Raw genomic sequence first — 72,089 nt, 5'->3', positions numbered from 1 at the left:
AGGAAATATGCAGGAAGGTAAATACTGTAGTTTGAAGAGTTACCTAGAAAGATTGTATACATTTTAAAATTAGAAGTGACTAAATGTTGATGGTGACACAGCAGATGGGTGCCCTACTCAGGAAGATCTAATCGTAACAAGCTGGGATACTGTGATCCTGAACTAGTCATTTAATGTTTGCTTTAGTTTCCTCCTCCATAAAGAACTGGAAAGGCAAATAGCAAATCATTCCAGGATCTTTCCCAAGAAAACCCAAATGGGGTCAAAAAAAGACAAATACAATCGAAAAAGCATTGCAGAAGAGTGGTGGAATGGGAGCAGTGCTATATTTTTGTATATGAAGGGACATTGGAGAGGAACCAGAACCAAGTTGACTTGGTATCGGGAAGTAGTTCGGTGAACCCCCTACAAATTCTTTAAAGAGATCTTGAAAATTTTCTAGACTGAATTCTGGTAGGGAAATAAAACGAAAAGTTGTCCAGTGTTGTCAGAGAGGGAGATGGGTTCTTGGACACCTTGATTAAAATTTGATCAGGATTTTATCATGGGCAAAGAACTAGCATAGGAGAGACTAGCAACAGCAAGAGGAGGCTATAGACCTAACCTGGGCTAACTTAGACTTCTAAGTTATCTGAATGGGGACTTGTGCCAACTGGCAGCTTTGTTGCCCACTAAGTTTTGGATCACAAGTCCCCGGAAGACTGAGGAGTCTTAAGTCTAGGGATAAGGAACAATCTCAGATCATCAGCAGGATGCTGAGAGAGGAGCAGATTTGGGAGCAAGAAGCAGCTTGTGGCTCAGACTCCAAGAGTAGGTTGCGATCTCAGTCTGAAGCCTATAGTGTAAGTATCCCAGATGGCAGAGGAGCCTACAATTCAGTCACTGAACAAAGAAAGCTTCCCAATTGGCAGAGTCCAGGGTATTTTAAGATCTGACCAAGAAATCACATCTACACTGGGGAGGGGTGGTGGTGGTGGTGGAGGGGTGGAGAAGGAAGTAATCATACTTTGTCCTGGATCAGAACATTTTAGGCCATGGTAGGTGCCCAGACTGAACTGTAGAATAAGACAAGGCTTAATATACCCATAAAGACAGTGTAGTATTCTAGGATCCAGCCCTAACATCAAATTCAGTCAAGACATAGGCTGGAAGCATGAGTAAATAAAAAATATATTTACCATAATAAGCCATTATGCATACAGGGATGTTGAAGACAGAAATCTGTAGTTTAGGCAAAAAGTTGATTAGAATTCCTGGAACAGTTGAAAAAAATTTTTTTTAGTCAATGAAATAGTGCTAGAAGAAGAAATTGGGGGGAGGGGGGAAGAAGGAGATTGAAGATAATAGAAGCAGAAAGGGAATTGATACCTTGGCCAAAGAGATATGACTGCCCAAAGACCCTGAAATGGGGAATGGATCAGAGAAAGGCTAATTACTGCAAAGTGGATGGACACACACACACACACACACTGTGTGTGTGTATCTTAATCTTATTTGTATATGTGTGTGCCTAAACTAAGTTAAAAAATTAAAAAGAAAATGTTATATAGCAAAATCAACTGGTCTGGAAAAAAGATCCAGAAAGAATTTAAGATTCATTAGATTACCTGAAAGTCAGGACCAAACAAAAGAGCCTAGACATTCCATTTTTAAGAACTCTTCAAAGAAAAATACTCAAATCTCTTAGAACCAGAAGTTACCACCAGTATTGTTTAGAAGGAATTCCAAAATGAAAATTCCCTGGATTTTCCAGGTTTTAAAAAAATATAAGACTGTAAGCAGAGATTTCAAATACTGAAGAACTGTGGTTGGAATCACATGATTTGGTGACCAACACTACTATAACATAATGGAGAATTTAGAGTATGATATTCCAGAAGGGAAAGGATATGGATTTGCAACTAAGTATAATTTACTCAGCAAAACTTAATATAATTCTATCTGGGAGAAAATTGACCTTTAATGAAATGATTGCAAGCATTCCTGATAATACCAGGATTGTGCAGAAACTTTGAAGTTCAAATACAAGAAACAAAAAGGTAGACAGGAATGAACAATGCCAAAAGACCAAAGATAAGCTGCTTATATTCTAATATGGGGAGAGGATACCTGTATACTGAGCCCTATCATTACCACAAATCAATGAAGGACAGAAGGCTTGGGAATGGTTCTATTATGTCTTGATTTTGAGAATGGTAAAGTAGAGAGTAGAGGAATACATCAGTGGGGAAGAAAAGGCAAATTAGGAGAAATATCTATATGGATAAGTAGAAGTGGATGGGGTTGGGAAAAGCAGGTGGCATAACTTTGGACCAGCAAAAGCACTGCTAAGTCTGTACTTGAAAATATCAAAGAATTAAAAAAAAAAAAAGTACCTGTATGAAAATATTTATAGCAGCTCTTTTTGTCTTGACAAAGAAATGAAACTTGAGGGGATGTTCATAATTTAAGAATTGTCTGAACAAATTGTGATATATGATTATCATGGCATACTCTTTTGCTATAAGAAATGTCAAAAAGTGGGGTATTGATTCAGAAAAACATAGACCAGCATGAACTGATACAAAGTGAAGGAGATGATCATTGTGTACAATAACAGCAATGTCATGATCTAATGATCAAATGTGGAAGACTTGGCTATGAGTAATATAATGATCTAAGATAATTTCAAAGAATTAATTTTGGAAAATGCTGTCTTTTTCCAGATGAATTCAAGAGTGTTATTTGAAATATAATTTTCTGTTTGATTTTCTTACTTCTTAAAAAATACAGCTAATATGAAAATGTTTTACATATTTTCACATGTGTAACTGGTAGATTGCTTACTTTCTTAGTAGATTGAGGAAAGGAGAGATTTTTGGAACTTAAAATTTAAAAAGGATAATAAAAGTAAAAAAATTAGGTATGTTAGAGCTTTGGTGGTTAGTAATGGAATAGAAAGGAATATACACATTAACTGTACAGGGGAAATTTACAAAAGTTGACAGAAGGAACAAAAAGTTTCAACAGATGACACGTTCAATAATGGAAAGTATTATAAAAATAGCCTCAGGTTTTGTGTAATGGAATTTCATTCTGTGATGTACAGCCCATTTTTCACATGTAAGGAAATTTTCATGTTTTTTTGTCTTTAATAAGAAAAAAAGAAAATTTAATAAATTTTTAAAAATAGAAGGAAAAAATAAATGCAAAAATAATTGTAATGTTTCCTTAATGAATGTCCAAGATAAATATGGAAATTTTTTTATATACATGAGAACAGGAGTTATTCCCCAATAGAATAAATAGCTAGTAGATAAAAATGGAAGAAACTAAAATGGCAGAATAAAGGCAGCAATGCAGCTGAATTTTCCCAATATTCTATTCCCAACAACTTTGAAATATCATGTCAAATTGAATTTTGGAATGGCAGAACCAAACAAAAGTTTGGAGTGACACATTTTTTCCTTGTTCAAGATAACTTATGAGATCAGTGGGAGAAGTCTGTAAAACCATGCGGTGGAGCCCGATTTGTGCATGTGGTGTCAATGCTAGTAGTGGGCCTTGGAAATGACATTGGCAACAAACTTTGGGAATTCAGCCCAGAAGGTGTAAGGGGATGGAACAACTGATCAGAAAACTGATCAGTAACACTGCCACGGGGTGTAGGGCTTTGTTGCATTGCATGTACTCAATTCCAAGACAGAGAAGAACACTGGCATTTGTACTTCAGGGTACCATGGGTCCTTCCTAGAAAAAGACCAGACTACATTCCAGGAGAGCAGCAACCACACTTCTTAGGCCACAGCACTTGGAAACAACAAAAACCTTATCTCTAGTTATCTCTAGAACTATCTCTGGAAACAGCAGAGTGTAAAAGCCTGAATTTGGGGAAAGTGCCTGCTCCGTCTTGGGGACAGACCCCAAAGTGAACATGAAGTTAAAAGTCAAGAAATAGATTGGGAAAATGAGCAAACAACAGAAAAAGGGGACTTGGCTATAAAAAGCTACTACAGTGGTAGTTCAGAAGAAAATGTAAAAACAGGTACAAGCAAACCCTCAAAAGGAAAAAAAAAAAAAACATGCAAATTAAAGCACAATAAAAAAATTTGGAAGCACTGAAGAAAGAGGTAAGAGTGATAAAGGAAAAGCTGGGGGGAAAAAAGCTATGCAAGAGAATGATGAAAAGAATAGCTTGATAAAAGGCACAAAAAATACTGAAGAAAATAACACCTTCAAAAGCAGAACTGGCTAAATGGAAGAGAAGCTTGAAAAGCTCATAGAAGAAAACAATTCCTTTAAAATTAGAATTGGCTGAATGGAAGCTAATGACTCCACAAGATATCGAGAAACAATAAAACAAAATCAAAAGAATGAAAAAAAAAGTGAAATATGCCATTGAAAAGGAATTGTCTTGGAAAGTAGATCAAGGAAAGAATTTAAAAATTATGTATTTAATTAATTAAATATTTCCCAATTAAAAGTAAAAACAAATTTTGAGTTCCAAATGTTTCCCTTTCCTGCCCTTCACTGCTCCTTAAGAAGGAGCAATATATTGATTATACATGTGAAATCATGTAAAATATATTTTCATATTGAAAAAGAAAATGCACACTTTGCTTTGCTAAAATTTGCTTTCGTCTGTACTCACAAGTGATTTTTCCAGGGCCATCCAGCTAGCAAATGTTAAATATTTGAAGCTGACTTTGAACTCAGGTCTTCCTTACACCAGGGCCAGTACTCTATCCACTAGGTCATCTAGCTGATGCTTTGTTTTTGATCTTACTGGGAAGACTTTAAGTTTATACTTATCACAGATATACCATTTATCATTTTACAAAAGACTCCACTGATTCTATGTTTTCTATTTTTTAAATAGGTATGGGTACTATATTTCATCAAAGGCTTTTTTTACCTTTATTGATATTATATTTTTTGTTTTACTGTCGTGCTCAATTATACTGATGTTTTTCTAATATTGAACCACCCCTGGTAATCCTGATACAAAGCCCACCTGATCATAGTGTATGATCTTGGTAATATATTTCTGTAATCACTGTTGGTATTTAAAAATTTTTTTATTGACATTAAGTAAATTGATTTATAGTTTTCTTTCTCTGTTTTTGCTACTCTTGGTTAGGTATCAAAACCATATTTGCGTCATAAAAACAATTTTGTAGGATTTACCTGTTTTTTTTCCAAGTAGTTTTAATAGTTTTGGGATTATTCTTTAAATGTTTGGTAAAACTCTCTTGTGCATCCATCTGGTCCCAGATATTCATTCTTTTTTTTTTTGAAGTTTATTTTTTTATTTATATATTTTTTTAAAATAACTTTTTATTGACAGAACCCATGCCAGGGTAATTTTTTACAACATTATCCCTTGCACCCACTTCTGTTCCGATTTTTCCCCTCCCTCCCTCCACCCCCTCCCCCAGATGGCAAGCAGTCCTATACATGTTAAATATGTCACAGTATTTCCTAGATACGATATATGTGTGCAGAACCGAACAGGTCTCTTGTTGCACAAGAAGAATTGGATTCAGAAGGTAAAAATAACCCGGGAAGAAGAACAAAAATGCAAGCAGTTTACATTCATTTCCTAGTGTTCTTTCTTTGGGTGTAGCTGCTTCTGTCCATCCTTGATCAATTAATTAACTAAGTTAGATCTTCTCTTTGTCGAAGAAATCCACTTCCATCAGAATACATCCTCATACAGTATCATTGTTGAGGTATATAATGATCTCCTGGTTCTGCTCATTTCACTCAGCATCAGTTCATGTAAGTCTCGCCAATCCTCTCTGTATTCATCCGGCTGGTCGTTTCTTACAGAACAATAATATTCCATAACATTCATAGACCACAATTTTCTCAACCATTCTCCAATTGATGAGCATCCATTCATTTTCCAGCTTCTAGCCACTACAAAGAGGGCTGCCACAAACATTTTGGCACATACAGGTCCCTTTCCCTTCTTTAGTATCTCTTTGAGATATAAGCCCAGTAGAAACACTGCTGGATCAAAGGGTATGCACAGTTTGATAACTTTTTGAGCATAGTTCCAAATTGCTCTCCAGAATGGCTGGATGTGTTCACAATTCCACCAACAATGTATCAGTGTCCCTATTTTCCCACATCCCCTCCAACATTCCATGTTATCTTTCCCTGTCATTTTAGCCAACCAGATATTCATTCTTATGTAGTTCATTGATGGCTTAATTCTTTTTTTCTAAAAAAGGGTTAAGTATTTTATTTCCTCTTCTGTTGATCTGTTCTTCTATATCACTTAGATCATTGGTTTTACTGGCATATGATTTGGCAAATTAACTCCTAATAATTGTTTTAATTTTATTTTCAATAATGGTGTAATCACTTTTCATTTTCGATACTAGTAATTTGGTTTTCCTTTTTTTTAAAAATCAAATTAACAATGGTTTATTTTATTGCTTTTTTTCCTGTTAAAGGTAGTTCATTGAGTTTTTTTAATTTTCAAATTTATTATTCTTGCCTTTGATTTTTCAAGATTTCCATTTTGGTGTTTAATTGGGGATTTGAAATTTGTCCTTTTTTAAGTTTAGTTTTGTTTTTAGTTGGATGCTCAGTTCATCTATTCTTTCCCTTTTAAATTGATCTATGCATTTAGAGAGAATTTCTTCTACATCCTGCTTTGACTGCACCCCACAAATTTTGGAATGTTGTCTTATCATTCTCTGATGAAATTATTATGCTTTGTTCTTTGACTCATTCTTTAGAATTATTCAAGTTCCAATTATCTTTTCACTTATGCTTCTATGGTCTCTTATTAGATGTAATTATTATTGTATTATGATCTGAAAATAGTGCATTTAATATTTCTTCTTTTCTGCATTTATGAAATTTTAATGCCTTAATATGTGGTCAGTTTTTGTGAAGATGACATATATAGCTGAGAAAAATATATACTCTTTTCCATTTCCATTTAGATTTCTCCAGAAGTCTGTCATGTCTAACTTTTTAAAGATTCTATTAATCTCCTTGACTTCTTATGTATTTCATGGTTAGATTTATCTTGCTCTGACAGGGGAAAGTTGAAGCATTCACTTGTCCAGTTATTTTTGACTTTTACTGCCATGGAGTTTTCTTGACAAGAATACTGAAGTGATTTGCCATTTCTTTCTTGAGTGGCTTAAAACAAACAGATTGAATGATTGTCTAGGGTCACACAGATAGTATTTGAGGCTAGATTTGAGCTCAAATCTTACCGATTCTAGGCCCAGGTCTCTATCCACTGAACCACCTTGCTTCCTAATATAGTTTTACTGTCTATTTTAGACATAAAGAGTGATATTGTAAGCAATAGGAAAGCAAGCAATAGTTTACCTGTCAGCTTTGGAAAAGAGAGGAATTTATGACCAACCAAGAAATAGCATTATGAAATGTAAATGCAAATAATTTAATTACATTAAATTAAAAATTTTTTACACAAACATCACTAATGCAGTCAAGATTAGAAGGGAAGCAAAAAGCTAGGAAACAATTTTTACAGCCAGTGTTTCTGATTAAGGTCTCATTTTAAATTTATAAGAATACAAATCATTCCACAATTGAAAAATGGTCAAAGGAAATGAACAAATAATTTTCAGATGAAGAAATTAAAGTCATTTATAGTTATATAAAAATGCTCTAAACTTCTAAAAAATTTATAAATTTTTCTAAAACCTTCTAAATGCTCTAAATTTTAGAGCATTTCTAAGAATGCTCTAAAATTCTCTAGAGAAATGCAAATTAAAACAACTTTGAGACCTCACTTCGCATTTCTCAGATTGGCTAATATGATAGGAAAAGATAATGATGAATGTTGGAAGGGATGTGGGAAAACTGGGACATTAATGAATTGTTGATAGAATAGTGAATAAATCCAACCATTCTGGAGAGCAATTTGGAACTATATCCAAAGGGTTATCAAACTGTGCATATCCTTTGACCTTTTGTCTATATTGGGCCTGTATCCCAAAGAGATCATTAAAAAGGGAAAAGGACCCACATGTGCAAAACTGTTTGTAGCGTCCCCTTTTTGTGGTGGCAAAGAACTGGAAACTAAATGGATGCCTATCAATTGAAGATTGGTTGAATAAATCATGGTTTATGAATGTAATGGAATTTTTTTTCTATTAAGAAATGATGCATAGGCTGATTTCAGAAAAGCCTGAAAAAAACATTGTACACAGCAAATGCAACATTGTGTGATTATGGTATGGTAGACTTAGCTCTTCTCAGCAATTCAGTGATCAAAGGCAATTCCAATAAATTTTGGATGGAAAATGCCATCTCCATCCAAAGAGAGAACTATGAATGTGGATTAAAGCATATTATTTTCACCTTTTTTCCCTTTTTTTTCCTGTTTTTTTTTATTCTAATTTTTCTTTCCCAATATGACTCATGTGAAAATGTTAAAAATGAATATATATGTGTAACTTAGATCACTTGCTAGCATGGGGAGAGAGGGGAGAAAAAAATTGGAACTAAAATATTTTACAAAAATTAATGTTAAAAACCATCCTTACATGTAATTGAAAAATAAAATAAAAAATTTAAAAATTGGATGTCTTTTGATGCTTTTTAGTTTCATTATTTTTTCATTATCTATGGTTCCTTTGAACAAAATGTACTTTTCTTGTCTATCCTTTTAATTAGGTCTATTTTTGCTATTGAGGCAGCAAGATTGGTATAGTGGATAGATCACAGTCAGGAAGACGAGATCAAATCTAACCTCAGATTACTGTGTGCCTTTGGGCAAGTGACTGGACTGTGTCTCAGTTTACTCATATGTAAAATGAGTTGAAGTGGCAAACCACTTTAATTTCTTTGCCAAGAAAACCACCAAAGGGGTCACAAAGAAGTTGACATGACTGAAAATGATTAAACAACATTACTTTTGCTTTTGCTTTGAGATCATGATTGCTATCCTTGCCTTTTTATTTTTTTAACTTCAGTTGAAGTATGATAGATTTTCCACAAACCTGTATTTTAACTGTATATGTCTCTGTTTCAAGTATGTGTCTTGTAAACAGCATATTGTTGTATTCTGGTTTCTAATCCATTTTGCAATCTGCTTTTATTTTATGGGTAAGTTATTCCATTTACATTCACAGTTATGATTACTATGCATTTTCCTTAATCCTATTTTCTTATGTTTATCCTTGCTTTTTATCTTCTCATCTAAAGTCTTGCTTCTGACCACTATCTCTCTTCATTCACTTGCCCTTTTATCATGCTTTCCTTTTTCTTATTCTCTTAAACCCCATACTTCCCTATTGGGCAAGACAGATTTTATTATCAAATGAGAAGGTATATATATTTTCCCTTTTCAAGCATTGACCCTCCCTCCTTCACCATTTTCCTCTTCTATAAAAGCTTTTTATGTGCCACTTTTATGTGAGATAATTCCCTCTCCCATTCTTCCTCTTCCCTCTCCTAGTGCATTCTTTATCACTTTTTCTTCTTAACATCATCCCAATGTGATTGGATAATTGTGCATCATCTTTATAGAATCCTTTTAACTGCCCTAATAATGAAATTCTTCAGTCACATATATCACCTTCCCATATAGAAAGGGAAACAGTTTAATTTTATTGATTCTTATTTCTCTTTCATGTGTTATGCTTCTCTTGACTTTTATTTGAAAGTAATTTTTTAAAATTCTGGTTTTTCATAAGGACTGATTTTAAGTCCTTTATTGAATTAAATATTTTCTCCTTGAATTATAGATTTTCTGGGTAGGTTATTTTTGGTTACAATTCCAGCTCTTTTGTCTTCTGAAATATATTACGAGTCCTTCACTTCTTTAACATGGAAGCCACTAAATCTTGTTTAATCCTGACTGTGGCTTCACTTTTGGATTGTTTATTTCTGGCTGCTTGAAATATTTTTCTTTTTGACCTGAGAGCTCTGGAATTTAGCTAAAATGTTCCTGGGAGTTTTCATTTTGGAATCTCTTTTAGGTAGTAATTGGCAAATTACTTCAATTTTTATTTTATCCTCTGATTCTAGGATACTGGGACAATTTTCCTTGATAATTTCTTGAAATATGAGTTCTGCTTTTTTCTTTGATCATGGCTTTCAGATAATGCAATCCTTCCTTCCCTTCCCTCATTTAGTAGTCTATATATATATATTTTTTTTTCCAATTGCATGTAAAAGATTTTTGTGTTACATTTTCTTCCTCCCTTCCTCCTCTTCTCTTTCCCCAAGATGACAAGCAATTTGAAAGAGATTATACATGTACAGTCATATTAAGCATATTTCCACATTAGTCACATGTTGTGGAAGAAATGGAACAAAAGGAAAAAACAAAGAGAAAAAATAGTGAAAATAGTTTTGTTCTGCATTAAGATTTCATAGTTCTCTGGATGTGGAAATAATTTTCCATCATAAATCTTTTGGAATTGTCTTAGACCATTGTATTGCTGAGAAGAATTAAGTTAATCATAGTTGATCATCATACAGAGCTACTTTTTTATCATGTACAATGTTCCTTGATTCTGCTCCCTTTGTTTGGAATCAGTTCATGTAAATTGTTACAGGTTTTTCTGAAATCTGCCTACTCATAATTTCTTATAGAACAATAGTATTTTATTACATTCATATACCACAATTTGTTCAGCCATTCTCTAGTTAATGGACAGCCCCTTGATTTTCAATTTTCTGCTACCACAAATAGAACTGCTATAAACATTCCCCCCCCCTTTTTATGATCTTTTTAGTATATAGATCTAGAAGTGGTATTGTATCAAAGAGTATGCACAATTTTATAGCACTTAAGAGCATAGTTCCAAAATACTCTCCAGAATGGTTGTATCTGTTCATAATTACAACAACAATACAAGGTAATCTAATTCTTAGGTGATCTCATCTCAATATATTTTTCAGGTCAGTTTCTTTCCAGTGAGATAATTCATTTCCCTCCCTCTCCCATTTTAAAAATTCTTTTAATTTTATCTTAAGTGTTTCATAGAGCCATTAACTTCCACTTGCTGCTTTTTAAGGAATTATTTTCTTCATGAATTTTGTACTACTTTTTCCATTTGGCCAATTTTGCTTTTTATGGAATTTGTTTCTTCAGTGAATTTCTGTACCTTTTTTTCCATTAGTCTAATTTTGTTTTTAAGGTAATATTTTTTCAGGATTATTTTTATGCCTCCTTTACCAGCTTCTAAAAAAAAATTAAGTTTTTTATTTTCAAAACATATGCACATAGTTGACCCTTGCATAGTTTTGTGTTTCAGATTTTCTCCTCCTACACTCCCACCCTCTCCCATAGATGGCAAGCAATTCAATATATTTTAAACATGTTAAAAAAGTTAAATCCAACATGTATAAACATATACCATTCTCTTGCTGCACGAGAGAAATCAGATTTTAAAAAAGAAAATAAATGAGTAGGAAAACAAAATGCAAGTGAACAACAACAAAAAGAGTGAGAATGTTATGTTGTGATCCACTTTCAGTTCCTACAGTCCTCTGTTTGGGTGTAGATGGCTCTCTTCATCACAATTGGGACTGGCATCAGTCATCTCATTGTTGAAAAGAGTCATGTCCATCAGAATCGATTGTGGTATAATAATGATGTTGTGTACAATGATCTTCTGGTTTTGCTCATTTCACTTAGCATTTTACCAGCTTTTAATTGTCTTTTCTTAATGTTCTTTACTTTCATTTCTTTACTTAATTTTTCCTTTACCACTCATTTCATTTTCAAAATCCTTTTTTTTAGATCTTCCAGGAATTCTTGTTTAACTTGTATCCAAATCATATATTTTTTGCCCTTAGATTCCTTTGTTATAGCTGTTTTGAATTAAATTTTCTTCTCTATTTATGTCTTGAACTTCCCCATCATAGTTTTGTGAGCAGGTATTTTTTTGGATTGTTGTTTGTTCATTTTTCCATTCTATTTTTTGATTTGAAACTTTATATTAATGCTGTCACTTGCTCTCATCATGGGGAAATGGGGGTGTCAGAGGGCTTGTTTTCCAAGCTAGTTTGGGGATTTGGAAGTTTTTGGTGTTTCCAAAGTGGTATGATCTTAGGAGAAGTGTGATTACTGCACTTTGGTCCTTATCCAGACATGACTATAAACAGTGGAGTTCTGTGCCTAGTGCTAGCACAAGGGTGCTCTGTAATCTCATTCTGACTAGTTGCCCAGTCCCCTTACCATTCTGACTTGAGAGCTCCTGAAGCTTTCCCTGCTCCTGGTACCACCATCTAGAAGAACAAGTAGTACTGAATCTCTCATGTTGTAATTGTCTCATTCTGGATGGATGTTTCATTTTGATCTTTTTGCTGACTTTGCCACTATATAATTAATTAAGTTTAAGACATTATTTTCAAGTTGTTTGGAAAGGAATGTTAGGAGAACCTTGTTGAGTGCTTCTCTGCTCTGCTATCAGGACTCCAATTTTTTTGTAAAGATGAGGAAATCAAGGCCTAGGATGATGAGAGGACTTGAAGTCCAAGGCCAAGAGAATTTCATTTTATACCCTTTAACTCCAATACATCATGATTTCAAGTGTATTGATTCTTAAAGGGTCACTTTTTTTTTTCTTAAGGAAGAAGTTGAAACAACTTCAAATGATAAGAGTTAGCTAAATAATTTTTTCCAAATAAGTAGTAGGCATTTGGAAGTTCTAAGAATTAAAGAAAAAATGTGAAGAGAGGCTCGAAAGTACTGGAAATGGGACTAGAAAAATGGAGGAGGTGCAAAGATACTTTTAAGATGGTAGAGGAAGCAGGTGGTTAGGGAGCATCATTCAAAGCTATCACCTTTCTCATAGGCTCCATAACATGTTACATTAAAATAGCAACAGTAGAAAAGGATGCTCTAAATCACTTGGCTACAAAACTCTCTAATTGTATTTTTAGCAATTTATTTGAGGTGTTACTTGAAAGGTATATTTTTAAAGGTTTAAATTGGAATAACATTTGTACTTAAAAGAATGATGATGATTATTATGAAAATGGAACATATAATTATGATGATTTTGTAGTTTCTCCACCACATCTTCTTAGAAGTCTTTGTTGTTGTTTTTTGGAATGCTTTAGTCTGAAATGAAAATCATACAGAGTTAGTATTTTTCTAGTAACTTCCCTTCTATAAAACACTATCAAAGTGATATTATATGAAATAGTGAATATAATTCAAACTTGGTCTTAATAGATAAATCATACTTTCACAGTTGAATGGATTTGAGATCTCATTGGCATAGGTAGTAGTAGTCCCATTTACTGGTACATCTATTCCCTCTCATCTTATGTGACTCTTCTCCAAATCTTTCCATGGATGATATCCTAAAACTATGCTAAAATGTTATACCATATGCTCAATATGTGCAATATGCTAAAAGTCATCTTCTGATTCCTTTAATAAGCTATGATTATTTTTTTTTTTTATTTAATAGCCTTTAATTTACAGGATATATACATGGGTAACTTTACAGCATTAACAATTGCCAAACCTCTTGTTCCAATTTTTCACCTCTTACCCCCCCCCACCCCCTCCCCTAAATGGCAGGATGACCAGTAGATGTTAAATATATTAAAATATAACTTAGATACACAATAAGTATACATGACCAAAACATTATTTTGCTATACAAAAAGAATCAGACTCTGAATTATTGTACAATTAGATAAGCTATGATTATTAATGCAACATTGAAGTTTGCATGAATTGCATGAAGCCAGGACTTGGCACAAAGGGTGTACTTTTGTGCTTTTTCACTCACTCATTCATTTATTCATTCAATTGTTATCCTTGTCTCTTGCTATCCTTTTTCATTCACATATATTCTCTGATATCTCTTTTAGGTCACCTTCGGACACAAAGGTTGCATTGGTAATCTCTTGTTTGCACATACCTTTGTATAACTTTTCACATATTCCTAGACAAAAGAAAATGCTTTTAAAAATGGACCGAGCAATGGCTAGTAGCCTTTTCAAAGTTTTGTGGTGGAGTCAAGATGGCAGAGAAGAGCTAGTAACCCAGATAAACCCTATCAATATTCCTCTCCAAACAACTTCATTTATTTATTTATTTATTTTTTTCCAAACAACTTTAAAATAATGCCTCAAATTAAATTTTGAAGAGGTGGAGTCAACAAAAGGATAGGATGAGGTTTTCCAGCCTAAGACAATTTAGAAAACCAGCTGGGAAAGTCTGTGATCAAAGATGGGGTCTGGCTCAGAGCACTCCAGAGACAGCCCTGTGGCAATGGCTGTGACAGTGGCAGCATCATCACTGGGGGCTCTGAGCCCAGAGGGCAAGGAGATTGGACAAGCAGTCAGACTACAGAGGACCCTTTGTCGGCACTGGGTACAGCTGGTGTTGATTAGCATGCTGCTATTATGGGTTGCAGTTCCAGATTAGATAGGAATACTTCTGGATGGTCAAGGGGACAGGGAACCTGGTTACAATTCCAAGAAAGAGGGCAATACTGGCAGTTGTGACTGGGAGATTGGAGGACCTGGCTACATACAGTTCTGGACCAAAAGGAGCACTAGCCCTTGTGAATGCAGAGAAGCAGTGACCCTTCTTGAGATGGCACCTTTTCCATGATCACACTACTTTGATAGTACCAAAAAACTTGTGATCTTCAAAACTAGATCTGAAAAAAAAAAAAAGACTGAAGCTTGGAACAGTGCCTCTCCACTCCAAGGTGAACAAAGTCTAACTAAGATAAAGCATAAAGTCAAGAAATAGACTAGAAAAATGAGCCAACAAGAAAAAAGGACCTGACCATAAAAAGTACTAGTATGGCAAAGAAGACCAAGACACAAATTCAAAAGAATGTGAAAATCAGTACATTCCAAGCCTCAGAAAGAAAAATGCAAATTGGACACAAGCCCAAAAAGAATTCCTGAAAGAGGTAAAGGAAGATTAGAATGATAGCGGAAACATTGGGAAAACAAATGAGAATGTAAGAAAATTATAAAAACAGAATTAACAGCTTGGTAAAATAGGCCCTCAAAAATACTGAAGTTAAACATCTTTAAAAAACAGAATTAGTCAAATGGTAAAAGAGGCACAAAAATTCACTGGAGAAAATCATTCCTGAAAAAGTAGAATTGGCAAGTAGAAACTAATGACTCCACAAGACACCAAAACAATAAAACAAAATCAAAAGCATGAAAATAAATAGAAGAAAATGTAAAATATCTCTATAGGAAAACAACTGATTTGGAAAACAGACCAAGAGATAATTTAAGAATTACTAGACTACCTGAAAGCCATGATCAAAGGAAGATCCTAGATATCATAAATATTCAATAAATATTTATTAAGTACTTAGTATGTGATAAGTACTATGCTAAGCACTGAAGATACAAAGAACAGCAAAAAGAAAGGCAGTTCTTGCCTGTACAGAACTCACACTCTTACAGGGAAAAAAATATGCAAATGACTATTGACACAATATAGTTCTTGTAAAGAAAGGGGGTCTTGGAGGGGACTGTGGTGGAAGAATCAAGAAGAGGGGTGGGCTGGGAAAAGACAAAGTTGAAGCCAATCAAAGATGAAAACTGACCCCAAGTCATGTTAGGTGGAGAGGTGGGTGGGTCATACCCAATGGGACCTGAGAGGGATGTAGATGCTGCATGCTATTGGGACATCCCTTCTTGGTGCTGTGAATCTATTTATATATGGACAGGAACTGAGCACTCTAAGAATGGAGAAAGAAGATAGATTATCTTCTTCACTGGAGCTCAGAGGCAAATCCTTTTTCATTTTCTTCTTCTTCTTCTTTTTTTTTTTAATACAAAATCATTTGAGTTAGAAGAGACCTCTATTTAATAGATAAAGATGTCAAAATTCAAGAAGTTAAGTGACTTGCTCAGGATCATGTATAGAATATAGATAGCCAAGCTAGGATTTGAACATTTGTACTAAATATGCTTCATGGGGTAGCTAGATGGTACAGTGAAGAGAGCATTGGCCTTAAAGTCAAGAAGACTTGAGTTCAAATTTGGGGCAAGTTACTTAACCCCAATTGCTTTACCCCCCAAAATGTATGTCCAAATTTTAAATGGAATTTATTCCTTGCAAGTGAGAAGATATGAATACCCTTGGAGGAAAATTAGGAATTCAAATGTCTAGGTGTTCTGGGGTGGGGGCAAAACAAGAGCCAATTAGCATCAAGGTATGTGGGTGGATCCCACTAGGTTCCCCGGACTTTGTTCTTTCCTGAATTTTCCTATATCACTGATGAATCCTGTTTAGTTTCTTCTTTCTCTTTTATACACTTAAATGGGGACTTCTCCCCAAACCTTGTACTTCCACTTTTTATTCTCTTTTTTTTCTATACTCCTCCCTCTCTTGTTGATTTCTCATGTCTTTAATTATCTCTTCTATTCAGATAAACACCAAATCATTATCTCTGGCCTGGACCTCTCCTCTGATAAGACTTTATGATGTAAGTATTGGTGAACAGCACAAATGACCTTCCAACTGCATTACCACACCCTCCAAGAATACTGCAATAGGTCTTCTTGCCTCCTCTTGGTTGCCCTGGTCCATCTGCCACAATGCTGACAAATGAATCTGGTCATGTCACTTCTACATTCATAACTCTGCAATGGTTCAGGGTGACCTTTGGCTGGCATTCAAAGGCCTCCACAATCTGGGGCCATCTTTCTAGCTCTTTCTCCTCCTGACCCCCAATATGTACCCTAAGCTTTAATAATCCCAGATGATATTCCCCAGACACAACAGAAACTTTTCCATCTCTGCGCTCTGGCTCCTGCTGCCCCCAGAAACTAGGACATTATCTCATCTTTTCCCTGTTGATTTGTACCTATACTATAAAGTCCACCTGTACCTGGTCTTACGTAAATATCTCTGCACAGAGGAAAATCACATTCTTAGCCTAACTAAAAAGTCACTGGGGGAAAAAAAGCTGCCTCTTTACAAAATATCTTTAAGTTAGCTTACCAAGAAACATTCAGGAGGTATCTGAATATAGTAACAAAATAGACCTTTTTTTTTTTTTTTTTTTTTTTTTTTTTTTTTTTTCTGTTTTTAAGAGGCAATTAGGGTAAATCACTTACCTAAAGTCACAAAACTAGTATGTATTAAGTGTCTGAGGTCACAGTTGAGCTCAGGTTCTCCTGATTCCAAGGCCGCTGCTCTATCCACTGTGCAACCTAGCTGCCCCATAAAACAGACTTTACAGAAATAAAAGGAATACCTAAATGGGGAGATATCAGTTGCTCTCAGTCTGGCCATTATGATGCAATTAGAATGACAGTATTAGTAAAGTTAATTTATAGATTTAGCACCATATCAATCAAATGACTAAAGAGTTATAAAACTAGACAAAATGATAGCAAAATCTTGCAGAATAAAAGGTCATGAAATTTCAATTGATAAAATAAAAATAAGTAAAAAGGGATGCAGCAGTACTAGATCTTAAATTATACAAAACAGAATTGTCAAAATTATTCTGATTAAAAAATAAATACTGATTAATGGAACAGATTTGGCAAAGAATTAATCAAAAATACTATAGTATGTAAGTGTGGTGTTCAGTAATACCAAGAACAGCAACTATTGGGTTAATGACTACCTGTTTGAGAAAAACAATGGGAGAAAATTAGAAAGCAGTCTAGCAGAAATTAGGTTTGCACCAATATCTCAAACCATATTCCAAAATAAACTCCAAGGAAATAAGACCTAAGTATAAAAGATCTCATCATAAATTAGAGAAGAAAGGAAGGAGAGATCTATTAAAACCATGACAATGAGAGAAGTTCTTGATCATAAAGATTATCAGAGAGGATTAAACTGGACAATTTCTAAAGATTTTTTTTGTTATTCCATAATTGTCAAACACCAATTGATAAGAACATTTTCGTATGCTTATGTAGCACCCACATCTCAGGTGATCATGAGTGGTTCCCTGAAGACTTTCCTTTTGATACTGCATGCTGAATACATACACCATAATAAATATGATTACAGAATGGCTTAGAGACCCTTGAACCCATAATGTTGTATGCCTGTGAAGAAATCTGTAAAGAAGTGAAGAAAGAGAGTGAAAGAAGAGGCAAAGATATGAACTTTTTAAAAAATGAGATTTTAGTTAATTTACTTCAATGAATGAAAATATTTTTTCTTTCTCTTCCTCTAACTTGCTCCACCCCATTCTTCCCCTTTCCTCCCTTTCCTCCCCATCCCTAGTGCACTTAAATGTGGACTTCCATGACAACTTTGTAATTCACTCTAACCTCTCCTTTTTATATTCTTCCCTCTTTGGTGATTTCTCATCTTCAGTTATCTTTAGTAAAAAATCTAAACAAAACTCTTGTAACACATACGTGTAATCAATCAAAATGTATTCTCACATTGGACATGTTCCAAAAGCATGTGTTTCAATCTGTAATCTAAGTGTATAACATCTGTCAGGGGGGCAGATAGCAAGGACACAGACTTTGAAGGTCAGAAAAAAAATGGTTGTTGATAACTTGGGATTTTTTCTTTGGGGAATTTTTCATGTCCTTTAATCAGTCATTTATTAGTAAATTTTTCTTGTTTTAATATATTTGAATCTATTCCATGTATATTTTAGGCATCAGATTGCTTTCCTTACCTGCACTTGATTTTGTCTGTGCAGTTTTTCAATCTTATGTAATCAAATTGTCCTTTTCATTATCTGTGATTCTCTCTATCCCATATTTGAGTAAGAATTCTTTCTCTGGTTGTAGTTGCAAAAGTTATCTCCTTTCCTGTTCTTTTAGTTGCTTTAAGATGTGATTTTTTTTTTTTTATTAGCACTCAAGCAGAACAAATACGGGAAAAATGGCCATTGTTGAACAAGTATGTAAATTGTGAATTTTGTGAAATACCATTGTGAATACATGAAGAGACTGCTATAAAATTTAATTGAAGGAAGAGTATGTACAAAAAGGGTGGGAAAAAATCTTGGACATTCTTAGTATCCCAACACGATGATCAAGAGAAAAATCAATGAATACCAGTTTATGTGACTACTCTCTCTTCTACATAAAATCTTTGTAAAAGTCATTATATGCAAATTCAGGGCATTCTCAATGAGGATATTAGTAAGGAACAAGAAGATTTTTGCAAATAGTAGTGAATTATATCTTTAAAATCTCACAATCAGGGGACACCTAGGTGGTGCACTGGATAGAGCACCAGCCCTCAAGTCAGGAGGACCTGAGTTCAAATATGACCTCAGATGCTTAATATTTCCTAGTTGTGTGACCCTGGGAAAGTCACTTAACCCCAATTGCCTGAGAGAAAAAAATTTCATATTTAACTGAAAAATGAAGAGAATGGAAGATTTCATTGCTTATATTCTTTGTTGATTGCTAAGAAAAATCTATTTGACAAAAGAAAACACCAAATCATAAATTCATTTACAACAACATGACCCCTACCCATAAGAGTAAAATCATTCAGGATTTCTTGGAAGATGTAATAACAGAAATGACCTTGGTCAGTGACCCTCAGATAATAAGCTTTGTACACATGAAGCCTAAGATAATATGCTTACCAAAAATATTTGGTGGAGGAGATCCCCAAGTCTAGGTAGTGCAGGGATTCCCTGTGGATAGCAATAATCTCTAGATGTTCCCATTTAGAGATGAAATTACATTTAGTATACTAAGTCTCAAGATCTTGCAGTACCTCCTAGAAGACATCTGTAATAACTCACAGAAATTTGGCTTGTCCATCCATGCAATAAAGACCAAATGGATGAAGAATGTCTGTTAGAGCTAGATGGTACAGTGATGAATTTTGGGGTAAGGAAGATAAATTCAAATCCAGCTTTAGACATGTAGAATGGCCATACTCTGAGGTCCTTAAGGATCTGAAACCAGCATGAAGCTGATGTTGTTGATAGATTACTTCAAGTTGGTATCTTCTTCACTATCTCCAATGTCTTTCATCAGCTATGAAGGACAAAGTGTTAGAGGTAATGTTGAGACTTCATTGGTCTATGGTGTCTCCCGATAGCAATAATTGCAATCTCTCCCTTGGCTTTCAGATAGAGGTCAAGGTTTATAGCAGTATAGTATAATGCCCTTTTACCACCACCTGACACAGATTTAGGTTAAAAAATATTTTAGTTTTAAAAATTTTATTTGCCATACTACATTTATAGTATTGTGGATTTCATGTGTTATAAAAATGAATACTTTCTGAAATGATTTTTTATTGACATGTTAGCACAAAAGATCACAGAATTCTATGAAATTACTATTGAGAAAAAATATATTTCATGCTACTTATTTATTTTGTGTGCTGCATTTTATGGGTTATTTCATGGTGACTATATTAAGAAAAGTACACTTTATCAAAATTTTTTTATAAAGAATTACATCTAGGAAAAAGTGTGTTTTCAGCAATCTCTAGCAAAAGATTATAGTTTTTAGTGGTTGTGGAACTTAAGCCTTTATTACCCATGTGTACTGTATCAACATTTGTGTTTTTCACTTTTGCATCATTTTTAAGGAACATTACTGGGGAAGTTGAGGATTGACTGTACTTATTATCTAGAAGGAAGTACTCTTTTTTTTCAGGGGGAGGGATAGAGGGGGTTCAAAGCAGCTCAAAAGTGATACTGATGTAAAATAAAAGACAAAAGTTTCAATGAATTGTAAAGGGCTGAAACTCTGAGTTGATGCACTGGGGTTGGACAACCGAGCACTTAAGGCTAATTACCAATTGGACAATACTCTATTAGCATATGCTTGGAAAATGGCCCTTTCTACTATTCTGTGCTGGTTCGATCTTTTGGTGTAGACAGAGAATTGTGGGAAGGATTAGGGGGTGGAGTAAGACAAGCCAAGGTCACTTGGACGGTAGATGAAGAGAAGGAAGGACATGGAGATCCTGTGTCCATTCCCTTGACTTCTATCCCTAAAGACCAAGAATAAAGACCAAGGACTTTGGCTTATCCTGATTCTGGCTGATTCTAAGGTATCCAGGGTGCTAACTCGGTCTTCACAGTGAACTATTAAAAATACATAGAAGAGAAGCAAATTCAAAAGGGAATACATACACACAAAGCAGTTTTGTTATCTTGTTAAATTTAATGTATTTTAAATACTCTATAAGTTCACTTTGTCGGATATAATCCTTTCTTTTCTCAGTATATAAAAAGATTTATATTGTTGATGTTAATTAAGTTTATGATACAAAAAAAAATTAAGTTAAAAAAAACCCTTACTCTTAAAACTCTTATTTGGTGAGGGTTCCACCTGCTTTTATTTGTATAACAAACTGTATCAAGTTCGCCTTATTTAAAATCTTGAACTTTTGTCAAATTGTTATATCAATTCAAAGCTAAACCTTGTTAAACATTAAGCATGCTTTTGTTTCACATTTCAACTGTATCTATTCCTTTCAGACAAAAGTTCACTATTATTTGACTGAAATGATTTCTTCCACAACAGGAAGGGAAATGTTAAATATGATTGAAATACTAAATAATTCTGCACGGAAATAAAAGAAAAAGATTTTTAGAGAAAGAGAAATAAGGAATGTACTGGTAACAATTTTTTTTAATGTGTTCAAAAGTAATGCAAAATCTTAATTCTCTCAAAGGAAGAATAAGTTTTGTATCCTTTTGAACTCTGACCTGTCTGATTAATCTTTCAGCGTTAAGTCAGTAAGCATTTATTAAGCTTACTACATTCCAGACAAAGTCTATTTATGATGGTTATATTGTACAGTGATAAGTTAATTAATGAAAGGTTTTGTTTTGGATTGCAACAGATTGGGCAAACTTGTGTGTGTAAATTGACATTTGAAAATAATGGAGAGAAGGCACTTTATTTTGCAGTTTTAATGTAATTCAGCTTCTATGAAGGCTTATCATGGTGATCCTGGGTTCTCAAAAGCATTAGGGTATAAATTCTACTAAACTGGAAAGATGTTAATTAATGGTCTCTGTTATCTGAGAATTCCACAATACCTGTCACACTGATTGCTGCCTATTTATGATGTACCAAGGTATAAAAGACAGGAAGCTAGAAAACAGTGATAATATTTACAAAGCCATGGGCAAGAAATTGAAGACTTTAAGGGTATAAATGGTGTCTTTTTTTTTTTTTTTTTTTTTTAAATCTTTGCTCTTGACAGAATACAGGGACCTTGGAAGGAATGGAGAGGTCTGGGTCATATCCTCCAGCATGGATGTACCTCAAACCTTTGAACTGTTTTTCTTCTTTCAGTACCTCATCAATTCCCAGATATTTCAGTGCAGAGGAATCTTAGATCTATGTATATTTATTCTGACTATCTTTTTTGAGCTCTAGTCAAATCAGATGTCCTAGAGGAATCTCCAGCTCAACATACCAAAAGAGAACTTAACAAATTCATTATTTTCCCCAAATCTACCACTCTTTTGAAGTTTCATGTTCATTTTATTTATTTATTTTGCTGAGGCAATTGGGGTAAGTGACTTGCCTAGGGTCAATGCCAGGAAATATTACGTGTCTGAGGCCAGATTTGAACTCAGGTCCTCCTGACTTCAGGGTTGGTGCTCTATCTACTGTGCCACCCAGCTGCCCTCCTTTCATTTTTATTTTGAAAGTAACACCATCCTTTCAATTTTCAATCTTGGCGTTATCTTGGATTCTGTATTACTTCATGGCACATAGCCATTCAATCATCAAATCTTATTCTTTCTGCTTCCATAATAATATTTCATGTTTTTCTTTTTTTTCTCTTCCTCCTACTCTATTTTAGACCCTTATTACTTCTCACATAGAAATATTAAATAGTTGTTGAAAAGATGAAATCAAGAGGCCTTGGCAATAGATTGTATTATGAGAAGTGAGAAATAGTGAGGAGCTAAGGATGGGTCTTTCCCAATCAAGTCTTTCCCCAATCTAATCCACTTTCATACAATTGCCAAAGTGATTTTCCTAAATCGTAGAAATATTCTATTGGCTTTCCACCTCTCTTTCTGCCTTCTCTTACCAAACCTTCCTCTTTGTCCACATACTATCACATCTGGTCTTTTGACCTCTTAATTCTCTCCTAGTTCACCTCCCCTGCACTAACTTCTCTTTTCCTCATCTTTACTCCTTAACGAACCAGTTCAGGTCTCTACTGGCCTCAGCTTTGGATCACTCCCAGAATTTACTACCTTTGCTCCTCCACATGTGCTGCTGAAAGCAGGTGGAGAAAATCATGCAATTGTTCTAACTGGGTTTACTACAAATTTATATCACACAACCTCAACTGGGCCTTGCTTCCTATTATGTCCCCTTCATCCATATCCAGATCACCCCCACTAATCATAGGTTCCCCCAGGTACTTTCCTGGGCCCTTTTCTGGCCCTAATCTACCTCACTGGTGATTTCATGAATTCCTATGCATTTAATTGTCAGCTCTATGCTGATGATTCTCAAATCTACCTTCCCAGCCCCAATTTCTCTGCTGACCTTTGATCTTGCACCTCAGTGGTCCAGGAGATAACTTAAACTCAGCACATCTAAAGTTGAACTCATTATTTTTTCCCTAAACCCTCCCTATTCCCCAAACTTCTGTATTACTACAGAGGACAATGCCATTCTCCCTGTTCCCCTGATTCTGACCCTCGGAGTCATCCTAGCTCCTATCTCTCACCCCCATGTACAGTTCATTACCAAGGCCTCTTGATTTCACCTTTTCAACATCTTTAACATGCCTCCTTCTCTTCTCTGATATTTCCACCACTCTTGTGTCAACTCCTATTATCCCACACTGGGGCTGTGGGGCTGCCTGCCTCTGGTCTTTTCAGTCCCTAAAGTAATTTTCCTAAAAAATACATTTCTGATCATGTCATTTATCACTCAATAAACTCTAATAGCTCCCCACTGTCTATAAAAGTAAATATAAAATGTATTTTTTGGCATTCAAAGCTCTTTATAACTTACCTCTCTAGTTTTCTTACTCCTTCCTTCCTAACACAGACTCTTCAATCCATTATTACAGGTCTCCTGGCTATTCCACAAAGAAGACACTCTCTCTCAGCTCTGGACATTTTCCCTGGAAGTCTCCTATGCCTGGGACCCTCTCTTTCCTCATCTGGCTTACTTGTTCTTAAATCCCAATCCCATCTTCTATAGGAAGTGTTTCCTATTCCAGCTTAATTCTAGTGCCTTCCCTCTTTTAATTATTTCTTATTGAGTGTGTGTGAGTTACTGAATCTATCAAAATTAGGTACAAGTAAGCCCTTGATCAAGGTGGGAAAAGTGAAGTCCTCAATCTTTGAATGAAAGTAAATGATGTCAAATAAGAAAGATGTCATGACTAGTTGAAGCCCCCTGTGGGGCTCAGATAAACAGAGGCCAAAGGCAAATGGGCCATTGGTGAAGTTGTTGTGGCCTGTCCCTGAGGGGGGAAGGTATGATCTTCTTTCATTTCTCTACCCCTTCATCAGCAGCTTCCCTACTGGTAGAAGGAGCAATGATCCACAACGTTTGCATCATGGGCTGAAGGACATGCCAAGGACAAAGGAGGTACAAGGAAAGGCCACTTCAGTAGTTCATAAGGGCTCTGACCCTTGTTGCCCAGCAAGGAGATTTACACCACAGGGGAGTTTCAAGAGGATTATGGGAAGGGAAGAAAGGCTTTTTATCTTATTAGGAGCTATGTATACACAGACCCTCTAAGCTTGAGCTGTTTTATACCAACTATTCCTTTCTAAAAGCTAATTAACTATCCGGTTAGCCAGTAATTAATGGAGAACATGAGGACTGAAGATTCGTGGACAATAGTACTAGGGAAAAAACCCTGAAACCAGAAGAATACCCCCTAGCAAGTCACTTTTTTGTGTGTAACCTGCCAGTTTGAGTGGAAATTGAGAGAATAAGCCCGGGGAGTGCTTCATGTAATAAGGCAGCACCTTTTATTATTTTTTTTGAATGGAGGAAGTCTATGAAATGAAATTGACAAAGAACACTGAAGAAACCACAGATAATAAGGTGAGAGGGTGTCAAATGCAGGGAAAAATTCAGGGTCAAATTCTCACTGCTAAATGTTACTTAAGAGGCTTGCAAATCACGGTGTCCTCATTCTTATATAATAGGAAAGAACTAGAAAAATATAGAGGTCCACTGATTGAAAAATGGCAAGATGTGGTCCATGAATAGAAAGGAACACTACTGAATGACGAGAAACAATATGAAGACTACAAGGTTATACAGAAACAGGAAAGTGATCTATACAATGAAGCAACTTAAATGGAAGAGCAACAAACGAATGCTATGGAATAGACGTGGCCCCAATGAAGGGAAAAAAAGGAATACTTTCCATTTGCAAAGGTGGGGAAGAATATAGATCTGGGACACTGAAAATACCGTCTATAGAGCACCTTTTTACCCAAGAAACTGGAATATAGTTGAGATGGATACGGAAGAGTAGAATAGAAATCTTCAGTATATTCTGGTTCCAGGAGTGGGGTTAAACCCCTGAGTAAAAAAGACAATTTCCTTCTATCATCAGAGGGAAAGGGAAGAGGTGAAATGTCAGGAGAAGCGGGAAGTGAGTATGTCCATGGAAGGGAGAAGGGAGAGTCTGTAGGAGCTTAGACTAGGTATGACCAGGAGAAAACAAGCCAGGATGGATGACTGGCAACTGAGTGCTACTTGCCCAATGGCCTTTTCTCAGTCCTCATCTTTCTTGATTTCTCTGCAGCCTTTGGACGCCATAGATCATTCTCTTCTTTCCAGGGTTTTGGGACATTGCTCTCTACTGCTTCTCCTACTTCTTTGGCCACTCCTCAGATTGTTTTGCTGAATTAAACGATGGTGTTCCACAGAGATCAGCTCTCCAAGTCCTCTTTTCTCTTCCTTCTATTTCAATAGGTGCTCTCATCAGCTCCCACAGATTCGTTTCTCTCTGCTGATGACTCTCAAATTTACTTATCCAATCCTAAACTTTCTTCTGTCAGTCTTGCATCTTAGATTCAACATGTCCAAAACTAAACTTACTCTTCTTCCCAAACCTCCAAACTTCCCTATTATTGTCAAAGGTACCAATAACCTCTAATCTCCCTGGCTCATAACCCAAGGAGTCATTCTCCACTCTTCACTCTCTCACTGCCACATAATCAATTATTGCCAAATCCAGTCCATTTTGTTTTTGTAATCTTTCTTGAATACTCCTCTTCTATGACACTACTATCACCCTGGTACAGACACTCATCCCCTCCATGCCACCTCCTTATTCAGTAAACTCCAATGACTTCCTATCACCCCTAGGAGCAAATTAAATTTTGGTGTTCAAAGTCTTTCATAATCTACCTCCACCCCTTTCCAGTCTTCTTATACTTCATAGCACATTTTATCCACCACTTCTAGGCTTTCTCATTGGTTCTCCCTCCTCAATCTCCACCTCTTACTTAGTTCCTTGACTTCCTTCAAGTCCCAGTTAAAAATCTTACTTTTTACTGGAAGCCTTTCCCAATCCCTCTTAATTCTAGTACCTTCCCTCTGTTGCTTATTTCCTGTTTATAGCTTCTTTGTAGCTAACTGTTCTCATTTTGTCTCATATTAGATTATGAACCTCTGGAGGCCAGGGACAGTATGGCTTTTCATTGTATCCCTACCTCTTAACATAGTACCTGGTGCAAAGTAGACACTTAGTGTCTCTTGACAGACCAATTGCAACTGTGGCTGCTGGTGTTGCCCTTACCAGAGATTAGAGTTGGGGAAAAAGTAGCTCTGCCTAGATGAGAGAGAGGGAGAGAGAGGAAGAAAGAGAGAGAGAGAGAGAGAGAGAGAGAGAGAGAGACAGAGAATCTCTCTCTCCCTAGACAAAGAGAGAAAGATGGAGAGAGAAAGAGAGAGGAGAGAGCAAGAGGGAGAGAGAGACAGAAAAGGAAAGAGAGATGAAGAGAGAAAGAGTATGTATAGAAGGAACCATAACAATTGGTGCTTTAAAGTCTCAGCAGAAGGGAAGACTCAGAAACTGAATGAGACTTCACTTCAGCTGTGATTGCATTGATATAGTGATAAATATATATATATATATATATATATATATATATATATATATATATATATGTCCTGAGAGAAAAATTACCTCTCCAGCCCTGGGAGGTGCAGGGCCCCCAGCCAGTAAGTGTCAGAGGCTGAGGCTGACCACGGTTCTTTCTGGCTTGCAGCTAGCTCCCTCCCCACCACAGCACACTGAGCAACAAGTGAGCGTCTGACCCCAAGACTACAGGGAAAGTGTTTTGAGTTCTGCAGGGAATGAGAGCCATTGTTCCAGAGAACCGCCAGGAGCCTGCAAAGAAAACAGATCTCTCCTGGGGAGTCAGTCCTTGTGAGTAGAAGGATGGAGCAACAGAGGGTCATTCAAGGAGACTTCTTGCCAGGCTGAGAAGGGCCAATGGCCCAGAGAATCCTGGAGCTAAAGGAAGACAACTCCTTGGGTGAAGCAGTTGGCTATTAATCGGTTCCAGATGGAGGGTCAGGGAATCAATCAAATCTGCTTGACCCTGGAAAGACCTCTATTTGGGCAGAAGAGATGGGCAGTCCCAAGGGGCGACGCTTTCTCTTTCTAATCCTCAAACTGCAGACACATCTAGAGAAAGGAAGGAGTATACAGTGATGCATGAGAACACTGACAGGTGGCTTGGGCCAGCCACAAACTTAGGGGGTCATGGTAGACTTATTAGATAGGCTTATTAGGCCAAGCTGACATCTGACGCTTTAGGAGAAAATGGTGAAGGGGCTCCTCTGTAGTCATATGATATTGAGTGTGCCATGCAGTGCAGTTTGTTTTGTGTATAATTGCAGCCTGTGCTATTACATTTGTCTGCTAGGTAGTCATACTTTTTCAGTATCATTATTACATATGCTAGTGGGCATTAGGGCACTTTGTCTATTTGTCCATATGATCTAGATCTATGGTCACTTGTATGTGATGCTATGCATTCTGTACTGTGTGGAGGTTTGTGTCTTGAATTTCTCACCCCCGAAGATCCTTCTGTCCCTGTAACCTGTTCCTCTGGCTGTTCCCTTTTTTCTGGAACCTTCATATTAAGTTAAGGATCCATTTTCTAGCCAGCCATGTTCACTCCTTCATTTGACTCTGGGTTTTCCTCCTGACTTCTTTCTCTATCATGCTCCCGTTGAGTAATTTTTCTCTGTCTGCTCCTTTTTTCCATCTCCTTTTTATGTGCCATATTAGAATGTAAGTTTTTGAAAGGAGAGACTTTTTTTTGCTTGTATTTGTAACCCAAGCACTTAGCATAGTGCCTAGGACAAAGTCAGTTCATAATAAATGTTTGTTGACTTGACTCCTGTCTTCAGTTTATTACATATTATGATTTCATATAAGCTATTGGAGGTTCCTGATGTTTTACATTCTTGAATGCATTAGTTTTTGCTGTATGAAGTTCTAGTATGAATGGTAGATGTTAGATACTTGCATGCTTATGGTTCTATGTAAATGAATGTCTTGCCAATGTATGTTGGTTTATGTATCAATCTATCAGATCCCAGATTTAGAGCTGTGTGTGATCTTAATACAAGTTTAGTCTGATCCCCTTTTTGTAGGTGAGGAACTGAGGCTCAGAGTTCATGTGGACTGATTTGCCCACAAGTCATATTCAATTGGTATTCTGCATAACTTGCCAGGATTGAAATTTATTCACTGGGAGAATATGTAGGGAGACAGCGGGGTTTTTTGATGGACAAAATGTAGGAACAAAGCAATGAGAGAGTGTCACCACCTTTTATCAGATACATATCTCTTATTTTTCTATGCTTATGCCCCTCCTATGTGATTATGATGCACATTTACTCTCCCTACAGAGATATCCATATTTCCAGCACTGGTTGTATTTTTAATACCATCCTCTCAAGTGTCACAGAGAGAGGGGTTACTATTGGCTTTCCACTGCCATTTCCAGGCTCCTCCTGGATCTTCCACCATCATCACTCAGTAGTCTTTTCTGCACTGAGGTTCATTCAGTATAGGTCTATAGGGTACCAGGACACTTACCCTTCTTCCTCAACAAATTCAGTGAGTGGCTCCCATTCTTTTATTTCTTACCCAATTCTTGCCCTCATACTAAGGGACTTCAAAATACACATTTATGCTCCCTTAGAAATCCTAATTTTTCAGCTTACTTTCCCCCCTATACCTCTAGTCTCCACAGCTACACACAGAGATGGTTATTCCCTTGAAGTTGTCATCCCTCACAAATGTTCCATATTCACGAATACTGAAATACTTTTTTCTGATCATACTCTGGTTGTCAACCTACTTCTCCTTCTGCCTTATAAGTTTTAACCCTGTTCTTCATCCTTACACTGACTTCCAATCCTTCCACCTCTCATTTCTTTTCTAGGAATAATGATTCCTTCATGGTCACTCTGTTCCTTTCTCCTTCTTGACCCCTTTGGTGAACCAGTCCAACTGGTCTCTTGAGTCCTTTGTCCCTTTACCTTATTGAAGATTATGCCTTTCTAAACTCAAACCTTGAGTTAATCCCGTTATCCATTGCCTCCACTAATATTCATGTACTGCTGAATGAAGCTACAGAAAAATCACTAAGCCAGGACTGAGTCTACTATAAGTTTAGATTACATAATCTCAACTGGATCCCCAGTGCAGGAAGATAATCCTTTCAAATTTTCCTAATTCATAGCATTTCTTCTAAATCTTGTCATCCTTTTTCACCCCTTTCAAGACTCCACTTCCCCACTTCCTCAGCTGAGAACTTTGCCTCATATTTCACTTAAAAAATTGAGGAAACTCAAGATGGATTTCCTCATAACACTCAGATGCCTTCTGTCATTGTCTCCTTCACTCTAGTCTCACTTGGAGAAGTGGCCCTTCTCCTTGCCAAACTCTTAATACTCGTTGACTGATTTTCTTTCCCTCAGTTACTAGTTGACACCCTCCCCTCAATTATCTTGTATATTTTGTATGTTTGCTTCCAACTTCTTGTCCACTGCTAATTATCCTGGGAAATAACCAGCATAAAGCCTGCAACACTCTCCAATATGACCAGAATTAAGATGTGATTGGAAAATATTAAAAAAAAATTAGGCAGAATAAAAAAAAAGTCAATATGCTGCCTGCACGAATTCCTAGATATTATCAATCTTCTGTCAACAACAAAAATGAACTGATCCCATCAAGAGAAATAGCATTACAGAAGAGACTTGACTATCTGACTGGCAGCTGAGCCTTCCCTGTGTGCTGCCTCCTCACTAAACTGAGTTCCCATTGACTATCTGACTCATTTGTATTATCGTGGTGCTCAGGTCAGTGCTGTCATACAGGAAGTGCTTAATAAAGGTTTTGATAATTTATTTTGCATATACATACATACACATATATGTATATATATGTATGAGTTGTTGCCTTTCCTTATTAGAATGTAAGAACTGATGAGTAAAGTGAGCAAAACCAGGAGAACATTGTACATAGTAACAAGATTGTGTGATGATCAACTATGATAGACTTAGTTCTTCTCAGCAACACAGTGATCTAAGACAATTTCAATAGACTTGTGATGGAAAATGCTATTTGCATCCAGTGGGAAAAATATGGAGACTGAATGAAGATCAAAGTATACTATTTTCACCTTTTTTTTTTTTTTTTTTTTGCTTTTTACTATGTTTTTCCCCTTTAGTTCTGATTTTTCTTTTACACCATGACTAATGTAGAAATATGCTTAATAAGACTGTACATATATAAATTATATCAGATCATTTGCTATCTTGGGGAAGGAGGTAAGAAAGGAAGAAAGAAATCTTACAAAATCTTACAAAAATAAATGTTGAAAACTATATATATAATTTGAAAAATAAAATGCTATTGAAAAAAAAAAGAAGGTAAAATCCATGTAGGGAAGAACCTTTATCTTGTCCTAGTCATCCCAGTGACTACCATAGTGCCTGGTGCTTAATAAATAAGAGGTAGTGAAGATTATGGAGCAGAAGGAAAGACATGGGCAGATGTATACTGGAGGAATATCAGTATGCCTATTGTGTGCAGGATAAATTAGAGAAGGCTCAAGGGATCCTTATGAGGCAGAATTCAAAGCCTGGTCTTCCTGATTGCAAGGCCAGTATTCTCTAGCACCTTAGTGATTTGCCTGCGAGCAGGGATGCCAATGAGGAAGCTATTGCAGTAGCCCAGGTTAGAGATGGTAAAGGCCCAAGTTAGGGAGGGCTTTGGGAGTGATGAGAGACATAATTTTGGTATTTACCAATGATGACAACATTCCCATCAACAATATAAGAATTCGAAGTGTTATACTCTTTAAGGGTCTACAAGGTCTTTAAGAGTCTTTAAGGATTTTGCAGTGGTATGATCTAGGGGTGGGGTTACCCAATTTCCAGCTGGAAAACTCAGACTGGGGTCTAGACTATGTCATAAACTACTTGGGTAATAAATATTATTCAAGATATTCTAATTAGTCAGCTTGCTCAGGCCTCAGTTTCTTCATCTTTAAAATGGGTTTAATTAAAAAAAATTGGGTTTAATTATCTTTTTTTCCCCTGAGGCAATTGAGATTAAGACTTGCCCAGGGTCACACAGCTAGGAATTGTTAAGTGTCTGAGATTAAATTTGAACTCAGGTCCTCCTGACTTCAGGGCTGATGGTCACCTAGCTATGTCCTGGTTTAGTTATCTTTAAGGTTCCTTCTAGCTCCAAATCTAGAATTCTAAATTATAGCTTTAAATTTTAGAGGGGTGTGTGTAGTAATTTTCCTTCCCTTAATTTTGTTCTATTAAAAATTAATGCTTCTTGGGTAGTCATCAAAATGATTTAGTACTGGCTAAGACATAGAATAGTGGTTCAGTGGAAATAGGTTAGGTACATAAGATAAAATAGTCAATGACTATTATAATCTAGTGTTTGATAAACCTGAATTCTCCAGTTTCTTGGATAAGGACTAACTATTTGACAAAACTTTCTGGAGAAACTGGAAAATAGTATGGCAGAAACTAGCCATTGAATAACATCTTACAGTACCCTATACCAAGATAAGATCAAATGGATTCATGATTTTGACATAAAGGGTGATACTATAAGGAAATTAGTATAACTGTAAGGTATAGAGGGCTGAAACTCTGAATAAGTGTGCTTGAATCAGACAACTGAGCACTTAAGGCTAATTAGCTAGTGGATATGAGACAATAACTCTATTAGCATATGTTTGGATAAATGGCTCTTCTTACTGTTTGGTGCTTACTGAATGTTTGGTGTTAAGATAATTGTAGACAAGGATTTGAGGGCTGGGTGAGAGAGGAATGAGAGAGAGAGAGAGAGAGAGAGAGAGAGAGAGAGAGAGAGAGACCTTGTGGCAGGACTAGGAAGAGAGAAGTTATTGACTTTGGACTCGAGAATCCAGGATACATCTTTGGCAAGCTTCGTGGCAGTTTGCCTGCTTCTTTCACTTTTTCCACTAAAGACCAAGGGCTTTTACTTATCCTGATTCTGGTTGAGCCTGAGGCCTCTAGGGAGCTAGCCCAGACTTTACAGTGAGAGATAGTCTACCTGTCTGATTTATGGAAAAGGGAGGACTTTATGGCCAAAGAACTAGAAAACAATATGAAATGCAAAATAGATAATTTTGATTACATTAAATTACAAAGGTTTTGAACAAACAAAACCAATGCAGCCAAGATTAGAGGGGAAGTGGAAAGCTGTGGGAAATTTTTTTTATAGCCATTGTTTCTGATAAGGCCTCATTTCTAAAATATATAGAGAACTGAATCAAATTTATAAGAATATGTCATCCCTCAATTGATAATAATCAAAAGATATGAACAATTTTCAGATGATTAAAGCCATTTCCAGTCATAAGGAAAAAATGCTCTAAATCACTACAGATTAGAGAAATGCAAATTAAGACAACTTTGAAGTACTACTTCACATGTTTTGGATTGGCTAAGATGACAGGAAAAGATAAGGATAAATGTTGTAAGTGCAAGGGGGAAAACTGGGACACTAATGCATTACTGGTGGAGTTGTGAACTGGTCCAGTCATTCTGGAGAGCAGTTTGGAACTATGCCCAAAGAACTATCAAACTGTGCATACTCCTTGATCCAGCAGGGTCTCTGTAATGGGCTGAAGCTCAAGTTGATGCACTGAGGTCCCAAGCATGTGAGGCTAAATAGTAATTGGACTACTATACTCTATTAATATATATGCTTGGAGAAAGAATGGCCCCCACCCACTCTTTGTGCAAGTCCTGATGTGTTGTATAGGAAATGACGATTTTGGTGGGTGGAGGCAGAGGGGCAGAGAGAGGAGTGGAAAGGGAAGGCTGGCTGGCTTCTGGTCTGGTTGGCTTCTTGACTCAGCTGCACACATTGCTATCGTGATCCCCCCTTTACCTCCGATCCCCCTTCACCTCCGATCTTTCTTCACCTCTACTGAGAATAAAGATAGAAGATTTTCCCTTACCTGAATTCCTGACTCCGGCTGATTTTAAAACACGTGGTCATCACAGGTCTCTACTGAGTCTATAACCCAAGGAGATGATGAATGAGGGAAAAGCACCCACATGTGCAAAAATGTTTGTAGAAGCCCTTTTTATAGTAGCAAGGAATTAGAAATTGTGTGGATGCCCATCAGTTGGTGAATGGTTGAATAAGTCATAGCATATGAATGTAATGGAATATTATTGTTCTATAAGAAATGACGAACAGGCTGATTTCAGAAAAGCCTGGAAAGACTTACATGAACTGATGTTAAATGAAATAAGTAGAACCATGAGAACATTGTACACAGTAAGAGCAAGAATATGTTAAGATCAATTGTGATGTATTTGGCGCTTCTCAATAATGTGGTAGTCCAAGACAATTTCAATAAACTTGGGGTGGAAAATGTCATTTGCATCTAGAGAGAGAACTATGGAGACTGAATATGAGTTGAAGCATAGTATTTTCACCTTTTTATATTTGTTTTCTTTGTCTTATATATCTTCCCTTTTTTGTTAGATTTTTCTTACCCAACATGAAAACTATCGAATTGTATTTAAAGGGATTGCACATGTATAACCTATATCAGATTGCTTACTGTCTTGGGGAATGAGGGGTTGGAGGGGAGGAGGGAGGGAGGGGTAATAAGAGGAGGGAGAAAAATTTGAAACACAAAGTCTTACAAAAATGAATGTTGAAAACTATATTTATAGGTTTTTGGAAAAATAAAATACTATTGAGAGGAAAAAATGCTTGTAAAACATAATAAATTCCTTTTTGATTTTTAATTTAAAATTTTAAAAATTCTAACCACTAGGAGGAGCTAATGAATGAGACAGGGCTGTTCTAATACGCCTGCTTTGCAATGAAGGCAACCTTTGCTTCTTGCTTCCCTCGGGGGTTAGGTTTGGAGGACCCCAGAAAACCCTACTGGCCCAATCCTTTCTGTGTGAAGTTGGGATGTTTTTTCTCCCAATTTACTGCTTTCTGGTCCACTGGCCTTTTCACAAAAGGGAAAGAAAACAGATCCAGGGTTTAAATTGGTCTTGAACAGTCTGTTAAATTTATGAAAATATGAGACAAAAGCTTTGTCCTCCAACTGGGCTCCCTCCTGTGCCTCCCCACAAGCACTTCCCTCCTGGCCCCTAACTGCAGCTGCCCTCTCCAGGTGGGCCTACCATTACAAAGGCCTAACTCACTTGCTATTTTTATGCAGGACTTGTATAAAAGTTCAACGGACTCTCCATCAATTATAATCTACTTTCTATGCTGGTTATTTAATTCCATCCAATGGCTGCAACCCTTTGCTCTTTCCAAACTAATTAAGGACTTTTCTCCCCTGGTTTAATGCCTTTGATGGATTCAATGGAGCTGCTCTCAGCTGATGAAGGTATCCCAGTACTGGGTGAGGTGACTGATTTAGCTGGTCACCATCCTTACAAAGCCTTGCCATCTCAGGAAGGCCAGTGACCCCAATGAGAAGGCGAGGACCCTCTTTATTAACACACAACCAAAAAAAAGGGTAGTCATGGAGAAAAGGTGATAGGTTTTGGGGCTGGAACATTACAATTGGCTATACTGTGAAAGACAGGCTAGCATTCAGTGGAGGCTAATCACAAGCCTTTAACAATTAAGGAATTTTAATTGTTTTATGGGACCTATCTGCTTCTTGTACTCTTTGCTGAGGATCACAAATACCAGACTTGCTGTCTCTTTGGGAAAAAAGGGGAAAACTCTATTTCTTTGTGGCAGTCCTTTTTGTAGTGGCAAGGAACTGCAAATTGAGTTGATGCCCATCAGCTGGAGAATGGCTGAAAATGGAATGGAATGTTATTGTTCTATAAGAAATGATCAGCAGAATGATTTCAGAAAAGCCTGGAAAGACTTACATGAACTGATGTCGAGTGAAGTGAGCAGAACCAGGAAAAAACTGTACACAGTAACAAGTAATATGATGATCAACTCTGATAGACGAAGTTCTTTTCAACATTGAGGTGATTCAAAGTGATTCTAATAGATTTTTGATGGAAAGAGCCATCCAAATCCAGAGAGAAATATGGACATGGAATATGGATCAAAGCATAGTATTTTCACCTTTTGTTGTTGTTGTTGTTATTGTTTGCTTGTTTTTATTTTCTTTCTCATTTTTTCCCCTTTGATCTGATTTTTCTTGTGCAGCATGACCAATAAGGAAATATGGGGGAAACTCCGAGGGCGTGTCGCCGGCCTGGAGACTGCGGGTGAGAAGGGACCAGCGGCCCCTAGGCCCGCACCCTAGTTTTGTAACTAAAAAATGACGTTTTCTCCGCCCCCGCTCCTCCTTGCGGCAGGGGGGGCAGGGGCTGCCGAGGCCGCCCCTCAGCGTAAGAAGCTAGGAGGTGGGGGAGAGGAAGGGCGGCAGCCCCGTAGTGGAAACCGGCTCAACCCAGCTCCTGGGGGCCGCAATAAAAACAAGACCCAAACAAAAAAAAAAAAAAAAAAAAAAAAAAAGGAAATATGGTTAGAAGAATTGCACATGTTTAACCTATATTGCATTGCTTGCTGTCTAGAAGAGAGGGCTAGGAGAAGGGAGGGAAAAAATCTGGAATTCAAGTTTTTGCAAAGGTGAATACTGAAAACTATCTTTGCATGTATTTGGAAAAATAAAAAGCTGTTAAAAAAAAACTCCCTTTATTACACAAAGGCAGGCAAGGATTGACAAGATATCCTTTGGGGATGGCACCAAGTTAATTTTGCCTTAACAAACAGATACCAAGGAAGTATCCCAGGATACTAATATAAGAGATAACAACTTTTCTTTTAAACTTACTTTAAGCTAAACTCAGAGGGAAAATTGAATTTCTGAGCTCAACTCAAGGACGTAGAAAGGTGATTTTAGGCAGATACAGACTCAATTATAAAATTAATACAGCATAAAATCAATTGCATTGTAGAATCAATACAGAAGAAATCCATATAATAGAAACTAGAGAAATATTAATTTTGTCTTTAAAATGTAAAGTATGTGAAAGAGAGGAAAATTTCAGTTTTGGAAAAAATTTAGGACCTTATTAATTAAAAAACCAAAATAAAACTAGAGAGACCTTGAAAAAGGAAAGGGAATAAACATTTTTCAGTTCTTACTATATATCTGGAACTGTGCTAAGCACTTTACAGTAATTATCTCATGTTATCCTCACAACCCTTTGAGGTAGGTGCTATTATTATCCCTACTTTATAGTTGAGGTAAACAGAGGTAAAGTGACTTGCTTAGACTCATACAGCTACTGAATTGAGTGTCTGAAGTTGAATTTGAATTGTGATCTTCCTGGCTCTAGGGGTGGTGTTCTATTTACTTCACCACCAGCAGCCTCTAAATATTGAGAACATCAATAACTAACTGCCCACTCTCCCATCTGTTCAAAATCTTTATGAGTCATCTTTACATAAGGATGTATATCTGTGATGAGAGTATTAGTAGGGCATGAGGAGGCTTTTGAAAACAATATTTAATAAGGTTTCATCAAAGAACAGGTCATGACAGTATAGACTCATTTCTTGTAACAGAGGAAGAGATGAGGAGACACATTATAGATATAGTTTACCTAGATATTAGCAAAGTTTTGGTGAATTATCTCATACTTCTTTTTGGGAAAAGACTGAGATGTGAATTAGAGATAATACAACCAGATGAATTCAGAATTCATTGGATTTTCCAGACTCTGAGTTGACATCAATGTGGTAGGATGTCTTCAGTAGAGTACCATTTTGAGGGAGTGTTGTAGAAGCTGTAGAGGGCCATATGAAAGTCAGCAGATACCACAGAGCCCGTGACTTAACCCAAGTTTTAAAATAAGATTTAAACATCACATACAATAAAAAGAAAAAAAATAAGATTTCTTCTCTGCTACAAAGTGAAGTCCAAAAATTTTTACAAAGATTTTCTAGGACATGGGAGTACCATGCTTCTAACCCCCACGATGTGGAAGGGATAACTATATAAGCTCGATATGAATCAGCATTGAGATGTGGCCGCTAACAAAAGGAATTCCATTAAGGAGGAAGCTTCCTTCTCCCACCAAGAAACATGATTAAGGAAAACGACTGCATTCATCATGTTGCACTGATGGCCTATAGGAAGTCAGTCAATAGACTTGATAAATACTGGAGCCGAGCTGAAAAAAATTAGAGGTTGTTTCTTTCTTTTATGTTCCTTCTGTTTCTTCTTCACAGGATTCTCTATTGTTAAGGAAGCAAAATTATTTTCTAGAGACAAATGCCAAATTGACTTATGAAAAAGTTGTCTATACTGTATTGTGTCCATCTCCAGTTACCTTGATCTATATCTTGCCAATGGACTCAGATTGCTCTGGAAAAGAAAGTGAGTCTGGTGACTTTGTGCAGGCCTTCCTCACTTCAATCCAATTCACATGCATATCATGGTATCTCCTCCCGCACCTCTGTGCATGTCATGGTCCTCTTTGAGAATGAACGACAATAACTCTCTACTGAGAGAGGATTCATGGGAGTTTGTTATGGGCCAGAACTTGAAACAAGGTATTAACTCACTGGAATTGATAGAAACAATGCTTATGTACTTAAGTTTACACCTTTGAGAGTTCATACATTAGCTCACACATTAGAGTTCACAAGTCCAGAAGATTCACAAATGACACCTCCCACAATCCTACTCTCAGAGGAGGAATCAACCTTTGAGTTCACACCTCTAAAAGAGCATATAAAAGGACGACCCTCAGTGAGGAGTCAGTTGAGGAGACTGAGAGCCAGAAGTTAGGAGAACTGGAGATTCAGAGAGAGCTGGAGGCTGAAGCTGGCAGAGATGAAGGGCAAGCTGCAAGAGCTCTTAAAATCAAGGAGAGAGATAGGCCTCTAAGAAAGCTAACCGGGCTATTTTGGAAGAGACAATAAAGGATCTGAACTTTTAACAGCTGGCTTCATTTGAGGTGATTATTACTCTGAACTGAAATGAAGGCTGCCTCCAGAAGCCCTGAAAGAAATCTGCTCACAGAGGATGATCATATTTTTAGAGAAGAGAACACTATAGGAGTTTAAATTGGGAAAGAAAATTTCTCATCCTTCACCTTTTTGACCCTTCTGCAGTATCTGGCATTGTTAATCATTCTTCCCTTCTAGAAATTCTCTCCTTTATCACGTTTCTTTTTACTGTTCCTCATGGTTTTCCTACCTGTCTGACTGATCCTTCTCAGTCTTTATTACTGGATTATCTAAACTGACCCTCTCATAAAGAGAAGAAAACTGAGACCCAGAAAATAAAGGGGCTTTCTTGATATCACCCATCTGGAATACAGACCCAAGTTTTCTGACAGTGTAAAATCCAAGGCTCTTTTCTTTTTCTTTTTTGCTGAGGCAATTGGGGTTAAGTGACTTGCCCAGGGTCACACAGCCAGGAAAGGTTAAGTGTCTGAAGCCAGAATTGAACTCAGGTCCTCTTGACTTTAGGGCTGGTGCTCTATCCACTGCGCCACCTAGCTGCCCCAAGGTTCTTTTCTTGACACCATGCTGGTGCAAATTTGTAGAAGCCACTCCTTAGCCCAGGAGTCGGCAAGGAGCCATTGAAGATTTCAGAATAGAAGAGTACGATTGTGCCATGACCAAGCCAAGCAAGACTCAATGGGCAATACTGATACACTGATAGTCCTGGTATATATAGGAGTGATAGGAGGTGAAGCTAGGGCAATAATCTGTGCAGGGGACCATAAGGGCCTATCCGGCGGGGAGCACTGGAATAAAAGAGGGGCTGGATGTTCAAGGTAAGTGATAAGTATAGACAAGCTAAAGCTTGGGGATCTATTGGATATGATAGAGAAGAGTCAAAGATAAAAAGATATGAACATGGGAGATGGATATGATACTTTTACCAGAAGTAGAATAAGGCTTGGATAATCATACAAATTGGAATCACACCACCCCTGAAAAACCTTTGAGCCTTTCTTGCCTACCTACTATGTGCCAGGCACTATACTGAGAGCTCTGCTTGCTGCCTCTACTGCCCTCAGTCCTTCGTAATCTGGCTTCTCATCTCATTGATCAACTGAAAACTAATCCCTCCAAAGTCACTACTTATCTCTGAAGAGATAGCAGGATCAATCCTCACCCTTGACCTCTCAGAAGCATCTGGCACAGTTGATTATATCTATACCTATATCTATATTTTACATTTCCCCAGAGATTTATTAGATGCAGGCCTCTTCCTTCCTTCCCACACATGCCCCTTTGTAAGGGGAGTCTCTTGGGGAGATCCCTTATCTCCTGGTCTTTCTGCTTTCTTGGTTCTCCTCCCCCATACCTGACCAGCCCTTTCCAGGCCCCTTTCCTTCTTATCCCTCTTATCACAACCATTTCCTACCAGTGTTTGTCAGAGGCAGAACCAAGGAGGCAGCAAGTAAAAACAACAGCAAAGTTTGCTAATTACAAACACCCAGCAGGACACACACAGATGTGGCCCTGCAGGCTGCTATTGATGGGGACAAACGGAGATCAATGATAAAAGCCACATGGAAATAAAAACGCCATTAGGTCTATTAAGCTACAGGTCTTTGTGATCCTGATTTATGTAGGATTCAGCAAAGAGCAGGTCTCAGTGCCTCTGGCCCCTGAATTCCAGTTCTCCATGACAAAGGGTTCCTCTGTGCCCAAGGTCAGGCAGGCCAGACTTCACAGTGTACATCATGGACCCAGATTCTGGACACTAAGAGTGAACATCCCGAGGAAACAGTGCCCAAGTGCCCACTAAATAAAGGGAAAAGAGATCAGACAATGAGCACATTCCTCCTCCCACCCCAAGTCAGACCGGCAGAAGACCAGGGGAGGGGGTAAGGAGAGAAAACAGACAGCAGGGCTGACCAGACGGCTGGAGGGGACCAGATGGGGGTGACCCAGATGGCAGGAATGCCCAAAGGGAGGGCGGTGATCAGGCCTGAAGGAGTATGTGGTGGTCACCGGCAGGACGGGTGCACAGCGGGCTGAGAGCAGGGGTCAGCCGTCCTTCCCCCACTTCCAGAATCTTAGCCACATATGGGGCAGAAGATGAATAAGGTAATGGCCCCTCTTGACCTTTGGGTCAGGACTCCTGTGGTGGTTGTCAATACTAGGCATCTACACTGCCTCCTCACCCCACCCCTCCATTCCTCCAAAGTTAATAACGACCCCTTAAGTACCAAGCCCTTACAGTGAAGCAGGGAAGGGGGGAGCCTCTCTGGGACAGGAAGTGGGGGTACCCAGGACCGCTGTACCCCTATTCTCTTGCACCATTTCCCTAGTCCCTGAGTTAGGATGCAACTTTTAGGGGAAATGCAGCAAAGATCCTAAGGCCTCCTGACCTTATGAGAGCTATTGTTCTAACAGTCAGTGTGTCAATGATCCTGAAGTCTCCTGGCCTTAGGAACACTGGAGTACAGTACTACAGACAAGGCTGGTCCTCAGATAACAACCTATTGGTTAGTGATAACAGGGTTTCTGAGACAACTGGTGAGGAGTGTACAGACCCCTCCTCAGTTCTACCTCTAAGCCATGAAATTAGCATATCAGTGATATGAAGCACCCAATCTCTTTATTTTTTTTTTTCCTGTAAGTTTGTCTTCTTGCTCCTAGTTTTTTCCTAAATTTTTCTGGAACTTAGCCCACTTCAATTGGTGTTACAATTATAATAAACTTTGTCCCTTGACTTGGTGATGGGTTCAAGCCTGCAAATTCTTTTGAGATACCTCAAGACACGGGTCTTCGACTCCAACCTTTTTGGGGTCTCCTTTGAACCTCAATATCTGGGCACTACTTTGAGCAGCTGGCATTTCTGGGGCTGGCTCATCCTCAGTTGTTCCTGGGGCAGATCCCAGAGGGTACCAACCCGCATTGGTAAAGGCTCTTTCCTCTCCTGGGAGTTTCCCCTGTCAATAAAATCATAGGTCCTCCCTGTCCTGGTCCCTATCATGTTACTGAAAAGGGATCAAGCCACATTTCAGACACAATAAATATCCTGCTATTTAAAGAAACATGAATGAATCCTAAAGTAAAGAATTTCTTTGTGATGCAAATGAGCCAATTTACTAGTCTTATTTTTTTAGACTTTGAAAATTAAGAGTTTCTGACAACTGCAGAGATATCCTCAGCGTTTTGAGAGAAAGGAGAATGTTTGGTTTAAAAAAAAAAAAAAAAAAAAAGAGCCTACAAAAAGTGTGTCCAGTGTACTTTCACCATAATCCCCTTAAAAATACTCATGCCAAGACAAATGACCTTTGGACACTGGCATTGATGGCAAGAGTAGAAACAGAGACTTACAGCTACTTGAAGATTGTCTGTTCTGTCAATAAGTATATTCAGTTTTTCTTCTCTTTTCAACATTTTGTCAATATTCTGTGACATTGAATTTTTGACATCAGTCACTTGACTTTTCAGAGCAGAAATCATAAATTCTCCTTGATTTTGATTGTACTTCATCTGTAGGGAAAAGAATAATACATCAGGTTTATCTTGTACAAATACCATTCATTATAATACCATCTACTCATTAAAGCACAGGTGTAGAAAACTTGTCTCAGGTGAGACACCTACAAGGTAAAAGAAAAGGAGCACTCAAGTTCAAACAAGTCCAAAAGTATTGGACTGACTTATTCCCACAGAAAATCTCTAAAAGATATTAAAGTGTTTCTATAATTAGGCATTAATACGGCATATTTAATAAATAGCGGATCAAGTTTGTATAACTACTCTTGTCATCTTCATGTAGGTGATGTTAAGGGAGATTCTGAGGGGTATAATTATGCTAGACTATTACTGAAGTGTAAGCTGAGGAAGAAGATCCAAGGAATCTTGACCTTGTTGATGGGGGTAAAGAGATAGAGGTGGGAAGATGGGTTGTATTCCTCTTTTCTATCTCTATGGCCAGTTCCAGGCTTGTTTCCAACATGTCCCTCTTCAGCTATCCTCCTGTATCTTTCCGTGGATGGTCTTCCTTGTCTGTGGGCATCTTAGGGTAGGAAGGATGTAACCTGATTCTACTTAGGTGGTACCTATGCAGCTGTACAAATTTCTACCACCCAGACTGTCCCCAGATCATGACAGCATTAGGCTCTGGGCTTCAGGGCAATGTCCGGTACCTACTATCTATTCCCTCCCCTCTTCTCCCTCTTCCCCCCCCACTATACACACACACACACACACACACACACACACACACACCCTGACCCTCTTTTTTTTTTTTTTTTTTTTTCCTTTAAGTCAGCTGATAGAACAGGGGATTGAGCACTGAGCCTGGAGTCAGGGGAAGACCTGAGTGCAAAGCCTCAAATCCAGCCTCATACTAGTTGTGTAATCCTGGGTAAATCACTGGGCCTGGCACATAGTAAACACTATATAAATGCTTCTTCCTTTCCTTTCCTTTCCCTTTTCCCTGGGAAACAGAGAGGAGCACAGGTAGAACAATCATGGATTGGTTACAATGACTTTATCTTTTCCCCAAACTCATGTTTGTGAGAGAAATAATTATTTCTCTTATATGAATTATTAATTATTGAGTTAAGGTTTTCTGTTTTTATTTCCTCATTCAGAAATAAATCAATGCAGATTATTCAATCAGTTTTTGAAAAGACATTGCTGACAGATGAGATTGTCCATATCTTCTGGGTACATGCTTATATAATCTTGGGTGGAACCCCACCAAACTAGAAAGCCTTACAAAGAGACACCAAACTTGGTGAATTTGATGAAACCGACTCATTGTGTATGTAGATAAATCCCTAGGTTGACCAAGGTGGAACAATCTGGGTGGAGATGAGTTAAAGAGTGACATAATTAAAAGCATTTCCACTAGCTCCTTATTCATTCTCTTATTAACCCTTAACCAATTAAAATTGATTGCTGCCTCTTGGGAACCCTCTCTTCCAAGAGAGGCCTTAATGGATTCCTCTTTGATTTAGCCATAATCAATAAAATTATTAATTACCCAGAAAATATATCTCTCAAACTTTTCATGTTATTTGCATTTTGTTTATGCAAAAGCTTTACAGTTTTATGTAACCAATTTTATATCCTAAGATCTTTATTCATCTGTAATTATGATATCTCCTCTGCTCCTCTAATTTGCTTGTGATATGACCTTCTTATATTTAGGCCACATCAATTTGGAACTTGTTGTGGTATATAGCATAATTTATTGGACTATCTCTAATTTTTGCAAGGAGATTTTCCCAAGGAGATTTGTTAAAGAGTGACTCTTTGTCCTAGTAGATGGAATCTTTGGGTATAATGAACATCATGCTATGTTTTGATTTTTCTACTGATTGATGTTTCCATTTTTGAAATAGCTCTAAAGAGTTTTGATTATCAATTTTTAGTAAAGTTTGCCTTTTTAATTTTTTTTTCATTATTTTCCTAGTAGGTTGCCTTCTTTATTTTTTTTTCATTATTTTCCTTGATATTTGTGTCCTTTTGTTCTTCCAGAGAAATTTGTTATTTTTCCAAGCTTTGTAGTCTTTTGGCCCTTTGATTGATATGGTACTTAATTGAATTTAGTAAACAGTTATTTTTATTACATTGTCTCAATCTACTCACGAACAATTAGTGCTTCTCTAATTATTTAGGTTTGTTTTTGTTTCTATAAAGAGTTGTAGTTTTATTTTGTAGGGTTTTTTTTGTAGTTCTATTTATATAGTTCCTATTTATACCTCAAACATCACATTTATTATGCAGTTATTTTGAATGGAATTTACCTCTTCTTACTAAGTTTTGTGGGTAATATATAGGAAAACTGATGATTTCCATGAGTTTATTTTATATTTGACTACTTTGCAAAAGTCATTAATTTTTCTAATTTTTTTTGTTGGAAATCTCAAGTCCTCTAAATTAAATTACATATAATTTGGAAAGAGTGATAATTAAGCCATCCATAATTACCTTCATTTATGTTCCTCTCTCTCTGTTTTTAACTCTTTACAAGTTAGCTATTGACCCCATCATTCAGCTACAGCTACTCTCCTCAAAGATATGAATGCTCTTCTAACTGCCCCAATTTAATGGCCTTTCCTCAATCCTCATCATTCTTTATTTCCTCTGCAAACTCTGAAACCACTGATCTTCCTCTTCTTGATAATCTCTTTAATAATGGGTTTTCATAACATGACTCTCTCCTTGTTCTTGGCTGGATCTTCACAGATCATGCCCACGAAACATAGGTGATCACGAGATACCAAGTGGCCCCTTGCCACCTTCTTAGGTTTCTGACATTTTTCTCCCCTCCATATTCTCTGAGACCACTGTACATACTCCTTGTGGCGCTCTAGCACTTTCACTGGCTGCCTCTCTTGTCTGGATTTCTCTCCCTCATCTCTTCCTGAAAGTGAGAATTTAACTGGGACATTAAGGAAGTATGGGAAACCAGAAGACAAAGGTGAGGACTCCTTAATCTCAATGCCTTCCCTCTGAGATTACCTTCAATTTCTTCCTTCTAGATCTTGTTTGTACCTAGTTCTTTGCATATTCTCATCTCTAGATTGTAAACTGCTTGAGAGCAGAGAGATTTTTTTGTTTGTGTTTTGGTTTTCTTTGGATCCCAGTGAATGGGACTGATCGGGTGAAGTTTTCTGAGTTTATGAGACTAGGCCTAAATCACATGATCCCCATTTCCAGAGCCAGAAGATCAGGCCTTGGACCTTGGGGTGCAGGAAGTCACATGAAGTTAGTGAAGCTACAGGAAGTGCCATGCCCCACAGAGACAGACAACATTGGTGACCATTGGTCAAAGATGGTTACGTTCTTTTAGTCTATCCAATGAAAAGGCTCTGGTCTTTTGCTTTTTAAACGGAAACTGGTTAGGTTCTGCGAGCATATGGCAAGAGCTGGGTTGCCTCCTGGGTGGGCTAGGCCTCTCCTCTCAGGGATTAAATAAATGCTTTCTCTTTGTACCTGAAGATGTCTCTGATTAATTTGGGGAGGGGGTCTAGCACTGTCCCACACACCAGTGTTTATTACAGTGCCTAGAAAATAGTAGGTGCTTAATACATACTTGATTTCACTTGATTCTCTGTGTTTATTGCTTCAATTTCTTTTACTTGTTTTATAGCCACAGTAAGCACTCCTAGCACTATATAAAAATATAGTGTTGCTAATGGATATCCTTGCTAATTTCTGATCTTATTGGGAAAGTCTCTAATGCTTTTCCATTACAAATAATACTGGGTCTTGGAATTACACAGATACTATTTACCATATGAAGGAAAAGTCCGTTTATTTCAGTGTTTTTCATCAGAAATGGCCATTGTATTTTGTAAAACAAAATAAAACCCCACATAATATTTGTTTTTGTAGCTTCTATACTACTGAAACAACTTTGAATTCCTAGTTAAGTTTGTGGGATACAACTTGATCTTTGTGGAATTTTTTTTTTTCCTTTTAACCTTATAAGTCTTTGCTATAATATTTTATTCATTTGTTTATATTAGTTGTTCTGTTTTCTCTGTTTCTCCCTATTTGTATCAAAGAGGGAATTTGATAGTATCCTTTTTCCTATTTTTTCAGTTTTTATAATACCAGAATTTTTCTTTGAATATTCCACAGCATTCACTTGTAAATTAATCTGATTCTGGTTTTTTTCTGCTCTGAGTGTCCATTTATGGCTTATTCTATATCTTTTTCTCAGACTTGGCCTTTTTTCCTTCCTTTCTCCCTCCTTTCCACTCCCCCTTCTCCCCCCCCCTTTTTTTTTTGTCTAGGGGGCTATTCATTGGATCTGGTAAGCATGGGAACTTTGACTTGCTCCTTTTCCAAAATGGACTGCTTTCCCCCCGCTTTCCCTTAACTAATCTGGTGTGTCTCCTTTTTCTCCCTCCAGTCTTAGGAGTTCATCATTTTAATGCTGAAGTTTAGCAGGGACACCTGGCAGTCTAGTCACTGCAGCTCAGAACTCCCCAGTTCAAAAGACATGCCAGTCTTGTACTCCCTAGGAGGAATTATGAGTATGGAATATCTCATCTGGCAGTTTGGATTCTTTCTTTTGGACTTGTCCATGTAGGTATTTTTATATTTGTTAAATTATTCATTAATTTCTTTTAGATTTTTAGTGTATTAGATAGAATTAGATCAGACAATTTCTTGTAGTTTCCTTGATTTTTATTTTCCTGTGTGAATTCTTTTTCATGCTGGGTATTGGCAGCTTGATTTTTCTCTCTTTTAAATCAGATTAGTCAATGTTTTCCCTATTTTATTAGTTATTAATATGACCTCCTACAATCTCTGTATTCAATTTTGCTGATCTCTGATTTTTGGAATTTATTTTAGTTGGATTTTGATTTGTTATTTCTCTCTTTTTAGTTGAATGACCTGTTCATTGTCCTGTTCTTTTTCCTTTTCTTGTTGGTGAAGATATTTGTGAAGTACATTATCTCCTAGTACTATGGCTGCATCTCCAAATTTCTGTGTGATTTCTCCTTTTTGTCATTTTCCTCCATAACATTATCTATTGCTTCTATGATCTGTTTTTGGACCCACTGATAATTTAGTAAAGATTAAATTATTTAGTCTCCATTTAAGAAAGAGTTCAATGATTTTTATGGAAATGTTTTACATAATTGTACCTGAAATTTCTTAATGGGAGTAGGGGTGGGAATAAGGGAGAGAATCTGGAATGTAAAAGTTTTAAAAACAAATGTAAAAAAAATTTTTTTTTAATATTGATGCTGTTCTAATGGTAGAGAATTGATGTGAGAATCCCCTCTTTGGTCGGAGGAGCAGATTCAATGTGAAAAGAATTCATGAACCTGAAAAGTTTGAATGGCAAAAGGGAAGTTTATTGGCACTGAGAAGTCAGCTTTGCTAGAAAGGCAGACTTCTGAGTGGCAAAGTCCTGTTAGAGAAATAAAGGTTAGCACTGAGAAGAGAATGTCTTCACAGCAGGGAAGAGTCCTGGTAGGCAGCTGTGCCAAGAGGAAAGGCCCTTGGCAAAAGCATACTACTTCAGGCTTCTACAAAGACTTGGAGTTTAGAATTATCCTTTATAGAAGTCTGAGACTAAGGCTTCCAGTTGAAAAGAGAGCCAATACCCCCAGGCCTAGATACTTATCTTGGAGTTTCAAGCAGCTCAATATCAGGCCCAGATCTCCAAATGAATGAAATTCCTGAAGATCTGACTACCCAAAAGATCAATGGGGGATGATTTGCTCAAGATTTCCAGTTGAATGAAGCCACTTATCATAGGAAAAGGTTTGTCTGGAAAATATGCCTTCTTCTAGACTCTCTGGAGTCTGGAAGACCTCACTCTCCCTTCTTTTACAGATCAAAGGGGACACAGTTCTCAGAGTTCATCCTCCATTAATGTAACTGGGGAGAAATATTAAATAAATTTAAAAATGGAAAAAAATAAGAAAGGATTCAGACTTAAAATGGGCAAGATTACCAAGTTATTGGAAATTGGATGTGGCTGTCAATCTGTGCTGATAAAAGAGTAAATGTAAAGAAAAAAAGAGATGCCAAAGGGAGTGAAGGTGGTATAAAGCATAAAGGTATATGATAAAGGATAAGAAAAGAGAGCAGATTTAATATTGTAGTGATTTGCACTGTGTGATGGTTCTATTTTTGACCCAGCCAAATGACTTCTTCTTAGGTTGCTCTCCTTCCTTCCACAAAGGAAAGATATAAAGACTGGGAAACCCTTCATACTTTTCGGGCTTCCCAGGAACAATGAAAAACTGGAAAAAAACTTTCACTGTGAAACTCAATAAGGTGGCACATTTGAAGAACCAGAGGAAAATCCTTATCTGTTTCAGGAGGCTGAAGGAAAGAGGAAAAGGGAGGAGAAGGAAGAGAAAAACATGATGATTTATACCTCTCAGCTAAGAGGAACTGAGGCACCTAGTTAATTGTCAGTCAATTAAGAACAATAGAGGTCTGTTTCTTCCTTAGGTTATGTATCTGCTTGCTCTATAAATCAGTCAGTAAACAATCATTTATTAAGTCTCTCCTACAAACCAGGCATTGAGCCAAAGGCTTTGCGATATAAAGACAAAAATAAAACAGGAGCTTTCATTCTAGTGGAGGTGACAAATTGTACATAAAGCAATATAAAATAAATATAGGGTAAATTTAACAAGGGGGAGGAACCAATATCTGGGGAGGATTAGAAAGGCTTAAAGTAGAGGGTATCATTCAAGCAGAGCTTTGAAGGAAACAAGGTATTCTAAAAGGCAAAAATGATTAATAATCATATGAAAAAATGTTCCAAAATCACAAATAGTTTTTTATCACTACTAAGCTTATGCTCCAAAGAGATTAAAGAAAGAAGGATAAAATATATTTTCATATATTTAATTGTATAAAAATATTTAGAATAGCTCTTTTTTGTAGTAGCTCTATACTGAAAACTCATACAGTGCCCACCTATTGGGGAATGGATAAACAAATCATGCCATATGAACAATGCAATGTTATTATCGTTCCATAACAAATGGCAAAATAGACAGTTTCAGAGGAAACTGGGATAATCTCTATAAGCTAGGGAGCAACAAGAGCAGAACTAGGGGAACAATTTATATAATGATACACTTATGCAGGGACCATTATTAAGAAAAATCACTTTGAAAGGCTTTAGAAATCTGACAAGCCATAAATCCAGAGGAGCAAAAGAAATCTCACTTACTGCCAGAGACAAACATTTGTGGTCATGGCCACTGTGGAAATTTATTTTGCTGGATGATGTTATGAGAATTAGAGATTGAACATGGGAATGTCCTGTATGGGGACCAGCAAGAAGGCCAGTTTGCTTGCCTTTATAACTGTGGTTCTATTTATGCCCTACTGGATACATATAGGCCCTGTCTGCAGACTCTGCTAAGGTCCTTGATCATTTCTAAGCTCACTGTGGGGCTTCTACAAACCTTAATTGACTCCACTTCCCTCAGCTTTCTCTCTCCTCTGATTGGAGGGCTGGAAGATGGATGACCAGACTCTTTCCTATGCTTTCCCTCTAGAGGGCAGAAACTGGACTCTGCTCACTCCACGGGGCACCCGCTGCTCCACTTGGTTTCAACTCCCCCAAGTCTGGCAGAGCTCTCCCCCCTTTCCTGATGTCTTCCTTTAGATTGTAAACCCCTTGGGGGCTGGTGCTGTCATTTTACTACTCTTAACTCCAGTACTCAGTACACTGGCCTGACACATCGAAAGCATTTAATATTGGATTGGATTATTGGATTGGATCCCAAGGGCACAGGACCATAGAGATGAAGGCCAGCCTAAGGCAGATATGATGTAGCAGCCAGGGGTGAAGGGGCTGGGGATTTTGAAGGACACAGAAGGATGGGGCCTAGTAGTGAGAGAAGGTGCGATGGTGATGGGAATAAGTCTGACATTTTTCCATTATGAGAAAGTAGTGCCTTTGGAAAGGTTAGCGGACAGCCCAAACTAAGTAGCTGGTTGGTTGTTGTCATTTGTTCTTGTATTTCAAGAGGAACAAAATGACATTATTATGTTGGAGTCAAATTATGGCATGTCCATCTGTGGCTGATTAGACAAGTAAGAGCTTGAAATATATTTTATCCTTCTTTCTTTAATCTCTTTGGGGCATAAGCTTAGTAGTGATAAAAACTATTTGTGATTTTGGAACATTTTTTCATATGATTATTAATCATTTTTGCCTTTTAGAATACCTTGTTTCCCTATGCTCAAAAAGTTATCAAACTGTGCATACCCTTTGATCCAGCAGTGTTACTACTGGGATTATATCCCAAAGAGATTATAAAGAAGGGAAAGGGACCTGTATGTGCACGAATGTGTGGCAGCCCTTTTTGTAGTGGCTAAAAACTGGAAACTGAATGGATGTCCATCAGTTGGAGAATGGCTGAATAAATTGTGGTATATGAATATTATGGAATATTACTGTTCTGTAAGAAATGACCAACAGGATAATTTCAGAAAGGCCTGGAGAGACTTACACGAACTGATGCTGAGTGAAATGAGCAGGACCAGGAGATCATTATATACTTCAGCAACAATACTATATGATGACCAGTTCTGATGGACCAGGCCATCCTCAGCAACGAGATCAACCAAATCATTTCCAATGGAGCAGTAATGAACTGAACCAGCTATGCCCAGAAAAAGAACTCTGGGAGATGACTAAAAACCATTACAGAATTCCCAATCCCTATATTTATGCACACCTGCATTTTTGATTTCCTTCACAAGCTAATTGTACAATATTTCAGAGTCTGATTCTTTTTGTACAGCAAAATAACGTTTTGGTCATGTATACTTATTGTGTATCTAATTTATATTTTAATATATTTAACATCTACTGGTCATCCTGCCATCTAGGGGAGGGGGTGGGGGGGTAAGAGGTGAAAAATTGGAACAAGAGGTTTGGCAATTGTTAATGCTGTAAAGTTACCCATGCATATATCCTGTAAATAAAAGGCTATTAAATAAAAAAATAAAAAAAAATTAAAAAAAAAGATTAAAAAAAAAATAGAATACCTTGTTTCCTTCAAACTCTTGAGGCAAGGGTGACAGGAGGTTAGTGGACAGCCCAAACTAAGTAGCTGGTTGGTTGTTGTCATTTGTTCTTGTATTTCAAGAGGAACAAAATGACATTACTATGTTGGAGTCAAATTATGGCATGTCCATCTGTGGCTGATCAGACAAGTAAGAGCTTGAAATGACAACCACAGGTCAGGTACAAATAGTCCACATAAACATTTAGAGTAGATACTCTGAATTTGCACATCTCAAATTTCTTTGACCTACTGCAAGCCTGCTTTGCTCACAGAGCACAGAGGCTCCTTTGGTGTTGATAGCCATGTTGGGTGGTCCTATGCCAGTGTCTCCAATATCACAAATCAATTCTAAAGCTCTTCAGAAGGACCTTGAAAGTGTCCACATAGCAGTACTTCTGCTATGCTATCACCATGTGACCACTTGTTTTGTGTGAACTGTCTGTAAACTAAGTCTTTTAGATAAGAGTAAATTTGGCATTTGAATAACGTTGTCAGTCCATTGGACTGGAGCTCTCTGCAGGAACATTTGAATGCTTGGCAGTTTAGCTTGAGAAAGGACCTCAGTATCTGGTACCTTATCCTGTGATGATTCCTAAGATGATTCACATATAAGCATTTTGGTTTCTTGACTTGCCTTTGGTAGACTGCCCAGATTTCACAAGCACACAACAATGAGGTCTATATAAGGGTTATGTACCTTCAGTTTGGTAGTCAGTTCAATACCTCTTCTCTCCCACACTTTTCTTTGGAGCCTCCTAAACACTAAGCTAGCTCTGGCAATGCGTGATCAACCTTATCATCAATGTGGACATCCGTGCAAAGTATCCTGCCAAGGTAAGTGAAGTTATCCACAATATTCAGAACTTCTCCATTTGCTGCAACTCAGGGTTCCATGTATGGATGATGTCATACTGGCTGATGGAGAAGCTGTGTCTTCTTGGTGTTAATTGTTAAGCCCAAATTAGAACAAATCAAAGGAACATGAGAAATGGTATCATCCCAAGATCTCAAGTCCCTTGCCCACCTTGAAATGACCCTCTTGGGGCCAGGCGCAGGATGGCCTTCTTTGCTTGCTCAACAATGTACCTGTCTTTCTAAAATTCCTAGCTCATGGGCAGTCAGAGTCTGGAAGAAACTATGAGTGAGTCTTCTTTCATATGATGATTTAATCTCTTTGTTAAGTCCATGTCTTCTGAGTAAAAATGGCATATAGCAAGTATACTTCTCTCTGGAACTGAGCCATTATGCTGGGCTCTTTTAACAAGGTTTAATGAAACACAGCTTTGAGAGCTAGTCTGACTGGATGAATTTGAACTAAATGACAATTACATCCCAGACCAGGAATACAATTAGGGGCTCAAGGTCCATAGTTTTCTATGGTTTTCTGGTTCTATGGTTTCTGAGAACCAGAGAGAGCCTCTCATTTCCTCAGAAGTCTCTGTGATTGAGTGGAATGCCTGACCACGGAGTGAACCAGGAACTCACCCAGGCCTGGTTCTTGGGGTGAATTGGATTAGGTTATTGGCAGCAGTGCCCCCTTTGGTGATCAGACAAAACTAATGATAATGACATCCTTCAAAAGGTGGAGGGAATGAAGAGGGCCCTGCTCTTCTGAACCCCACAAGGAGGAATTGGTTCCTCACTTGTCAATTCTAATAGTGAAAGATGGGAAATCAAGGCCTGAAATACACACCCTGGGGAGGAGCTTGGCAGGACTCTTCTTCACAAGGATTGATTCTAGAGCTGGGCTAATAAATGTTTAACCAAAGGTCCTCCAGGAAAAAAAAAAAGAAGAGGCACGACATATTTTTAGGTTGAATTGGCATCACTGACATCTCCATCTATTCAAATGTTTAACCAAAGGTCCTCCAGGAAAAAAAAAAAGAAGAGGCACGACATATTTTTAGGTTGAATTGGCATCACTGACATCTCCATCTATTCACTTACTTAATTCCAGATAATCACAAAACTGTAAATCGAACCTGGAGTTGTGTTGATTGACTTCTGAGGTATAAATGCTTACAATGAAAACTTCACCAGCATTTCTAGGGAGCAGGACCGGCTGACTCCAGCATAGTCCTGACCAATAGTCTTCAGTGCCATGACTGCAGGGGACCAGGCCAGAGGAAGGGCCGCTGTGGAGGGTTGGATGCTCCCACAGCCTGGAGTTAGTTACCTGCTTGTCAGTGGCAGTTGGCCAAGGGTTGATAATAGTGCGGATAGTACAGAAAGTGAAGTCAGGGCAGGTAACGGAGAGTAAGTACGAAAGTATAGGATAGTTGGTCCTATAAAAGTGGTGCCCAGAGTGCTAAAATGCACAACGAGCTGAGGCTTGGGAAGAATGCAGAAAGGTGCTGGTTTGGTTTGGTTTTTTAAAGTTCTGTTTGGGAAAAGAGAAGAATCAAAGCCACGATAAGGATGCAGCTTGGGGGAGCTATAATGATGGTAACTGAGGATAGGACAAAAGCAGAACCACTCAATTTTTATTTTGCTTTGGCTTCGTTTTTGAAGGAGACTAATATTTGGCCTGAGAAATGTGGAACACAAATCGAGGGAAAACAAGAGACATTTTTGAGAGGTTAGGGCCGTGACCCACTGGGGACCCAAACTGTGAGAGCATGGGAAGGTTGCTGAGGCCCAGGAAAGGCCCAGGTTGTCCCATTGTTCCTTCTTCTAAAAGGAACCAGAGGGCAGTCCTAGAGGAGACTGACCTTGTCTTTGATTCCTGGCCACATTCGTTGGAGGCCTCATTAAAGAACACTAGAAAAATGTCCACGTGGCTTTATCAATGCAATCATCCAACCTTGATGAGGGAATGAGGGTGTTTCTGAGTCTAATTATTTGTTCTGTTTCATTGATCAACTTAAATACTACTCCTCCCTACCCCCCTGCACCTGCTCCGCCTGGTCCAGCCCAGTGGGGGCCGAGCCACCCTCTCCGATGCTTTTTTGCACCCGGATCATCCCTCACCAGATTTTAACCTTCCCACCTCGACCCAGTCCGGAACCTTTCTCTTGTTTTCCAGCTCAATCACCACGGACTCCCTTTCCCCTCCTGGGGCCACCTCTTTCTTCTGGCTCTCCCATCCCCCCTTATTTCCTTTGAGATCCTAGGCTTTTTTGTTCCTCTGAATGAATTTTGTTATTGCCTAGTTTTGCCAAGTCATGCTTTGGCAGTTGGATACAGCATCTGAAGAGCTGCATTTCATAAATCTATACTTCTCCAAGAATGCAGAACGTAATAAGTCCCATGAGAGCAGGGGCTGACTTCTGTCTTGTATTCCCTGTGCTTAGCTCAGTGCCGAGCACTTAAATGCATACTGTCCGACTCCCCATCCTGCTTAACTTTTGTCCAAGTTCTCAGTCAACAGAGATTTCAGAATTCAGTATGTGCTAGGCACAGTGTTAAACACTGATAATACAAATAAAAACAGTCATATAAATAAAATACAAAGATCTCCCACAAAAACCCACGTCCTTATCCTTAAGGAGCTACCTTTTAATGGGGGAAAACATATAAAAGAAAGCCTAAAAATGAAGATGTCCAGGATGTATTGGGAATAGCAGAGAAAATCCTGAGTCCAGATGGAGACAGGGGTGGACACACCTGGCCTGTGTGTCCCCCTGAAATGAAGCGCTGGGAGAAGCCATTCACCCAGAGGAAGGACCTCAAAGGCTGGGGGCACTTCTAAGACCTGGGGGGAACTTCAAGGAGGAAGAAGTTTCTAGGCCATGGAGTGTAACCAAGGTTCTCCCCAAAGCTTGTGAGAATGGAGCACTGTCTACCTGTTTTCTCTCACTTCTGTCATGTGATCCTCTCCATCTTTTCTTCACTAATGTGCTTGGTTTGTAAATTTGCAAAGTATGATATTAATCAATTAAATAATTTAACTAGTGCTATCATTTTTGCTACCTTGATTCACTATGAGCAATGTATGGTTATACAATTATTTGTTTATGTATTTCTGCAAAAAGTGTTTTGTAATTGTATATGTTACACATAAATATATAATATAAATTATATATAATAAACACACAAATATACACATAAATATATAATTAAAATATATAATAATTTATAGAATATAGAATATATAAATAAATAATATATAAATATACAGATATATACAATATAAGTATGCATATATGTGTTTCTATTTACATGAATACATATGTGTGAATATACACATGTATATGTGTATATTGATATATATAGGTGTATATAAGAAATACATTATCTTTTCTCCTTAATCTTCCATATTTTTATACAATTTTCCATGGTTATATTACAGTTATATATTGCTATATTACTGGTGTGGGACTCAAATGAGGCAATGTATCTAGAATGCATTGTAAATTCTTAAAGTACCATGCAAATATTGGTTATTTTTATTTTTACTAAATTCCAACTCCAGTACTTCATGGGCATCTTCCACAGTTCTTCCTAGTTACTTAATATTCCTAAACCACATCTTCATCTCTCTAGAATGGATGTTATAATACATGCAGCTCTTACCACATCTAGTTATATGACAACAGTATGACAATCAGGTGACATTAGGTCAGTTCAGCCTTTTATGAAGTCTTAGAACAATAGAAATTGCAGCTATGCTTGTTATTAACTCCATTAAAATCCCAGCCCATAACTCATAGAAAAGGCTTAATCTGGAGTTCTGGAAGGTTTGACAGCTGAGCAGAAATTCTAACAAAATGGAGAGGCTTGGACTGTGGATCCAACAATGGATGGCATGCTGCCTGTCCCAGGACCAACAAGGCCCATTGAGTGACGGGCTTAAGAGTAGATGGCGAGTAGATGTTGGATTTTGTTTTTTTCTTCAGTTATGTAAAAAATTTAGAAATATCTCAAACTGCATAATGGAGGACTCACCCTCACTGTAATCCTCAGAGATTTCAGATAAATTTAATGCTCTTTCTGTAGGTCTTTTGAATAGGGGCAGACCTCTTCAGCCTATGGTAGTAATGTGTTAGAGCACATCCATCCTGTTAACTTTTCAAAACTCAAAGGTACATCTTGTCACACATTTAAAGGATCATTGCAATAACCACACAAAATAGCGTAATCGGACTCCCAGACTGCTTACCATGCATTTCCCCAGCACATGCTGAAAATCTGCAATAATTGCATTTGAAGGAGGAAAAGGTTCTTGTAACATCAAGGGATTTTCAGAATAATTTTTGCTCACCTAGAGAAAGCAATGAAAACACTAATTTGTAATTAAATCTATTGAAAAATAACTGAAAAAAGTACAAAAAAAATTAAGGCACATTTCAAGTCCATAGCAAAGGCTTAACAAATGATACAGGATTTTTAACTCTTTAGAAGCATTGCCTGTGTCCTGGCCATCCCAGCTCTGTAAAGTGAGGGAACTAGACGGAATGATCTTTAGTCTTTCTCTAGCCTCCTGCTTCCTTCCTTTGGGACCTAAAGGAATTTACTTGTGGGTGAGATCAGGGCATTTCTTCTGGCTGAGTTGAAACCCCCGTATTCCTAGATGGAGAATACTTTAATTCTATGCATTTTGTGCTATGTTGAAAGTCTCTGATTTCTGTTTGCTATCTTCCTGGATAAATGGCTTTACTCATTATTTACCACCACCACCACCACCACCACTATTATTATTAATTAGCCTTCTATGTGCCAGGCACTATGAAAAGAGTTTTATAACTGTCATCTCATTTGATCCTCACAACAATTCTGGGGAAAGATGCTACCATTATTCTTATTTTATAGATGAGGAAACTGAGGTAAGTAGAAATTAAATGACTTGGCCCAAGATTACACAATTAGTGTTTGAGGTTGAATTTGGACTCAGATCTTCCTGGTTCCAGGGCCAATGTTCTCTCTATTGTACTACCAGCTGCCTGTGATGATCTTCTGTGCAACCAGTATGTGGTGGGAAGGAGTCAGCTTTGTGGATGATCCCCTTAAAAGGCTGTGATCTGCAAAACCCTAGCAGCTTTTTACCCTACCAAATTGTGTGTGGAGGCCAGTAATATTGGAAGTGCAGAGCGGTATAATTCTGGTCCAGCGCCCCATCTCTCTGAGGAGGACAGAGCGGTTCACGGCTCCTTCTTCTGCTCCCCTCAGAGCACTCACCCAGTCTTCTTTGGAGAGAGGTGAGCAGCATTCCAGAGCTGGGGATATCCATCATCTAGCCAGGCAGCAAGCACTGCACACATGGGGAAGGAAGCCGCCAGCCCGTGGCTGCCTCGCCTACAAGGACCCAGGGAAGCCCTGCAGAGTGATTCCTGCATAGCTACATGTGCAGCACTAACTTCTTGTCTATATTCCGTCTGCCCAAGGGATATTAAAAACTGGATCCCCTGTCCGAATTTTCCACATACTAAAAACTAAATTTATTTTCCTCCTCTTTCCTCTGCACTTTCCTATTTTTGTCAAGGGTCCGTCTGGCCATCTCTGGAGTCAGCCAGGTTCACACTCTCGGTATTATTCCTAATTTCTAATTCTCCTTCACCTTCCATGTCCAATCAGAGGCCAAATCTGGTCCTTCCTACCTGAATGAATGAATGAAAAAGCATCTATTAAATGCTTCCTCTCTGCCAGGGCCTAGGCTGCCATGCTGGGGACACAACTACAAAATGAAATCCGTCCTGCCTCCGGGGAATTGGGGGTCCAGCATAGAGAAGTTGGGAAGTTCAGGGGATGGTGGGTAGACCCACAAAACAACTGATGGATATGTTCTTGCCAGGAATGGTGTGGATTTGGTGGCTATTCAGAGAGCCATGGTACTACAAGGCAGGGGGAGGGTCTTAGGCAGTATGGTGGCTCTGGGGCAGTTCTGGAGAGTTATTGCCAATCAGAAGCATGACGGCATCTTTCAGCTCTTGCCCTTACTTGCAGGGCTGTCATCACTTCTTACCAAGAGTCCCTAAATTGGCCTCCCTGCTTCAAGGCTTTTCCTGTACATCATACACACAGCTGGCCACATGTTTCCTGCCATGCAGGGAAATCCGGTCCTTAAACTCCAAAGTATTCCAATTGCCTTTAGAGTCAATGTAATTCCTTTATTTGGCTTTTAAAGCCCTTTGCAAACTGGCCCTGACCTGACTCTGTAACCTTATACAGTAATCCCCTTCCTGCCCTTGTAGTCCTGCCAAAGAACTCTTCTCCCCATTCCTCTTTATACCTTTGCTCTGGCACTGTTTCCCAGGCTTGGTATTCTCTCTCAACACATGGTAAACTGAGTTTCCAGAAGCCCCCTTCCTAAGACCCTCCCTGCTGCCACTATTCTTTATGAGCTTTGTTACATTTATGTAAATGTAGCAGCCTTATCCCCACAGGAGAGCTCCTTGAGGTCAGAAATGGTTTTATGTCTGACTCTGTCTCCCCAGAGCCTTCTTCAGTACCTGACCCATAGTAGGAATTTAATCATGTTTGTGGATTAATTGTCATATAGGTTCTACCAGTAAGTGGCCATGTGATTATTGATTGTGTGCCTTTGATTTAGAAATTAAGTCCTGTAACAAAAACGTGAGCACATATGGATCAGCTTGAGCAGAGGCTGCATTTAATAGGTTTTTGTTCTGTCATGTCTCACTCTTTGAGACCCCATTTGGAGTTTTCTTGTCAGAGATACTGGAGAGGTCTGTCATTTTCTTCTCAGCTCACTGTACAGAGAAGGAAATGGAGGCAAACAGGGTTAAATGACTTGCCGAGGGTCACATAGGTAGGAAATCTCTGAGGTTGGATTTCAACTCAGGAGGATAAGTCTTGATTCAAGGCTCCACATTCTATCCACTGAGCCACCTAATTGTCCTCCATTTAACTGGGACTGGACAACAAAAAATGAGGGTCGATACAAATGACTCATGGATGCAACTTTTGAGTCATGACAGTCTGGCTTATTGATTTTTCCATAAATTCACAATTTGTTCAGATCTCTAATTTGTATTGTACATTTGTAAATAAAAATGAAGATTGAGTTTGTTCATTCTTTATCTCTGGTCAAGAAACCACATGATATCTGAACCACTGGGAGGTCAAGATTGTGTGTTGGGTTCACAAATAATATAACAAAAGTGATGTATGGTCTATAAATGCTTTCCTGCCAACAACACTGCATCGATACTTTTAATCAACAACAAAACATGGAAAAATAATATAGGCAATTATCCTATATAATACCCACTTTTAAGTTTCAGTTATATATGTGTACATCCATACACATATTTCAATAGGTGAAAGGATATATGTGATTTCATCAGTTAGAGTATACTCCCTCTCAGTAGAAATCACCATCTCCCCATATCTTGGTGTAGCCAAAAAAATATATCATGTTATGGGCAGTGCTTTGGGTATGAGTCATGCTGAATTTAGCTGAGTTGCTTCTTGGGTAACAAATACACCTCCTTCCACACTGCTCTGGGGGCAGCTAGGTGGCACAGGGAATAAAGCCCCGGGCTAGAGTCCTGAGGCTTATCTTTTGGTGTATATGTGTTTTTGTGTGTGTTACAAAAACATACAAATATATGTGAAGATTCTTTGTTATTCAAGGAGCATTGAATGTCATTTCTTATTACACTCATTATTTTGTAATTTTTGATAGCATTTAATTTTTCTAAATACATGTAATGATAGTTTTTAATATTCATTTTTGTAAAACTTTTGTGTTCCAGATTTTTCTCCCTCCCTCATCTTTCCCTTCACAACAACAAGCAATTTGAAATACGTTAAATATGTGCAATTCTTTTAAACATATTTCCATATTTTGCAAGAAAAATCACATCAAAAGGGAAAAAAACACAAGAAAGAAAAAAAAATAAGAGAACAAACAACACCAAAAAGATGGAAAATGCTATGCTCTGATCCCACATTCAGTCTCCATAGTTCTCTCTCTCTCTCTGGATGTAAGATGGCTCTTTCCATCCCCAAAGACTCATCTTCTTGAGTTCAAATCCAACCTCAGATGTTTACTCGATAGGGGATCCTGGACAAGTGACTTAATCCTGTCTGCCTCAGTTTCCTCATCTGTAAAATGAGCTGGAGAAGGGATAGCAAATCTCTACAGTGTCTTTGTCAAAGAAATTCCAAAGGGGTCATGAAGAGTGGGACATAACTGAACCATCACCACTCAGCTTCAAAGTCTTTCTAGCTTGGTATAAGATTTGCTACAGAATTACCTCATTCACACAGGTGCATGCACACACATACATAGCCCTCCCCCTCAAATCTATCATTTAATTGATGAAGACAGCTTCTGATCATGATTCTCCCTCTCCTCAGTAGATATCAGCACCTGCTTAGCATCTCCTAGACTGCCGGGGCCCAAAGCTGTACTCTGAAGGGAGATTATACTGCTGTCTCTTCTAAGTACACACACACACACACACACACACACACACACAAAGCATCAATATCTGTGAAACATTCAGCAAATCTCTAAAGGCAGTCATCATTATCGTGTAGTCATGTAGTGCATTCTTAGACAATTTTCTGTTGAAAAGTATCCTAATTTTCCTGAAAATGGTCATTCCTTGATTTTTTTCATCCACCTAGGCTAAGTAAGTCACATTCCCTTTTTCAGAAACATTCTCCAGAGGAGAGATACAAAAGCAGGGGCAGAGGTGAAGAGTAAGATTGAGGATTTCTGAATTGTACTGTTTTCCATCTACTCAATGCTAACTTTTATAGTTAGGGTCCTAAATATTTGTGAGGTTAGACTGCTTATTTCATACATAAATCTAAACACAGAAATCTTACAGAAATTTGGTGACTCAAATAAAGTTCGTAAATAGCTTAAAAAATTCCTTACCTCATCAAGAAATGCAGTTGGTAAGGTAACATCCAAGGGATTGTCTGTGGCACACAAGTAAGTGATTCCATCAATAAAGAGAGTATGGTAGACGTAACTTTGAAAAGATATGTACATTTACATCATAATTTTGCAGAAATTCATCTACCTGCTCTATAATTAATGTACAAAATTAAAGAAAGGCATGTAGCTTAATCAAGCTGTCTTTACCTAGGAAACTTTCTCTAGCTGTGAAATATTTGACATTTTCCAAGTTAACCCCAAATGGCAAACCTACTTTACACCATGGAAAACATGGAATTTTTAGCTTGCTCAAAGCATTTCAGTTGTCACCTTAGATATGAGGCATTTTCTGTGTTTTTTTTTTTTTCTGGAAATCAATTTTTTACTTAATTATCTATATATCTTCTTTACTACCCCCTCCATTTCCCCCCACCCCCTCAATTAAACCTTCTTGAAGGCAGAATCACTTATTTTTCTCTCTGTAAGTCCTTCACTTTGCATGGTACCTAATAAATCTCTGTTGAAATTAAATTTAATATATTTGACATTTGAATTTACTCATTTTGACAATGACTGAAATGTCAAATTTTGACAAAATTTGTCACCTAATGGTATCCCAATCAAAGTATACATTTCAAAATGGTCCTGGCAGATGTTTGCCTTTGGGGTGGGGAAGTCACATTTTGTGCTGGTTGAATAAGAAAATATTCATCTGATTAAGCATCTATTTATTTTTGGAGGGATTGGTTTCCAGTGCTTAGCACAGAGAACTCAGAGTAGGTGCTTGAAATGAACTTGTGGACTTATTGCTTACATTTTTGGCACTTGTTTACTGTGAGGGACGTGGGAAAATTGGAGGGAGGCTCTTTTGGCACATCCCCTAACGCCTCATTCTACAAAGCCATTCTATCTTTTAATTAAATTCTTGTTTTTGATAGATTCCAAATAATCTAGGAGGTCAAAAAGCAGCTCAGAAATAATTTAGGAGTAAATTTATCATGTGATAGCCTTCGTTTTTAATGAGGGATCATTAACACTGCTTTGTCTGGTCCAGAAAGGACTAGCCTTTGCATATGAAGGAGCTGTTACCAAACTCTAGTATCATTTGTATGATCCAGGATAAAGTAGAAATGACAAATGTATCCTTTTCATATGTGAATTGTCAGTAGTCTTTTGCATTACGATGTCTAGTCATTCCTTCCACAGCATGACTTGCCCCATCATGGTTCTGATATATCAAGGGTCTGCATAAGAAACTAAATGGGAATTTTGGGGAGTTTTGCAGAAGCCACAGGCAATATGTAAAGGCCAGCAGATAACAGAGAAAAGATTCAGAAACTCACAATACTTAAATTAAATGTATAGTATTGTATAATAATAAATTTTATCTTTTAATGCTACAACTATACACAATTTCTTCTCTGGTATAAAGGGGAGGCCCAAAAATTTTACTTGGATTTCCCAGATGGCAGAGGTACAACTCCTTCTAACCCTTGTTTTGTGGAAGGGATAAATTGTTCTCATGGTTCACTTCATTTTTGTTGATGGTGAATGCATATAGTCTTTCCCTTTAAAACATCTTTATTTTTAAATCTGTATACTTATTGAGAAAAAAGTTCCTAATTTTCCCAGAAATCAAGTAGTTGTTATTGTGAATAACTGGCATGATATGAAGGAAAGAGGTTGATAGTTCAAATTGTCTTTAGAACAATGGAGCAAAGCTACAGTTAGTCTAATTAAAGTCATTTTACAGTATTGTCTACTATGTACCCTCTCTATTTTTGAGCAGTGAGATCATTAAGTGAGAGCCACTAAAAACTAATTTGTGCAGACCACAATCCTAGAAACACACCCCTTACCTTCCAATTCGTGCTGTGGTCTTTTTCTCAGCCTTTAGAAGCACTAGTTTTAGCACTGATGAAACTGCATCCTAAAAATAAACTATTAATGCTCAGTCTGTTGTAGAGAAACAAATAGAAGATGTATAATTATAGACTTGTTCTTCCTTAATAAATCAACTGGATCATGGTAAGTTTAGCTTGGTTTGTGAGTAATAAACATCATGTTGATTATAAATATTCATGTTCATTGGAAGAAAATAGGATATAAATCATAGATAAATAATCAATCTTGGTACATCATAACCATGTTTTGATATGGTTTCTACCATGTAAAGGACCATCTAGTCACGCTGTGGATTTTCATCAGCACCAATCACCAGGGGGCCAATTTAACTGGGCACATCACTTTCACGGAATTACTGTAAGACATCTCAAATTCTCATCTCAGTCTCTATCTCTGTCCAGACTCAAGGACTCAACTGAAACTAAGCAAAAAAAAAAAAAAAATCTACTTATAATTCATTTCTTTCTTCTAGAAAGAGAAACAATTGTCAAAGGCCCTTCCTACTTCTCTCTTCAAATAAAAATATCAAGCACATCTATACTATCCAGTGGTCTGCAAACTTTTTTCTCTTGTCAAGTGCCCTGAGGAACGCTGTACACTGAATTTTGTGTCAACGGAAAGGGCTATGTGGGCATAGTCCTTTCAGAAAGAGTCTCCACTTTTGTCTGGTGTCTTGCAGACTCATGGCCAGATCCTACCCCTAGCCCCTGAAACATTAACCACACCCCTTCTTCTATTCCCCAAATCTCAGGGGAAGCTATATTTTCTCTAGAAAATAACCCTGGCAAATTCTGGGTCATTGTTAGGAGAATGGGAAGAGTGGGGCAAATCAGAAATGGCAGTGCCTCCTTCCAAATGGAATTACCTTCAGGTGCTTCTTTCCAAATGGAATCACCAGCATCATAGATCCAAAGCCTGAAAAATCCTCAGGGTGCAACTATCGAATTCTCATCTTATGGATGAGGAACTGAGGCCTAAGGAGACTCTGAAGTCACAAAAGTAGTGTCAATAGGGGAAGATTTAAAGTAGGCTCAGAACTATTACTTTTTATAATAAGAATAACACCAGTTTACATCGATACAGTATTTACTATGTACCAGTATATGCTAAGTGTTCATAATAACTAACGTCAATATGTGATTTACAACCTACTAGCACAGTGCTCTTCACAATCACCCTGGGAGTTGGAAGCCACGACGCTCCCTGTCATACAAATAAGGAGACTGAGGCAATCAGGGTCAAACAGCTAGTGAATGGTTCCTGGAGGATCCCAATAGACTTTAACGTCCTGATTCCTTTTAGTTTCATACTGGTTGTAAATCTTGACCCCCAATAAGCCCTCACTCAAATTTATGGAGACAAAGATCTTCCCCCCTCCTCCAAATTTATTTTGAACCAAACTTGTAGTTTCAATTGCACGAGGAACTTCTTTTATCAAGTCATCTTGTTACTTGCTTTGGAATATTGTAGTCTTTTTTTTTTCCCAAGTGAAAATGATGTATATTCCAAGCATATTAACATGCAGTTAAAAAAAAAAGTTGAGTTTCAAATTCTCTCCCTCCCTCCGTCTCTCCCTTCCTGCAGCAGGCCAGCAATGCTATATAGATTATATATGTGCAGTCATGCAATATACGGCAGCCTTTTAGGAAGCTCCTGGACCACCTGCCAGGGTCTCAGGCCATCATGGGTCAGCTCCTGCCCAGGCTGCCTCTCCCACACTCTAAATAGGGAGGAGCCTCGTGCTTTCATTCATTCATCCCTCCCCCTACTCAGGGCAGGCCCCACCTTCCCGGAAACTTCATCATCTCAGGGACCCAACTGCTCAGGGACCCGAGGAGTCAAATTACCTAAGCAGGATGGATCAGAAGTAAACTCTGAAACCTGGTCCTTCCTTTTTTGGAGAAGCCAGCCCTCCGGGCGCCCAAGCTAAATGAGAGATTATCTTTAAAACCCTTAGTCTCAATGTCTGGCATACAGTAGGCACAAGATAAATGCTTGCTTCTTCTTCCCCTCCCCCCTTCTTTCCTTAATGCAGAGTCCCAGAGGTTTAATTCTGCACCAAGACTTTTGGGACACGGTAAACTAAGGAAATACAAACTAAGGGCAGGAATCGGATGGATCCGCTAGATTTCTAAGTGGTATTTAAGTAATATACGATGTTTATTAAATATATTAACTATACAATAAAATGCATATTGAATTAATTTAATTAAAATGTAAATTAAATTGGGGGGGATGTTAAATTTTTTTTTTTTTTTTTTAATCAGGAGCTGTCAAAGGCCTGAGAATGGGATTAAGGGGGATTCTCATCAGTAATTTGTAGTTGTGGGTTTTCTGGTACCACCACTTTCCCTCGGGGCTCTGTGTTTAACCACAAAGCCTTTCCCTGGAGCCCGACAGCGGGGAGGGCGAGCAGGGAAGAAGAGGCCGCGGGTCTCAGAGGACCCCTGGAGACAACACGTGGTGGGGCCGCAGCGTTCGCCTAGCAACGAGCGAGCTAAGCAGGGCCTATGTATGGCCGGGAGGGGTGGCTACCTGATAGGAGCCTCCAGTCAGGGCCAGCTCGGCCAGGATCACCCGGCCATTAGCAATGCAGCTGTACGTGATGGTCATTGCGGTTCCAGGCCTGCTGGTGGCGGCGGCAGGAGCCTCAGCTTAGCCAACCGCCCTCAACGGCCGAGGAGGCTCCGGCGCAGGCGCAGCGCTGCCGAGGCGGGCCCGGGCATGGGCGGGGCCGTGAGTGGCGGGCCAGGGAGGCCAGAAAGAGGGCGGGGCGAGGGGCGGGGCTTCACGGCGAGGGGCGGGGCTTCACGGCGAGGGGCGGCCCCCCCGCAGGAAAATTAGAATTCCTCATTGCCTGAATAAAACATCTCCTACTCATTTGTAAAATGAAGAAAGTCATCAAATACTATTTGTAAAGTGCTTTGCAAAACTTAAAGCGGCATGTAAATGCTGGCTATCATTATTAGCTGATTAAACGTTCTGTTTTAATCTACTTTAACCTATCTTTGAGTCAGCTCATGTAAGCTCCTTACTCAATCCTTTTTGCTCTTTTTCTCTCCACTTCACGCATTCTCTTTCCTCTCTTTTCCTCACTTTAGTCTCTGTCCTCCCTTATCTCTCTTTCACTTCTTCTTTTTTCTTCTTTCCTTCTTTCCCTTCTCTTTCTTTCCTTCCTTTCCTTTTCTTTTTCTTTCTTCTTCCCTTCCTCCTTTCCTCTCTTTTCCTCACTTTGTCTCTTCCTCCCTTTCTCTCTTTCCTTCCTTCCTTTTTCCTTTTCTTTCCTTTTCCTTTTCTCTTTCTTTCCTTCCTTTTCCATTTTCTTTTTTCTTTCTTCTATCCTTCCTCCTTTCTTCTCATTTTCCTCACTTTATCTCTTCCTCCCTTTCTCTTTTCCTTCCTTCCTTTTTCCTTTTCTTTCCTTCTTTCCTTTTCTCTTTCTTTCCTTCCTTTTCCCTTTTCTTTTTTTTCTTTCTTCTTCCCTTCCTCCTTTCCTCTCTTTTCCTCACTTTATCTCTTCCTCCCTTTCTCTCTTTCCTTCCTTCCTTTTTTCCTTTTTCTTTCCTTCTTTCCTTTTCTCTTTCTTTCCTTCCTTTTCCATTTTTCTTTTTTTTCTTTCTTCTTCCCTTCCTCCTTTCCTCTCTTTTCCTCACTATGTCTTCTCCCTTTCTCTCTTTCCTTCCTTCCTTTTTTCCTTTTTCTTTCCTTCTTTCCTTTTCTCTTTCTTTCCTTCCTTTTCCATTTTCTTTTTTCTTTCTTCTTCCCTTCCTCCTTTCCTCTCTTTTCCTCACTTTGTCTCTTCCTCCCTTTCTCTCTTTCCTTCCTTCCTTTTTTCCTTTTTCTTTCCTTCTTTCCTTTTCTCTTTCTTTCCTTCCTTTTCCATTTTCTTTTTTTTCTTTCTTCTTCCCTTCCTCCTTTCCTCTCTTTTCCTCACTTTATCTCTTCCTCCCTTTCTCTCTTTCCTTCTTCCTTTTTCCTTTTCTTTCCTTCTTTCCTTTTTTCTTTCTTTCCTTCCTTTTCCATTTTCTTTTTTTTCTTTCTTCTTCCCTTCCTCCTTTCCTCTCTTTTCCTCACTTTGTCTCTTCCTCCCTTTCTCTCTTTCCTTCCTTCCTTTTTTCCTTTTTCTTTCCTTCTTTCCTTTTTCTTTCCTTCCTTCCTTTTCCATTTTCTTTTTTCTTTCTTTCTTCCCTTCCTTCTCTTTCCTCTCTTTTCCTCCTTTGTCTCTTCCTCCCTTTCTCTCTTTCCTTCCTTCCTTTTTTCCTTTTTCTTTCCTTCTTTCCTTTTCTCTTTCTTTCCTTCCTTTTCCATTTTCTTTTTTTTCTTTCTTCTTCCCTTCCTCCTTTCCTCTCTTTTCCTTACTTTATCTCTTCCTCCCTTTCTCTCTTTCCTTCCTTCCTTCTTTCCTTTTTCTTTCCTTCTTTCCTTTTTTCTTTCTTTCCTTCCTTTTCCCTTTTCTTTTTTTTTCTTTCTTCTTCCCTTCCTCCTTTCCTCTCTTTTCCTTACTTTATCTCTTCCTCCTTTTCTCTTTCCTTCCTTCCTTCTTTCCTTTTTCTTTCCTTCTTTCCTTTTTTCTTTCCTTCCTTTTCCTTTTTTCTTTTTTTTCTTTCTCTTCCTTTCCTTTTCTTCTTTTTCTTCTTTCTTCTTTCCTTTCTCCTTTCCTCTCTTTCTCCTCTTCCTCCCCCCTGCTCTTTCTCCCCCTATCTCCCTCTTTCTTTTCTTCTCCCATTTCTCCTTTCTCTTTCCTACCTACTCTCCTCGACAACTCCAGACTCAAAACAGAGCATCCCAGTTATCACACAGCCTGCATCTCTGTGGAACCCACCTAGGCTTGTTTCAGTCTTTGTTTAGGAAAGGCAACGCAGTAGGAAAAAGAATTTTCAAAATGCCTATTTTGTAACAGGGCAGTGGATAAGCGCTAGACTTGGAGTTAGCAAGACTCATCTTACTGAGTTTAAATGCACCCTCAAACACCTACTAGCAGTGTGACCTTGGGTAAGTAACTTAATCTTATTTGCTTCAGTTTCCTCATGTGTAAAAATCACCAAACCACTCCAATATCTTTGCCAAGAAAACCCTAAAAGAAATCACTAAGAATCAGACTATTGAAAAACTAGTAAATAACAACATACTTAAACAACAAATAAACATAAAGGCAATGTATGAGATGTTGGGTGTACAACTAAGATAATATAATAATAAAATTAACAAGTAATGATAAAGTAAATGCATGTGAAATAACACAATAATCAAAATGAGTAGCATGAATAAATTAATAAATGTTAATATATCTATGAATTAAATGAATAATTCTATGGAGGAAACATGTATATATATAAGTATGTATATTTTATATATATGCCATCAAACATTCATTAAGACTACTATATTCTAGAAACTCTGGCTCTTTAAGAAGAAACAACACATACATATGTGAAATATGAGATATCCCAAAAAGTCATAGTGCAGTTTTAAGGTTTAAATCACTTCAGAAATATGCTACAAATTGACCCCCGAAATTACAAAAATTATTTAAATGCACAAAACATTGATATATTTAAAAATAGCATTCAACATGAATTTCATTTGTAATTCTAGTTTGAAATCTATCATTGAAATCAGAAGCCTGGTGAGAGTAAAATGGGCCAGGAATTGTGCTAAGTCTAGGAGCATAGAAAGACAAAAATGAGACTGAAATCATTGTTATTTAGATGCAAACTGTGTATAGAGAGCCATGATAGCTAGTGGATGAAATGCAAAATTTAGGGAAGACATGGTTCCTTCCCTCATGAAGCATATGGTTTTATAAAGAGGTAAGACACAAAGAATGATTATAACTACAATACTTTCTTGCCAGATGCACTCTTCTGGATTTCTTTTTCTGGTATCCTCTCTCCCTCTTGGGTACCTTCTCTTTCTCCTCCTCCATACCTCTCTTCCCCCTTTTCAGCTTCCTTTTTGTGTAAGCTCCTTCAGGACTTGCCCAGCATCACACAAGTAGTAAGCATTAAATACCTGAGGCTGGTTTTGGATTCACATCCTTCTGACTCCACAATTGGTGCTCTATCCACTGCACTACCTAGCAACCCCAATATATTGAGTTTTAAATGGCCATGAGACATCCAGTTTGAGATGTCCAACGGCCATTTGGAGATGTGAAACTGGAGGTTGGGGGAGAGATTAAGACATGGATAAAGATTAGGATCTGAGAGGCATCTTTATAATGAACATAATGGAAACCATGAGACCTGATGAAATCACCAAGGGGATCAATATAGAGAAGAAAAGAGAGCCCTGGAAAGAATCTTGGGGGAATCCCATAAAAGAACTACACCCCCAGGAAAAAAACTATGCTGCTAAGTTTGTTTCCTTTTAAAAGATATATACTTAATTTGTTCTATTGATCAATCTTCCTACTTTTTCTTAAAACTAGTACTAGTTTTGATGATTACTGCTTGTATTATAATTTGAGATTTGGTACTTATAGAATCCTTCCCACTTAAAAAAAATTCCCTTGAGAGTCTTGATGTTTTGTTCTTTTAGATGAATTTGATTATTACTTTTTCTAGCTCTATAAAGTAACTAGTGATTTGAGGTATGGAACTGAATAGTAAATGAGGTTGACCAATATTATAATTTTTATTATACTATTCCCTACTCATGAACAAGTTATATTTTTCTAGGAATCTAGGTGGCCCAATAGATAGAACAATGAACAGAGTTAGGAAAATGAGTTCAAGTCTAGTTTTAGACAATCCTAGCTGGGCAGTTGTAGGCAAGTCATTTAATTGTTGTATGCCTTAGTAAGATGCAGATAATGATAATACTTTTCCCCCAGGGTAGTTCTGAGGATCAAATGAGATATATTTGTAAACTTTGCAAACCTTAAAGCACTATATAAATGCTATTATTAATTATGTCTGAATTTCTATGGAGTTTTTGGTAATTGCATTTTTATAGTTCCTGTTTATCTTGGCAGTTAGATGCTAAATAATTTGTTTTATAGTTATTTTGAATAGTTTCTCCTTTTCTCTATTAGCTTTGTTGACAAGTTATAGAAATTATGATGATTTATATAGATTTATTTTATTTTCAGCTACTTTTCTGTTTTTTCAATTTTTCAATTAATTTTTAGTTATTAGATTCCCTACATAGAACATTATTTTATCAAAACATGATAGTTTTGTTTCTTCTTTGTCTCTTGCTTTTTCAGTTTCTTTTTCTTACTTCTATAGGTGGCATTATAGTGAACATTCTCTCTTTGCTCTTGATATTATTGGAAAAGCTTCTACTCCAGTAAGTGTAAAGCTTGACTGAGGTTTTAGATTGACACTACCTACTACAGTAAAGAATTTATTCATTTATTACTATGCATTCTTTCATTTTTAACAGAAATGAGTGTTGAATTTTATGAAATGATTTTTAGTGTCTATTTAAATAATCAATTATGCTTATAGTTTTCCTAATATTAAATCGGCTGTACATCAATATCATGATTTTTTTTTTTTTGCTTTCGATTTTATATATTTCTTTTTTGATTATCAGAATTTTCATCTTGTTTGGTTTCTTTATTTGTTATTTAAAATTTTTTTTTAGTTCCATACTGAGTTCATTGATCTACTCTCTCTTTTTAAAAAAATATAATTGTTTAGAAATGTTAATCTGCTCTTAAGGACTACTTTAGGTGCATCTTAAAAGTTTTGGTATATTGTTTCATTGTTGTTAATTTATTTGATGACATTTTCTATTTTTTCTAGGATTTGTTCTTCATTCCACCAGTTCTTTAAATTAATCTCATTAATTTATAATCTTGTCTTCGATGGTACTCTATTTAATATAATTTTTTATTTCATTATATCAGTTAAGGATATATTTAACATTTCTGTTTATTTGTATTTGTTTGTAGAGATTTTTATGTATTCATATATGATCAATTTTTGTGAATATTTCAGTCATTGCTAGAAATATATAAAGTTTTTCCCCTATACTTATTCAATAATATCCAGAGATCTATCGTATCCAAATTTTTAAAGTTCCATTTAAGTATTTAACTTTCTTGATCATTGTATTATTTGTAGATTGGGGTAAATTTGCTAGAGATTCAGCTAGGTACTCTTATTATAATTTTGCTATTTCTCCCTAAAATTTGTTGACATTTTCTTTGAAGTATTTAGATGCTCTACTGTTTAGTGCATATAAAAGTATGTGTGAGGTTCAAATGAGATAAGGAGTATAATGCACGTTGTAAAGCTTAAAACATACCATGTGAGTGCTTCTTCTTCCCCTCCCTCTCTCCTTTCTTCTCCCCTCTTCCTCCTCCCCCCTCCTCCTCCTCTTCTTCTTCTTCCTCCTTCTTCTCTCTTTTCATCTTCTTCCTCGTCCTCTTACTTCATTCTCTGAGTCTTCTACTGAGCTCCAGCAATGTTTATAGAACAATATAAGTATACTGAAATGGATTACATTTTCACCAATAGAAAATAACTCATCAATATAGGAATCATTTCTGAGTTAACTGCCTATATATTGTCATCAATTTGACTTGTTAGTAAAAATAAATATTAGTGCAAATCTAAAAGAATAAAAAATTCGTTAAATATATTGCATGTAATGGAAACTATTTAATTTTAGATTATTATACTATAAAATAATAATTAAAAAGGAAATATGAGCATTAAGTACAGATTTAAGTAGAGAATGCTGCAAATGTTTAACATTGGGGTTGTCTGGGAAAAACTTAACCTGCATTGTTCACAATTTCTTAAATGCAATCAACAAAATAATAGAACTAGTCCTTATTTGTAGCATCTGCCAATTTCCGAGGTACGAATTCTCACACTGAAAATTTAACAAGAGCCCTCACGATCCAGTTAATAGCAGCCTCTAGTATATTCCATGTGTGTATATGTATATAGATAAATATATATGCATGTTATGTGTGTGTTTGTGTATATATATATATGTATATATATGTTAAGTAATAATATTTATTGATTATCTTTGGTGTTTTAATATATAATGTATTTTTAGTCAATAATAATTTATTAAGTATCTACCTCTATTTAGCTGCTGTTTTCTCATGAATCTAGCCAGTGTAGATAATCAATTGGAATCAAACAGAATTGGATAGCACAGTTTCATGTGCTATCTTCTTTTCTATAACATACCTTATTTAGTATTTGCTAAGTTCAGAACAAAAGTAGAATTAAACAAACATACAATAAAATATACCGGTAAATGTGATTCAGTAATAAGGAACTGGAGAGGCCAAAGACTTGTGGACTTCAGAGAAGTGGACTCATGCCAGTAGATGAATACTTTCTTCCTAAGAAAGAAGAGAGGAAACAGTGGTATCCTGGGTGGGGTGCTAGATCTGGAGTTAGGAAGTCTTGGGTTCAAATATTCTTTTTCAATTTTACTTGCTGTGTGACAACAGGCAGTTTCCATATTTATAAAATGAAAGAGTTGTACCAGA

The 72,089-nt window shown here is 37.5% G+C and overlaps 1 protein-coding gene across 1 annotated transcript; it reads right to left on the bottom strand.

Annotated features, from left to right (window-relative positions):
- Nucleotides 1–12,984: 12,984 nt before the first annotated feature.
- LOC100926423 (vesicle-associated membrane protein 7-like) lies at nucleotides 12,985–65,364 on the bottom strand. The gene is given in 9 exon segments (XM_023505724.2): nucleotides 12,985–13,057; nucleotides 25,349–25,382; nucleotides 25,385–25,458; nucleotides 40,516–40,517; nucleotides 41,723–41,881; nucleotides 56,021–56,122; nucleotides 60,713–60,809; nucleotides 62,575–62,645; nucleotides 65,156–65,364. Coding segments are annotated over 9 exon segments (690 nt in total). The 5' UTR covers nucleotides 65,234–65,364.
- Nucleotides 65,365–72,089: the final 6,725 nt, after the last annotated feature.

This window comes from Sarcophilus harrisii, chromosome 6 (assembly GCF_902635505.1).
Source record: "Sarcophilus harrisii chromosome 6, mSarHar1.11, whole genome shotgun sequence".
NCBI classification, from domain to species: Eukaryota; Metazoa; Chordata; class Mammalia; order Dasyuromorphia; family Dasyuridae; genus Sarcophilus; species Sarcophilus harrisii.
Note: the sequence above shows the minus strand (reverse complement) of the source record. Positions and strands in the feature narration are given on the sequence as shown.